This window comes from Filicampus tigris, chromosome 10 (assembly GCF_054856515.1).
Source record: "Filicampus tigris isolate MCC_2025a chromosome 10, RoL_Ftig_1.0, whole genome shotgun sequence".
In the NCBI taxonomy this organism is placed as follows: domain Eukaryota; kingdom Metazoa; phylum Chordata; class Actinopteri; order Syngnathiformes; family Syngnathidae; genus Filicampus; species Filicampus tigris.
In genome coordinates, this window is record NC_141226.1 from 5499023 (window position 1) to 5571111 (window position 72089).

The window sequence follows — 72089 nt, forward strand, 5'->3', positions numbered from 1 at the left end:
GCTTGGTGACAGACATTTACTGTGTGGAATGAAAGACAACCTTCAGAAAAAATGTAACAGGAAAATATTATCTCATATTTGCTGCAGAGTGTCACTGGCAGGGTACCATCTACAGTGTTCCCACTTGACAACACTCACTATTGTTGAGACGGTCACGGGGCCTATTTGAATGCTTAATGTACAATCAACTTCAAGTTTCATATCGTGGCAGGTTTGTTACAGATACTACAGCGGATCTGCTTTGTCCATTTAATTTTGTTTGTTCCCCATCATTAATTTAAGACTATGGGCCTTGATTAAGGCTAGTTGAACAATAACCGATCCACAAATGTTTAGTAGGTATCAAACCAACAGTTATTCGATGTAAGTTTCTGTGCACTTGCACAGTGTGTGTACATATACGTGGGCCTAGTGAGACTGGCTTCCCACACACACTTCTTTGTGTTACTTTAAGATAAGATCTGCCAGTCAGTAAAATCCAGTCCTTGCCATCTGCTTTGTTATTGATACCCACTTTCGTCTACGATGTGGTGCTTAAAGATTCTTCTCAGACTTCAAGTCCTGATACTGAACATGTCAATGATTGACAGAAAGGTATCAGCAGCCATTTCTCACTGAAATAAAACCTTCCTGTATTTTAAAGCACAAATGGAAACAACTGATTTGTTTGGCTGTGCTTTACCAATAAATGTATTTTGGTCTAACTTGACTACTACGTTTGTTTCATGTGGATGGCTTTTGATTGCCGTCAAAAGGAATTCTTAGTCACTTCAAGTTCATCCATCCATCCATTATCTGTACCGCTTCTCCTCACAAGGGTCGCGGGGCGTGCTGGAGCCTATCCCAGCTGTCTTTGGGCAGTAGGCAGGGGACACCCTGAACTGGTTGCCAGCCAATCGCAGGGCACACAGAGACAAACAACCGCACTCACAATCACACCTAGGGGCAATTTAGAGTATCCAATCAACTTACCATGCATGTTTTTGGAATGTGGGAGGAAACCGGAGTGCCCGGAGAAAACCCACGCAGGCACCGGGAGAACATGCAAACTCCACACTGGGAGGCCGGAGCCGGGATCGAACCCACGACCTCTGAACTGTGAGGCGGACGTGCTAACCAGTCGACCACCGTGCCGCCACTTCAAGTTCAGTTGGATCTTATTCATATTAACAGTAATATTATTGCAAATTTGGTTATTTCTAAATTCATGAGTTTGAGGTCAAATTGTTCAACGAACAACTACTTTTTGAGAACGAAAAAGGAAATATACAGGATTAGATATTTTTACGCTAACATTAAATGTTAGCATTACAAATCACAGACTGTAGATCGTTATATAAACTGTATTTTTTTTTTAAAGTGTATTTAAATTTCAAACAAGTTCACAAACGGAGCATTATTTTGAGATTTATTTTATTTACAGTGTTGGACTACTTTTAATCACAGTAAACTAGTTTACTAAAATATTTGCTTCCATTAAAGTGGAAGTCAACCCAAACATATTTTTTTCAAGAATATGTTCCCAGCAGGCCCACTAGTTGACACACGGCATTCTGATTAATTGTGTGTTTGTGGAATATAAGTAAAGCAGCAAGATGCACTAATTTTTAGCCATCTCTGGGGGCGGCCATTTTGTCTTCTGTCGACTGAAAATGACATCACAACTGCTCACAACAACCAATAACGGCTGACCTGTTTTCTGAATCTGAGCCGTGATTGGTCGACAAAATGGCCGCCCCAGAGATGGGTAAAAACGAGTGGATTAACACTTATTCCACAGACGCAATATTTATCAGAATGCCCTGTTTCAACTAGTGGGCTTGCATAGAACATATTCTTGAAAAAAACATGTTTGCGTTGACTTATTTTTTAAGCAACCGTACAGTGCATATAATGGTCAGGTTAATGTAAAAATTGCAAAACACTTGAGACTTTTCACAAGTGTATGAAGTTACTACATGGAGTCTTCCAATTAGTAGACAGACAGTCTTTGTAGCCTTTCTGCTCCAAAGCATAGCTTGTGTGACACACACAATGATAATGATTCATGGTTAACTTTTCAAAAGTAACCATGGAAATGAAGATACAAACAGCAGCTACTCATTTTTGTACAGTAGATTGCACAGTAGAATGAGCAACAGTCAGCAACCAAACTTTAAAGCAAATATAGTCCAAACCATTTTCCTTTCCTACTCCTGTACATCAGAATTTTTTGGACTTCTCATTTTTAAAAGTAATTTGTTCAACACAACGGTGGGGAATTAGGTTCTGCTTTGTCACATACCATCATGGAAAACACAACTCTGTTTTCAAAGTCCAGTCTTTAGGCATTCAAGTTTCCAGTGAATATTTGTTACCATTAAATCCCAAAAAGTTGACAGCTGCACCATTACCTTTTACAGTTGTTCCATTGTGCACAGCAGTGTTCCAATCAAAGTCAATGTTGCTCAATGAACACATTCTGGGCCAGTCCAATCCTAATACAGTATACTGACGGCATTTACAAAGTGGAGCCTCTCTCATCTCATACGTGACCATGCAATGATGGAACTGGCAACAAATAACGACAAGGGTGGAAACTGGTTGAAAAGCACACTGGGCGCACTGTGAAAGAGTAAATGAAGAAGGACAATTACGGTATGTATGGAAAAAGTGCTGCAAGTTTTCACAAGCTTGACATGAATTAAATTTCATAAAGATAGTTCTGTTTCTGAATTAACCCAAATCTGAGTTTGAGTATTAATTACACTGCAGAAGTAACTAATAATAAAATCACGTTGACAAGCTAAAAATATCATCTGTTTCACAGCAAATGTGTTCCCAGGTACTGCTCACTGCTCCTAAGGGATAGATTAAGACAGAGAACAAATGTTGCAGAACAGGCATATGAACCCTTTTGAGACTTTACAGTGATTCTGCCTTTACATAGATAATGCATTGTTTCAATTTCATTTTTTTTTCATTGGTTTATGACTGTGGTTACCAGAAATGGGCATTTGACAAAATTTGCTGGTCCGTCATTCGTCAGTCCGTCATTTTTCCACTCTAACCCAATTGTAATCGTCTGTTGGTTAGTCCGTCAGTTAGTCCGGCAAAAGTCCGTCGGTCCATCAGAAAGGTTTGCATTTGTGTGTCTGCATATGCTGTATATAGTGTAAATATATTTATATATGTGGGGGTTATACATTTATTGCACCTATTTCTAATAAGATGCTAAACTGCTAATTTATACCTGTAGTCTCTTTTCAGGGAACAGAAAAACAAATACAGCAGACAACTAAGTAACAAGAATGTTTGTTTGATATTACATAATGTGTTTATCATGAATTCATGTCACTAATTTTAATATACATACATTTATCTTATATTTTGGATATGCTGTATTTGCAAAGAGAACAATGCTTACATTTATTGTACGAAGAGGTGAATGTAATTAATGACAAGCTTCCCTCTGGTATTTTTATTTTTTTTATTTTATTTTATTTTTTTTTAAATCTGAACATTGGCAGTTACAGGGTGGTTCCTCTGAACCTGGCAGTCGTTGTAATGAGCTGTTTAGTTTGTGGGGAATAAATAATCTCACCATAAAAGCACTAATGTTTCCATGGAGGTCTGCATGAATATGTACAAAAAAATTGAAAATGGAAAGTCATTTTCATCATCACTTGCCAAAATGCACACACCCACACACTTGAACATGCATGGTGTTAAACTAGTCCTATAAGAACAACTGGGACTACTACTACACGCGCATATGCACACTCACATATTTGCATGCACCCAAAGGGAAAGTTGCCCTGCTGCCAAACAAGCAATCTCTCCCACATATTTGTACATGAGGCACACAACAGGAGGTAGCGCAACCAAAATCACAACATCAGAGGTGCAAAAAAAGGGAATAAGTGGATATGACTATGTTAGTGATTTGCTGAAGTTGTTTTGGGTCTGTGGGAGAAGATGTGCTGTTGTTGTCACTGCTAATTAATTTTAATTTGAAGGGAATAAGGAGCATTTGAATTAATCTTCTTTTTGAGTCGATTGTAGTTTTCAAACAAGCCTTGAAGATCTGTTTCAAGCAGGGGCAGGTAAACATTTGAGCTCAAGAGCCACATTTGATTTTTAAAATGGACAGATGGGCCAGGTCATTCATAGATGAAGGGGCGAAAAAAAAGCGTGAATATATAAGTAGCTAAAATGCGTATGGTAAATTTGGAAAATACTGTTCTGTGTCCATCCATCCATCCATTATCGATACCACTTATCCTCACAAGGGTGGCAGGGCGTGCTGGAGCCTATCCCAGCTGTCTTCGGGCAGTAGGCAGGGGACACCAATTGTTTGCCAGCCAATCGCAGGGCACACAGAGACAAACAAACAATCACACTTACAATCACACCTAGGGGCAATTTAGAGTGTCCAATCAACCTACAATGCATGTTTTTGGAATGTGGGAGGAAACCGGAGAACCCGGAGAAAACCCACGCAGGCATGGGGAGAACATGCAAACTCCACACAGGGAGGCCGGAGCCGGGATCGAACCCATGACTTCTGAACTGTGAGGCGGACGTGCTAACCAGAAGATTAATTCTAATCAATTCATGAATTAATTAATGAAAATCTGTTAATTTTCTTGAGATTTTTGTATTTTATGTATGTATGTTGTTCATTTGAATAATTAAATCATAATTCAGTTCTTATTGTAAGTCAATTTAACTGAATTAATTAATTAAGTGCTTCAATTACATAACATATTACAATATATGTTTAAATTTTATACAATCTTTACATCTTCACAATAAAATAAGAATGACAAAAATTATTAGTATTTACTGTTACTAAGAATTATGAAAATGTATTAATTCCAATTAGTTTCATTAATATTGAATTCAATTATTTATTTTCTTTAATCATATATTCATTCTTATAGAATAGTTTGGGCTTTTTTTTATTATTTGTAGTAAATAAATTGACACATTGTTTGATGAGATGAACAAATGAAACATGACTAAGTACAATTTTATGAGGGGGAAAAAATGAAGTAATGGAACAAATATTAAAAGGGCTCCTGATAATGTAAATCAGTGGGTAAGATTTAAGAACATAGCATGTGCTATGTGGCCCCCGAGCCATACTTTGCGCACCTCTGGTTCAGAGGCTCAATTGAAAGGAAAAAATAAATAAAAATTACAGCTGTATCGATAGACATGAGTAATTAATTATAAGTATTTGGACAGAAAACATATTTGAACCCCTTTTGGTGCTATAAACCCTCCACTTCTTGAATCAAATTTTTTTCGCAGTGTGCCTTTAGGATTTTTTGTGGCTTCATCCAGAAGAACATGGTTGGACATGAGAGATGACCTGATGGCTCACAATCTCAGCTGTAGTTTTTCTGCTTGACTTTGAACCACGTAACAGCGAAGGTACCTCTGGCTAAAAAAGCGTACAGTATAGACTCCAGTTTTTGTGGCATATGACTTAAAAGGAAACTCTGAAAATAATTCAGAGAATTATGTCCTGTACCTTTCAGCAAGCATGCAATGTATTTCAATTTTGTAGAGTCGTATTTGTTTTACAATGATGGTCTATAATAATGACATTCTCAAGACCGAAATGAATTAACAACATCAGGAGCAGCATGAACGTTACCTTCCAGAACCTGTGAAGATGCAGGACGACAGCACAGGAGGACCAGATGCAAAACTAGAGGCCACCTGAGGAGAAACGTCAGCCATTAGCTCCATTTTGTTAGGAAGTGGAGATTTTCTTGAAAAAAAGTTTGAAACGTGTTGGCCAAGATAGCTCCATATACTGTTTTATGAGAAAGGTTTGTTTGAATGAAGAGCTTGTCAAAGGTGCACTGATGTATGACTGAGGGCCTTTCAGAAGCAATCGGTGTGGAAAAAAATGCAGCTCGTCTAATTTGTATGAATCCATGGTTGCAAAATTGCAAGTGTCTTACCCTTGCAGCATTTTGGAAGGAAAGGATTAAGAAATCCACGAGACAAATCCAAGTGCATGTGTGCGATGAAATTCGGGCTAAATTTGTACTCCCCCTGTCTCACAGCTCGCTCTCTTCCTCTCTGCAGTACAAAAGCGCTCTCAGTTCTGAGCTGAGTCTTCAGGCCCACAGAGTTGGGAAATGTGATTCCCTTGGTGAAAAACCCCACCCTGAACCCACTCAATTGACCCGCCCGCCCCTCACTAGGTTACTGCTTCAATTTTTCTTCATTATTTTAGTATGATGCCGATGTAAAACAACTTTTTAACATGTTAAAAATTAATTGAATTTAATGAGAATATATGGCTCAATCATGGATACATTTGTGTGGAGAATATGACATAAGTCATAACCCAGACAAGTGTTGAATCAAACAAGAGGGCCTCCATCTGCCTGCAGTTCCTCTTGAGCACAGTGCAAGCCGGAAGTCCAAATGTCAAACTCAGGATGCTACTTAAGTTTGGAGTTCTATTTTTTCCTGGATATTTATTTACACAGAACACCAAATTGTACTGCTACTTTTTACATAGTTATATATAGAAGTTCATTTAGATGTTGAGTTGTCATCATACCTAATACAATGATAATATAGCAACAACAACAACGCCAAAAGGCTAATTATACAGCTTTTTTCAAATTGTAATTTCTACCTGCATGGTCACAGCGGAACAGAGAGAAGGAACCACATCTTTGAGGTTGGGAGACGACCACTCTTCTAAAAGAGCCAATCTGTCAAGATGGCTAATCTAAATAAATATTCATACATCCATGCATCAATATATTTATCACAAATGTTTAAAAGGGAAGTCAACCCCATAATTTTCTTTACTATGTTACGTTCTATCTTCCCCACTAGTCGAAACACGGCATTCTGATTAATAATACGTTTGTGGAATATAAGTTAAGCAGTAAAATCAACTCGTTTTCGTCTATCTCAGGGGGCGGCCATTTTGGCACTTTCTGTTGACTGAAAATTACATCACAGTTGCTCAGGGCTTAGATAACGATCAATCATGGCTCAGCTCAGAAAACATGTCAGCCGTGGTTGGTCGTTACCTGAGCCCTGAGAAGTTGTGATGTCATCTTCAGTAGACGAAGTGACTAAATGGCCGAACCGTGAACTAGCTAAAAACGGGTCGATTTCTCATATTCCACAAACGCAATAATAATATTAAGAATGCCATGCTTGGACTAGTGGAGGCAGATGGAACATATTATTGTCAAGAACATTTTTGGGTTGACTTCCCCTTCAAAGACACAGGAATTTGAGTTTTGTGCAGTTTTTGACACATAAACGTAGTAAGGACAATATAAGCTCATTTTAATTGAACCTCCAAGGTCAAACATAATCAAACATCTCTTTTGTTTAGATTTTAAAATAATATCTGCAATCATTAATAATACAATAAAAAGAAATATTGTGTTACAAACATTCTCGTCACAAAATCTTTATTGACTGTCCTGGTCATTTTTGATGGATGATTTTAATGTGCTAAATTGTGTAATGAAAACACTATTTGTAAAATGTAAAAACAAAACAAAACTTAATTCTTAGCTTTAATGACTAACTAGAAGGTGAGTCACCCAAGTGCCTTGCACATTTACAGTAAATTGTTAACTTTCTTGTGACATGATTGTAAAAAGAAGCATTGTAAAACAAAAAACAGTCTTATTATTGATAAGTGACTATGTTTGGAATCTCACTGCTTTGACCACGAATTTCCATCCATCCATCCATTATCTGTACCGCTTCTCCTCACAAGGGTCGCGGGGCGTGCTGGAGCCTATCCCAGCTGTCTTTGGGCAGTAGGCGGGGGACACCCTGAACTGGTTGCCAGCCAATCGCAGGGCACACAGAGACAAACAACCGCACTCACAATCACACCTAGGGGCCATTTAGAGTATCCAATCAACTTACCATGCATGTTTTTGGAATGTGGGAGGAAACCGGAGTGCCCGGAGAAAACCCACGCAGGCACGGGGAGAACATGCAAACTCCACACAGGGAGGCCGGAGCCGGGATCGAACCCACGACCTCTGAACTGTGAGGCGGACGTGCTAACCAGTCGACCACCGTGCCGCCACCACGAATTTCCATACTTCACAAATATTTTGTGTATTTTTCTTCTACTTTACACCTCTTGTTGAGTTAGGTCCAGCTTTTGGAGCAAGTGTTGCAAAAAAAGTATTAGAAAAAGAACTGAGGTCGAAGTACGGTGAAATGCCTACAAGTGTGTAGTCTGCTGTTGCGTAGTGTGGATCAAAAACATACAAGACTGTTAACTGAATTCCCACCGAAGAATCGTGAGTGTGACTTTTTTCCCACCAAAGTACACGTTTATATTTTCTAAAAATTTTAGTTGAATTCCAAACTGTACACATCAGAAGTGTTTGACCATCAGCGTAAGCTAAGTACAGACTAAAGTGAATCTAATGTTATATTTAAAGCTGAAGTCAACCCAAGCATATTTTTTTCAAGAATATGTTCCTAGCAGGCCCACTAGTTGCAACACGGTATTCTGATTAATTTTGTTTGTGGAATATAAGTTAAGCAGCAAAATGCACTCGTTTTTAGCCATCTCTGGAGGCAGCCATTTTGTCTTCAGTCAACTGAAAATGACATCACAACTGCTCACAACGACCAAAAATGACATCACAACTGATCACAACGACCAATCACGGAGCCATTTTAGCCATTTCTGGGGGAGGCCCGTGATTGGTCGTTGTGAGCAGTTGTGATGTCATTTTTGGTCGTTGTGAGCAGTTGTGATGTCATTTTCAGTTGACAGAAGACAAAATGGCCGCCCCCAGAAATGGCTAAAAACGAGTGGATTAACACTTATTCCGCAAACGCAATAATTATCAAAATGCCCTGTTTCAACTATTGGGATTGCATAGAACACATTCTTGACACACACAAAATGTTTGCGTTGACTCCTTCTTTAAGGCTACTCACAAACTTACTCATTGTTCAGGTGGATACCAGACTAACAAATGCAATCAAACTTTATGTGATTAAAAAAAAAAAGTGTCTACTTCTTGATCAAGTTGTGTTTGTGTCAGAGAAAGCCAAATGGGCTCAACGGGTTCAGAGGGCGTCGCTCTGAGAATGCCCATGCTGTGATGTTAACAGCCCATTATTAGCAGAAGCAGGAATGATAATGGCCCTGAAGAAAATCAAACGTGCCCTCCACTTCCTCATCCTCTGGCTCTCTTCCTCTTTGTGGAAAACATTCCCTCACCCGGCAGCCCACTTTTGTTTGACCTCTTGAGCTCTTCTCCTAGATGGAGCTGTCAGATAAACAGGATCCCTCAAGGAAAATGCTACTTAGCCAAAGCAACACATGCTACAAAACAATCAAGACAAAGAAACCACCTCAAGCTTGGTATGCTGGCGAATATTTCCTTTCCTTCAGTATCAACAGTCGCTGACTCGAAAGGTACTATGTTCAATACCAATGTAAGTAATTACCCAAAACAAATATAGCAATATGTAGTTGTAGTAGATTTAGCGACTGAGAGAAGATGCCACCACAATGTATTTGAAAGGTTTCAGACATTTTCATTTCAGAATTACAGACATTTTTTGTTGAATAAGTCCCCATAGGCTCAAAAATATGTGATGGTCACTCATTAAAGGTGAAGTCAACCCACAACATTTCTTTACAAAAATATGTTCTATGAGACTCCACTAGTCAAAACGCGGTATTCTGATTAATATTGCGTTTGTGGAATATGAGTTAAACAGCAAAATCCAGCTGTTCTTAGCCCTCTCAGGGGGCAGCCATTTTGCCACTTTCTGTCGACCGAAAATGACATCACAGTTTCTCAGGGCTCAGGTAACGACCAATCAGGGCTCAAAGATTTTTTTCAAGCAAATAACTCTCCAAATGTTTTTCTGTGTAATATTTACTCTGAATATTATTCTCTTACAAGTGTAAATTTTACTTTGTTTGGATTGGAACCAAATATAGTCTTTGTAGAGTAAAATGTACTCTACGAAAGTCACCAAGTGACAAAATGCCTGGACAAAAATGGGTGGATTTTGCTGTTTAACTCATATTCCACAGATGCAATATTAATAGGGCATGCCATATTTTGACTTGTGGAGGCGCATAGAACAGATTCTTGTCAACAAAATGTTGGGGTTGACTTCCGCTTTAATCTACAGGTGCATAAATCAAACTACTGGTAGTTGCCCCAAGTAGTACTAAAAAAGTTGCTCTCAATTTCAAAAAAGTTGGTGAATCCAAAATTTCTCCCTCATGTGTGATATTGCTTAATTGTTGTTAATTTGTTTTCTTAAATAAAAAAAACAATCCAAATAAACAGCAGTAATTGGATAAATAGTAATCAAGAAAAAATGGTTTTACAATACATTTTAATGTAAAATACATTTGTATCATATTATTCGATTAATCAATGGAATCATGGATTCTAAAAATATTTGACAGTGACAACCGTACCAATATCTTTAAACATTATCGTGGCCTTTATATCACATGTCACCACAAGGTTTGTTAGAGCTGACCCGGGCCATGGGGTCAATTGTAACAGTTCCCTCCTTGTATTTGAGATGAAGTCATACATTTTCTGTTTGTGTTTCACAAGCATTTTCCATGGTATTTATTAGTAGACACTTGAAGCTAGTTCGCATAGCAGTTTGAACACACTAGGTCAAAAGGGCTCAAAGTCAGAGGCACAAACATAAAAAATGTTACAATTGTCCCCAGCCTCCACTACAGTAAAAGACAAAAACTTATAAAATGGTCAAATGGCCAAACACAAGAACTCTGCCTATCAAACATGATTTCAACTGGTCGAAACATGCAGATGCAGATGAACTATTACCTCATTTCGACTCCAAACTATCATCTCGGCTCCCGTCTACTCTGTTCCACTCGACTTGACTTAGGATCAGGTTTCCACTTGAAAATAGCACCATGGGAATCTGGGAAAACCAAGCTGCAGAGAAAGACTCAGTTACGACAAGGCATGCTATCAAACAACAACAATGGAGAAGAAGCTATAACAAGACACATTTGAGACACTCACCTCTATACTTCTGAAGTTTAGGCAAATATGTTGATCATTGTTTTCCAAAGTAAAAGCAGATGATTGTAATTGTCTTATTTTGATTAAACACAGAAGATAATTGGTTGGCTTATATAAAGGACAACAGAAATCAGAGAATGGTAACTGCTGAGAGCAGATGATTTGGACAATTTTAAAGCAGAAATGTTCCCAGCAGGACCACTAGTTGAAACACGGCATTCTGATTAATATTGCATTTGTGGAATATGAGTTAAGCAGCAAAATCCACCCCCTTTTCATTCATCTCAGGGGGTGGCCATTTTGTCACTTCTGTCGACTGAAAATGACATCACAACTGCTCAGGGCTCAGGTAACAACCAATCACGGGTCAGCTTCAGAAAACAGGGCAGCCATGATTGGTCGTTACCTGAGCCCTGAGCAGTTGTGATGTCATTTTCAATTGACAGAAGTGACAAAATGGCCGCCCCGTGAGCTAGCTAAAAACAGGTGGATTAACTCTTATACCACAAACACAATATTTATCAGAATGCTGTGTTTCAACTAGTGGGCTTGCATCGAAGATATTCTTGAAAAAAAATATGTTTGGGTTGACTTCCCTTTAAGTTCAACAATGGCTAAAAACGATTACTCGATGATCAAAGTGCGTTTCAATGAAATTGCTGATTGATTAGTTGTTGATTGATCAATTAATTTGGACACTTCCAGATTTAAACTTTTTGTTGAAAACATTTAAACAAAATTGTTGCGGTGAAAATGCAAATTCACAGATGCCGAACTGCAAATACGCATTGACTATAGTTTTAAGTTGTAATATCACATTCAATGGTAAGATGGCTTAGTTGCCCTTACACTGGGTCTTATGCTGCCCTATTACAACAGGAGTAGGCCTAATATTTCTTTTGCAGATTTGAAATGATATGCAGGACAAACATATAACCTCAATAACATTTTAAGTGAGTTGTTTTTTGGTGAATAAAAATGCAACAAATAAGTTCTTGCACGGAATGTTTTTTTTGTTCGGCAATTTTGTGCCATCCTTGAATGGTAATTTTTAAGCATGAGAGCCCCTTGCACTTGCTGGGGTCGACTGCTGGTGGAAATCACAATAAGCGGTTCTTTTGTTATTTGCTTCACCCTTTGTTGTTGGGTTAGAAGAGCAGATTTTTTTTTATATATGCATTGAGAAATGTATTGTGAAAAATGAAATATAATAAGCGCACATACAGCATGTTTGTCATACATCTGGTTAGGAAGTGCATGGTAATATGTGGCCCCCAGAGTGGCACTGATTAAAAAATACATCCTCCAAAATTTAATTGCCTGTACCTGACATAGAGCTAGGTTTTCTCCGGGTGCTCCGGTTTCCTCCCACATTCCAAAAACATGCATGGTAAGTTGATTGGACTCTAAATTGCCCCTAGGTGTGATGGTGAGTGCGGATGTTTGTCTTTGTGTGCGCTGCGATTGGCTGGCAACCAATTCAGGGTGTCCATCGCCTACTGCCCGAAGACAGCTGGGATAGGCTCCAGCACGCCCCGCGACCCTTGTGAGGAGAAGCGGTATAGATCATGGATGGATGGATGGATGGACATAGAGCTAAGGGTTAAAAAAACCACTACCACAAACAATCTCAATGAGAATGGACACAAAATGAAAATGCTATTTGGATATGTTCCCCTACAAAGCATTGGCTTGGTAAGTTTTCCCTCCCAATTTTTTTTCTGTGTGCTTAACATACTCCTTCTCATGGACTAAAGACTAAACTAAGCATGTGCAAGGTGAATCAGGTGATTCCAAACATGTTCCTGTTTAGCGCAATTGCAAATTTTACAACTGACCCGTGTTACCCGGTCTCCCTGTATTAACGATTGAATTCTTGAATTTCTGCATTAAGACGCAAATCTCTGTTAATTTTTTATACCAGCCATTTAGTAAGGCATTGTACTTTGTGTGTACTTTGTTTGACAAATGAGCAAGAACAAAACTTGAAGCACTTGTTGAGATCTGTCGATATGCTCACTTTAATGTTATTTGAATCAACAAGATCAGGTCTCCAACGTGGGAGCAAAAGTTCAAATTAATTCCAGAGAGAGAGAGAGCGATAACGGGAAAGGTGTACAGATGAATTTATAACGCTATTACATGATTACTGTCACATAGATTTTTGTGTTTTGTGCATGCTGACCCAGCAAACTAATGTGTGGCACGAACAAGAAACCATTCATGGGCGGCCAAGTGTCCCTGAACAGACAAAGGGGATTTGGGGGAATAATTGATTTGGGGAAACTGCGTTTGCATGGGCTGATTAGGTAAGAGATGACATGATTATCAGGGGCATATCCAAAAATATTAGAAAGTGAGAACAATCAAGAAGCTCATCACTTACTCTGTTCAACAAGAATATGCATCAAAGAAACAGGAAGGGGAAACACCGTTAACCCTAACAATGTCCAAGCATTATTTAGATTCATTTCCTCTGTACATACTGTACATTTCCTGTTTCCTGCCTTTTGTCTAAATGTGGTATGTCATGCATTGGAGGTTCCTACCAGGCATCAACACTTGAAGATCCTTTTTTGGGGATTTTCAGTTACAAACCCAGTTCACTTACAGCCTAGCCACTGTGCTGCTGGTATAGTGGCAGCAAGATTGCCGTGTTCTTGTGATCTAGGTTTTATTCCTGAGTAAAAGTTTAACGATTGCAGGAGCTACATTGCTTCTTGAATGATTGACCTCAGATTTTTCCATGCAAATATAGGCCATCATCCAAAAACATGGGAAAAGCAGTGAGATTCTCAAACATATTCACCGTGTAGATCGCAATTTGGGATTTTAGTATTGAGAAAAACAATTGTTCTTAGTTCCTAAAATAGCTTTATTTCAAATGTGTGACAGTGGCTGTTTACTTTCTACGACACTGTGAGGACAGTCACAAGTTCAGTAAATTATCACAAATTGTTGACAGACAAATCTACTCACAATATCATTTTACGTATGAACCTATAGTTATGCCCGCATCAAGTCGCCTATAATCGGAGTCATTTTGCGAGAAACACAACTCGTTTAACTGCAGCTGTAACAAAATATTTTACATAAAACGATATTTTGAATGATAAGAATGCAATCCGTCATCTTTTTCAGGTCTCGTTTCATCTTCTTTAGCTTTTTCACATGACATACCACAATACAACACAACTAGTGTCACCTATTGTTTTAAGATGCAAATCTCATTATCACATGTAACGATTAGGGAACAATAAGGAAACAGTAAGGGAAAAAAATGGGACAAATGTTAAAGGTTGCTAGCACTATCACCAAATCAATTCCAGTCAATTAGCCAAATATGGCAAAATATAAGATGTTATGGGGGTCGGTTAAAATCGCTACATTTGTTGCTATTTATACTTCACGATTGAATTTACTGAGAGTCGTTAACTGATAATGTTTGCACGTGTGAGCGGTCAAAAATGTGCTATATTTGGCATGGTTCAATGCTTAGGGGTTCCTATTGTTAAATATTGTAATGCACATACTGTAACTCATCCAAAACATTTTTTGCTATCCCGTTGGTGTGTGTACCAAGTGGTAAGATACCCCATGAAAGTAGTGCCTGCACTGCTGGTGTAGCGCTATCAAGATTCAGTCATGTGACCTGGGTGCGATTCCTGTGCAGCGCATGCTTTTATGGCCCAACAATGGCAAAGCTGAGGATTTGAATGAGGCATCCTCAAAGTTACATAAAAGCTGTAAACTGCCAGGGGTTCCCATGCAGATCCTACTGTTAATTGAAAATACAGTAAAATTGAGTTGGGTATATTCAATTTGGTACTACATTTATGTACCAAATCATGCCGGACAGCACTAAGGTGAACTGGAAGACATGCAATGAAAGAGAAGAACAGCAAGGAGAAGAGGCAGAGAAGGTCCCCAACTAAATTCCAAATCAATATTGTTCCAAAGAGCAGCGATATTATTCTATATACTGTACTTGTAATGTTGTACTATGTGCTATTTTTGAATGTGGTGAAGTACCAATTGTGTGAAAGTTTATAATTACCGTAATATTGATGGCCGACCATGTCATCTTATTCTTCCAGGTGGATTGTTGGCTAGTTTTGGCAATTTTCCAGCCACTAGCGGTAGCATGAGACATATCTGCAGGAAGCGCAGCTTTTCATTCCAGTATTTACCAATAATAGCGTTGCTATGTCCCCTAACAGAATGTTAGGAGTGCACATGAGAAACCACGAGTCAGGCCAGTACAAGAGAGTTTTTGAGGGCCATTAGAGGGAAACAACCCAGCAGCGGCACAATTATCTGCCGCTTTGTGAAAGAATAGGAGCACTGCCAGAGCCTTACAAATTGACCCTCAGCAGTCCACCCGTGTATTTCTCTCCAAATTGTAAGAAAAAGACATCATGAGGATGGCATGAGTGCCCGCCCGACTTCAACAAATGGGTCCTGCACTCACAGCCGGGCACCGTGAAGTTCCTTTTGCATTTTCCAGGGAACACTACATTTGGTGGATTTTCCTCTCTTCACAATTGAGAGCAGGTTCAAATGTAGAACATGCGACAGACACAAGCGGGTCAGGAGAAGCAGAAGAGAATGTTCTGCTTTTTTTTTTTTCCCATTTATTGTTCTTATGTTATTTTGTTTTTAACAGATGACTTTATGTACGGAATCAAACATTTTCAAACAGAATATTTAATTCAATGATGTACAGTAGGATGCAAAAGCGCATGGAAGTAAAGCACTTATTTTTTGTCACAAATATAACATGAATTGAAATGAATTTTTTTTGCTCTCTGCATCCAACCCATTTTTGAGAAATAAAGACAAGCTTCATTACGATGAGAAATTGTAAAATATGTACAATAAATGCTTTAAAACAAGCTATTGTCAAACAATATAGACTACTACTTAACTATATTTCTGATTGGCACACTTCACGAATCCACAAGAAGACAACAAATAAAGCAAATGGAGTGTATGAAAACACAAATTGCATGAACATTCAAAGTCATTACATAATGTATCAAACACGCAAAATAAAATCACAACTTTTCAGTGCTTTCAGGTTGTGATCAAAATTTACACAATGGACAAGGCTTTACACAGACACATTACCCTTTTTTTTTAATTTAAAAAGATCTTCCTCAATCCTATATGTCACCACGCTAATAACATAACTAACTCGTTTTTTTTATTTTGCCAAAGTCAGATTTTGCAGGAATCCAAAGCCCAATGCAGACGTTGCAAAAATGCCTCAAAGGCAAAAGATGAGTTAGTCAGTTATGTATATACTGTATATGTATAAAGGTTGTTGCTACCGCCAACCCACTTTAAATTAAAACAATGATAAATGATGACGCTTATGAAAAAAAATATTGTCACTTCAAAAGTGACGATCGCTGTGTGGTCTGAACACAGGGCATATACTGTGGTTGGTAAAGGATATTAAAACGTGTTAGAAATCTTTACTGTTGTAGGTTCCATCAAACTTCATCTTTACCTTCCAATACAGTGACGTGATACAAATAAAACGATCCATCCTATGATTGCACAGTCAGTACTTTCAATAAAGGCATTTTGTCATGTTCATTCTTTGTTGACGACATAATAAAACAGACAGCGAGTGGCACTTGTTTCCTCCATGTGCCATGTAAAAGAATAAATTATGTGACTTGGAGTTTGCAAATGTAATCTTATCATTTACAGTAGAGATGGTTCAACATCTTCTGCAGAATGGGGCGTTGAGATGATGCACTGACCTCATTTAGTCATACTTGCTCATTTCCACAGTCTCTGACACGGATAAGGCTCGCAATGTCCACCAACATCGTCCATGTCCAACGTTGGATCCATGGACTTGTTTGTACCCAAATGTGTCACTGTCCTCCATGGTCTTCCTTCCAGTGCGCCTACCATTAGGAATCGCTTGGCACTAAGAGTAAATAGTGATGACCTCGCGACCACCTCCGCGAACCAGTAAGACACGATCCAGTCTTTCCATGAGCACTTCTAGAAACTCCATATCTTGTGGACAGTCTCTTAAAGAATCCAACAGTATACATGATGACGCACAAACCAATACATTCCTCAGTATGGGAGAGATTCACTACAGTACGTGAAAAACTACATTGTTAACATCAAATGTGTTTTTGTAGCCTACACTAAACACTAAAAGGGAGACGATCAATGATGTCACCTTGCGTCAAACTGCCGGCACAAATTATGGTATCTGTACAGTTAAATGTCATAACCAGGAAGTGCATATAAAAATGAGCACCGGAGGTGGTTGTTTGGTGCTCATTTTTTCCCCTCATGGATGAATCGCAAGTCTTACAGCATATCTTGCAAGATTTATCGCTAATATGTAATTTTAACAAAATGGAATAAACTTTTTTGTCCCCCCCCTCGGTTTTCCGTTTTTATTTCCAAATTCCAAACACAGAATTATTCGAGGGTTACACAATGGCATCTTAACTAAAACAATAGAATTGACTGTTTTATAAAAATAAATTAAATTATATTTAACACAATTAAAGGGATACTTCACGTAGTTACCCTTTTAAAATAACGGCCTATGTCATTTTTTCAGTTTTTTCAGAAAAAATGAAGAAACTGAACCACATTCTGATGATCTAACATGTATTAATAATTTCATTTCAGGTGTAGAATTGAATGATCTGTTTAACTAAGGATGCAGATGATTTTTAGCAGAGGTGGCCAACATCCTGAGGAGATGTTTAAGGACAAAAATTAATTTTGCCAAAATATGACCTGGGCCATTCTTTTAAGAGGCTGACGATATTCCATCACGTATATTTAATAACTTTAAGAACAATTTAAAAACAATATAGCTGGCCGCCATTTTCACCAAAAACGTCAAATGTGTGTAAAGTTGAACTAGAGTGCACAATGATATACACACACAGCTACGCCGCATCTATAGCTTTAATCCTGCAAGATTATTCTCTGGCTTCATAGCCATAGCGTTTTCCAGCCAATTCTATGAAATAAGTCTAACGAGAGAGATTCCACTTTTGATGCGAAAGACGCCGCCCCGGATGGTCATTTGATGGCACAAAATACACTTGGGAGAACGAGTAGACCGGGAAGTGCGTCAGACAGCATCATGTCTGCCATGTCTTCGCTTGCTACACACGCGTAGACAATGCTTTTATATACCGCATGAAGGTCAGAGTGCCGCTTTGGTTTGGTGTCTCACCAGCTTAATCTACAAGTCGCAGATTTCGCTTGCATTGTGGACATAACGCCCACAACCCCGCCTGCACCCGCCGGTATTCACGAAGGGTTGAGAAAAACTTCAGGTTTTAGAGGATGATTCTAAAGTCGCCCTTAGGGGTAAGAGAGATGTTTTGCCAGGCGCTTTTGGCCTTAATGGCCTTAAAAGCCAGCTGCCACAACAGTTGTTCACAGGCTGCTATGCAACACGCCGTGAGCGTCAACTTCAAAATAAAAGCAAAACAGATAACACTGTGCATGGATATCAACGCTCTTATTTTGAAGTTGGCCCTCCGAACCAATCGTTGTGGCGGCTGACTTGGCTTGTAACTGAGGCTGGCCTGATATTCATAGTGTGCAAAAACGCAGTGAGGGACTTAAACTTGAGTGCAATATTCAATTTCCTGGCAAGTGTTTTTTTTTAAATAAAAAAAATAAAAATAAAATTAATTAATTGTTTTAAATCAAAATCTATACCGACATTATTAGCATTGTTCATCTTTGGTGGAAGTCAGCACTGTCCAGTTGGGTTTGGTTGGTTATAGAACTACACTACATCAAGGTACGTATTTATTATTATATTTTGGTTAGCAAAGTTAGCCACATAAGGTGTAATACTTAAAAATGCAAACAGAGTCAATAAATATGTGACTGTAATTCGAAACTGAAATAACTAATGCAACATGAATGCATGTGATCTTAATGTGATGTTTAATAGTCACATCTCTGCTGTCATCCGTACGATGAGTCATATTTATAAAAGTTCGAAGTATGAGCAGCTACTGTGTTTCGCCCTTCGTCTATTGTTATTTGCTTCTTAATAATTTACTATACTGTGTAAGTAGAAATTAAAAAAAGAATGATGACTATAATGAAAAAGGATACAGTTTTCATCCCCTTTTTTGTTCTTGGGTGGGCCTGGCATGTTGAGTAACACCAGCTGTGAATCCTGCGATTTCTTGACCACCACCTCATTCAGTTTTACAGCCGTGTGCATCCTTCTCACGTTGGACTGGTTGCTGGATGAGATCAACAACAAGAAAAATATTAGAGAACTTTAACCTTGGTACTTGTGACAATATCAGGAGAGTAAAATAGGCGAAAACCCTCACCGGAAATGTTTGAGGTTCATGCAAACATTATCAATAAAATGATATTTAATGAATCGTGTTAAAGGGATTTTAACAATGTTGATCAGTGATGGTGTAGTTTGCAGTTGTATGTTCTTATGTTACGGTACATATGTTGTCCAAATGGATTGCTTTTACTTATTCTGATTTGCTTGATTAGGCTTTTTTCTGTTGCCGTATCTGTTTGGATGAATGGATGGACTATTCTATAATTAACTATTGAAGTCACTTTTGGGTCCTCTCCATAAAAGTGCTTTATACTGTATAGTATACTTTCTTATAAAACTGCGGCTCATCTTATCAAAGGCTATCATTTAGTCTTCATGTTTTTTTTCCTGAATCCATGATCAGCTGCGCTCCAAAACGTATGCATGCTTTGTGCCCCGTTATAGTTGATCATTTTACCAAATTGTTAATTTTGTATCAATGCTACATCGCTGCTGCTGTAAGCCAAGTCTCCAAATCCGCTTTTTTACTCTTGTACAGTTGACTCTTTTTCCAACCCGAGTGTATTTGCTTTTGTTTTTCATTCATGTTCACTGTCTGGTTCAAGTGTATTATTAGGCTCTGTCATGCAAAAAGGGATCCAAAATGTTAAATACACACAGTTACCAGTGTACACTACAGCTGCAATGATAACCACAGTTTGAAACTAACACATCCCTATCAATGTCAATTTGTGAAATATGCTGTAATATTATACCATATTACACATTTCTGTAGCGCTTGTCCTGATTGCGGTGGCGGTTCAGCTGGAGCCAGTGTCAGGAAATAAGAATTGTTTTAATATAATGCAACACATCACTTATTTGCATTCTTATCATTTTTAATGTATACTTCTGTAATGCGGCTCGGGTAATGGATTGAAATTGAATTGCAGGCAATTACTTAATGTGCTGGCCTGTGAGTGTATGGAGCACATATCAACAACTGTATTTATCATGCACTTTGACAGGATGATTATCATGCACATGCATACACAGAGGTCATGCTCAGGTCAGGTAAACAAAGTGAAATGCAAAACCACTTACAGATTCTCCCACTCGCTAAAGGGGCGACAAAAAGACAACATTAATGCAGTAAAATGGAAAAGTGGTTCCTCTCAACTGTCAGATAGTAAGATGCTTTCATTGAGGTTTTGATGTGTACCATCACAAAGTGTGTGAATAATTACAACTTCTACCTGTAACTACTGAGGAAGGCTACAATGTGTACAATGTAAAATTTGTGAAAGATAATAATGTAAAAAAAACAAAACACTGTAATCAGAATGTTAAATGTGAAGAGTCTTACATGTTCAACGTGTATAATGACAACGTACTTACGGTTTCATGTTAAACATGTCTTTTACACCCATTCCTTCCCTGTGTTTATTTCTCTCGTTAATGAGTTTGTCTTTGGTCCAGGTCATGTGGACGCGTTCAGGTTTGTCCGCTGAAGCTTTGTCTTCCTTTGTGGAATGGGACGCCGTATTACGATCATGGATCAGTTGAGCCTACGAAAAAGAAAAAAAAGTGAGCATGTAGCAATTTGGGTGCCATCATCAGTCTTTCATTTGGCATTTTTCTTTAGATTTCAGGACTTTTTTTTCCGTTTTTATTTGTACACAAGTTAGTGTACCTCTCTCTCTCGTTCCGTGCGGGATAACTGCATTTGTTTGAGCATTTGAGATCTCTGCTCCATCACCAGTGTCTTCTCATAGGTGAAAGCTGAGATATCACTGTCGTGCTGTGGTGGGAAACATTTTAATTTTGAAGGCATATATACTGTCGATAGATATCATATTCATATGATGCATTCACTTTATTAACAGATGGGACCATCACAAGTAGAAAAATCACTCACCATCTCAACCACTTCCACCACTGCATTCAGACGTAAATGGTAGAGGAACATCTGGAGATCTTTCTTCATCTGGATTGAATTGTCATCCATCTGCGCCACCGTGAAAATGCGCATTTTACACTTCCTCCATACCTTCAGAAGAGACCATGCTGGTTAATTTCAGTTTAGAACTACTTTATATCACGACAGCATTGGTTTTTTTTTATTGAATATGAGTACAAAGATTGGGCCCATTGCCCATTTCCATTTATAATCAAAGTACTGGTGAATGCATATTTTGTTGTTTAAGCTTTTATGTAGAGCAGTGTGATGTATGAAGTTCTTCATCGCATTAATGAAATAGTATACAACAACCAAACAATACAATGCACCTCTAAAGATGCATGATAATAATAATAAACTATACCCTAACAATATACAACAAACAAACAATCCAGTGCATCTCTAGGAAGACATAATCATCAGTCAAATTTAACACATGATTGAAAGATGCAAACCTTGTGTTGACTGATCAAAAACGGCAGCAGCATAAGCAGTCCACCATCATGGACAATCCACCAGACATCGATTGTACCTTCCTTCAGCCGCTCCTGGTTTCCTGGAAAGTGGTCGATGTTCTTAGCAACCAGCAGAGCCTGATGGGCCTCTGTTGTCTCCCTCACAGTCTCTGAAATGAAACACCCATGTTTGAGTTTAAATGACTGAGCAGAAAAGAAACATTTTACCGTATAACCCTGTGACGCTTACCTATAAAGTTCCTCCTTGAGGAGGAGTCTCGAGCTTGTTTCCAGCCTGCTGGCCACGCCATCAAGACGGCATTGTGCTTCATCCCTCCCAGTCCTGCCGACTGGATGAGCAGAGAGAAACCATCTCGCAGCTTGGAGGACACGACTACGTGGGAGAAGCCTTTGGTCCGTTCGGCGGCCATGGCTGCTTTCAGGTTCTGCAGGTTGGAAATGGAAATAAAAAGGTTGGAAATGGAATTCTATCGTCATTGCACATGTCAAAAGTACACAGCAACAGAATTAGACGTTATAGCCCAGACGCACTGAGCGGGCGATCGCAGGCCCGTGGGACACCTGCACTGCAACGGAGGTAGGGATCGGGTAATGCTTAGGGATAGACTATATAGACGATTATCGGCGCCGATATTCTGCATTTTGATGAATATGGGTATCGGCCTTTTTTTAAAATCTGATGGCCGATAATAAATCAACTTAAACCTGTTAACTTCAAGGAACTATTTGTTTAAAATTTCAGTTCACTTTATTAGAAATTCTACTGACCCTGGGAACACTCTGCAGCTTTTGGGTTTGTTTGAAATCAAAACAAAGATAAGTGAAACCCTAACCGTTGTTATTTTCTCTTCTGTTTGCATATTTGTTAACCAAACAAATATTTTAAAAAAATCATCTAAACTATTCAATAGAATTTCCTGTAGGAGATCCAAATACCAAAATAGTCGAGAACTACAGCCCTAGTACAGTATGTTTGTACAGGTGAACGATGCCGTTGAAACAACTGGGTTTTTAACTACAATAATTTACAAGACCTCAGGATTTGCTCGAGTTCACTTTTGAGATAGACTGCACCAGGCAGACAACAACAACAGGCCTACTGAATATAAATCAGAATGACGACTGTGCAACCCTTGATGCTAAGGTGTGAGTGAACCAGAACCATCTCTTATGTTTTGCCTACATGCATTCATTAATTTGAGCTGCGCATCGCTGCACAGCTGAGAATCAACAGGCTGGAATGCAGGATCTTGGTGTGCTGGTTCGCACTTAAACCTGACAATGGGTCAACAGTCACCGAACAAATAGTCAAACCTGCTCCCCGGTCTTGGCGTCGGCCCCTCGTGTCATGAAGGTGCCCTCCAGTACAGAACAAACGATGGTCAGCCCTTTTCCTGCTTTGAGCTGTGTAGTGAAAGACAGGAGGCGTGGATGTTTCACCGACAGCTGTGAGTCCAGCTTGCACAACACTAATAGCTGGGGCCTGGGGGCATGACAAAACCCAAGTGTGTAAATTGTGAAATAAAACAAGTTTATTGATTTTCACTAGCTAAATAAAAACCAATACCACTATTTCCTATGTACTTTAGAAATCCCCACTCAAATCTTTTGGGTTATAGCTCAGGTCATGATTTTGTACATAGTATATTATTATTTACATCCCTATGAAAAAGTCTTCAATGACCCTCAAAATGTGGGTGCCATATTTGTTTAACTGTCTTTCTGTTAATCACAGGGGACTTCTGGGTTCATGGTGGTTGCATTGATGCCACGTTGACATGAAATGGTACTTATAAATTCATGTACTACCATTTAAGCAGTGGCAGCCAAAATGAATACTGAAGGTTTTAAGTATATTGCGTTTATTTATTTATTTATTTAAATACTAATATTGATGTTTTCTTTCATTACAAAGCAATAGTAGTGGTATTAAGTCGGGTTAGTCATTACTGAAAGCCCAGAAAGTAAGTCCATGGCCCGCCTCCTTAATACAGTACACAAGAACTCACCTCCAGTTTTTGGTGTGTGGTGGTGCTTCCTCAAGATGAATTAGAGCGTAACGTGCTGCATTTAAAGACAAACCTCGTAGACCATCTCCCCACTCCTTCTCTGCCCTGTGCACAAATTGTTTCATGTCAAGGCTTCGCTTCATACTGCATCTGGATGTTGGTGCCTTGAGAAAAATGTGGCTTTAGAGCATGTATTGTGACTGTAGTTATTCTTTTGAGGCCTTTAAATACATGCAGTAACACTATTGTAGGCCCAAAAAGCTGTGTTATTTTTGTGGTATATGAACATGTAACATGTTGCATAAATAGCGGTTCCTGTTTCCACATGAAAGAAATAGCTCCATAGTTGTACCACAGGAAGTTCCATGGTGACAAATAACAATAACAATAATAATAAAAAAAAAAAGGTCAATCTGACTTAAAGCCCTGTAACTTACCCTCTGTACTCGATGTACTTGTAGATGCAACCAGCTATCACCATGGCAACCAAGGCATAGTACCAGGAGGAGATAAACATGAGAGACAAACACAGACTCATCCCTAAAAAAGACAAAGTCCTAAGATTCACAAGAAAAAAACAAAAACAATATAAATATATTTTTGGGCATATTACAGATTTTGGAGTAATAAAGTAATCATTTGTGAATCACAAAGACTAATGGGAGAAGTAACGAAATGTCTTCACCAGTGATAGAATTTGAAGCGAGGTCTCCAGTTGGGGGTTCGGAGCAAAGTTTGGACAGCACAGGCCAGGTTGACAAACAGATAGCACATAAGAAAAAACCTGCGGATATGCAATGACAGAGATATGACAAAGGAAACGGCACTGACATTTAACAATTTATGTTTGAACTATGTAGTCCTTACAAATATACTTAATAGTTCCGTCCAATTGTATTTATGTTTTACCTCAATACACCACCAATGGATTTGGAATATAACAATCAACATGTAATTGAAAAGTGTACGTCTTCTCAAACATCAACTCCGAGTTCGAAGGAAAAAGTGAGCCCGCATAAAGATCATAAAAGCATCTTTTGCCACCTGTCTCAGAATGTCGGAAAGAGAAAAGTCTGGAGGAAGAACAGCTCCTGAAAGAAGACTTTCCAAATCACATTATTGAACAAGCTCACTGGTGTTTATTGACGACTGCTGACAGAAGTAAGAAGAGTTGTATCGGACTTTTTTTTTTTTTAAATCAATATCCTCCTCTCATTTAGCCTAGTGCTGCTGTATACAAAATTAATAGGACAATGTGTCAAGAGAAGATATTTTACTCAATGGCCAAGTCAAGCCTATGGAACATACTTTTCAACTAATGAAGACAAATGTGAAGCCTGACCCGATAACAAGCAGAAAGTGAAGATGAATGCATCCACACATCTAAGCCTACATTTTATATAAGACAGACTTGATTTTTGATTTTGTAATTCTTAAATTATGATATGTTTGTGGAAACTCTATTTGAAGCTAAACTTTTTTTTTCCTATACCGCATACTCAAAAACTGTCACAGTTCTTCTGCATCAAATTTTAATAATGCTAAGGTATTTATTTAGCACTGTAGCATAATCACATACTGTATATGAATATTTGATACAGTTCTCACTTGATTTTATGAGTGGTTATTAAGTGCTGACGATGTACCTAACGACATATAATACGTACATGGAGAGAATGGGAGCCACGGCATCCAAGGAGGCAATGAGTATTCCTATTTCACAGATACCAACTGTCAGCAACAGAGCCCAAGTGGGTTCGCCATTGGCTTTGCCATGACCAAAAATCTAAGAGAGGCAAGAAAAGGACATTTACAGGAGCGTTTGCAAAACTCACAACAAGGTGCATTCATAAGTGGCAACTGTTTAAATCTGACTGAATGAATGTTGTGTCATGCTAGCGGACAGCGCTGACCTCTAAGAATGGGATGATCCCATCACGAGCGATGGCCTGAAGCAGCCGGGGTGCCCCAGTCAGGCTTTGAAGCCCCGCCCCACAACAGGAAAAGAATGACCCAATCACAATAACCCAAGGTGACGGCCAGGCTAGGATTCCAATTACTGGGTTTTTCTTGACTGAGTCCCCAAACCTGGAACAAGCACAGCCAAGGTTATGTTAAGCCTCTACACAGAGCACACATATTTTGACAATAAATATTTTTAACATTTTGTACATCCAGCACATTAAACACGTCATAAGGAACCACTTACTTGTCCCTCAGCACCACTCCCTCAATACATGCGCCAAACAATAGCACACAGGAGATGTCTGATGTTGAAATTAAGATGAACATCTTGACAATACAATGTAAATTATCCTTGTCAGACTCAGAAGGACAAATCTATGACATTAAAATGTAATTAAAATTTAAAATATCATATTAGTCTTTTGGGTCTCTCACCTTAACATATAAATATAGCGGGTGTTCAAAATGGAATGAAATAAAACAGAAATTCTGATCACTTGACACTATTAAAACAATTTTTGAAAACACGTGTTTAGGGTTGAAATGTTGACTTTTCCATCACTAATTTGAGTGATCGGCCTCTGGAGGATACAGAAGAAAGATGTGGTGAGAATAGCCATTATAGTTCCAATTGGTATTGACCTCTGGGCATCTCTGAGATCACCAGATCGGTTCGAGCCAGCCATTATACCTGCAATTAACAAGACAAAAATATAAGAGTTCAGTTTTAATTCCACATGAAGCAATGGGACATATTCTACGTATGTATGTGCTTTCTTGCAATGTCACAGTATTCACCTGTAACCGAGGGGAAATATATTCCCACCAGCAGCGTGAAGTAGGTGGCAATGTCATTGAAGACGTAGGGTTTATATACATCACCGGAATTGTCCTGAGCTGGTACAGAAACCAGAGTTTTCTTTTCTATTACTGTATGAGCTGGACCATAGTCACCCCATAGGTTGTCTGATTCACAACAAGGCAAGAACATAATAATCACCCTTTAATGGAAATCTATTGCAAATGACAGTAAACATTTTCAAATTTCACAACTCTCACCTTTCAGAACTCCACTCAAGAGGCCGGGAATAGCCGGGATCTCTGTAACATTATTTAGACTGAAATAGTCATCGCAGGTGGCGTTGAGATGCTCACTGTTACAGAAATGTTTCCACAGATCGGTGGTCAAAGTCTGGTTGTTCACTATCTCGGTCTTTGCGCACACTTCAAACTTGTCATTCTTCAGAGAGCGGTTCCCCAGAAGACACACACTAAACCATAAACAGTAGACACAAACCACTAATTAGACATTGGACTCCGACACTGGGTGGTAGCGAACTGTAAACAGCATACTTGAGTTCAGTTAAACATATTGTTTTACATGATATTGAAAACGTGCACAGAGTATATCAGTAATCAACATAAGAATGTAAAAAATACATACGCACAATTAAGATCTGACAAAATGTAATTGTTCTTTCAAGGTTGTTGCTTGACCCAGACTGCGCACATTACGATCAAATTCCACTGGCAGTTTTGAATCACAGAGAGCATTGTTTTTTTTGTTTTTTTCCAACTATGAGATTTTTGTTGTGATCAAAAGAAAAGACCTCCACCAAATCAAAGGTAATGTACACAGTAGAACAACAGTAATGACAAAAATGCATTGTACGTTAAAGTTTGCCCTGAGCAACTGTGATGTCCTTTTCAGTCGACAGAAAGAGGCAAAATGGCCGCCGCCTGAGATGGATAAAAACGGGTTGATTTTACTGCTTAACTCATATTCGGCAAACACAATATTAATCAGAATGCCGTGTTTAGACTAGTGAAGGCGCATAGAACAGATTATTGTAAAGAATTTTTTGTGGTCGACTTTCCCTTAAGTCTACTGCCACCACACAGGGCTCATATTTCAATTTTTTGATCAAAGCAAAAAATAAATAAAAAAATATAAAAAAATCGGCCAAACGACAACTCTTATCTTGAAGCTGGGTCACTCGTATCTTACGGCACCACTGCTTAAGAAGCCGCGTTGCTAAATAACAAACGAGGCAGGTTTATTTGGCCGGTTACTCACGTAAACTCTGGTGGTTCAATGGCAGACTTGATGACTCCTGCGTAGGTGGCCATGATGGAGAGCATGACACAGGCCAGAAAGACCAGAGCCAGTTTGTTCACATACCTGCACACAAGAGGGCAAAATATGCGAGTCTAATACGTCCATGTAGTTTTGTGCGTTTTCGTGTCACTGTGGATACATACTTTACCCCAACAAATACAATAAGTGCCATCAGAAGCAGGCAACAAGTTCCATAGACACGCATATTGTTGAGGGCAGCTGTTCCTTCACCTTCTATACTTTGAGCCTCAAACACTGCTGCTGTTGGAACAATGTACGTCTGGCAAAGGAGAGTCAGTTGGTGCATATGTTGCAGTTAAACAGTCCAAGTCTTACTTTGCAACCATCACTGTTGCCACATACCAGCAGAATCTCAATGGTGCCGAGTATATACAAGGATCCAGCAAAGGTAGTCCCCAGGTAGAAACACAGACCAACTGCTCCACCAAACTCTGGTCCAAGTGATCTGGAGATCATGTAGTAGGAGCCGCCCGCTTTAGAGAAACTTTATCCAGGTTAGATTTCAGCAAACTCAAAAGACTTTGTTTTGCATTGCAACGGTAAGGTTTGCTTTTAGACAGCAGTCTGCACTCTAATTTTCCATGCGCCTGAGCAAACAACAGCAACAAACTCCCTGAGCCTTCCTTGAACCACGGTGAGCTACATCAGACATTGGCACGGTGGCCAAGCCAGTATCACACCTTTGTATCACATTTGCTGTGCTGAGAAGGTGACAGCAACGCATGCGATTGGGTATGCATGCAGCTTAGAGGGACCTTTATTTAATACATACCTACTGTATGTGCATATATATATATATATATATATATATATATATATTAGGGATGTTCCGATCAGGTTTTATGACACCGATACCGATCATTCATGAGTGAGATTGGCCGATACTAATACCGATTCCGATCACATGGAATATCTGTATATTTTTCCATTTATTTATGGTGACTGCTATTATGCAATATTATCTGAAAAAAAAACAGCCATATTATTGCTGCAATTTTGACAAAAATCTATATATATTTTCAAAAGCATGAAGAAATACAAGAAATACAAAAAAAGTCAATCAACATGCCATCTAAACATTGCATGGTTCAGAATATAATCAAAGTAGAAAAAAATAGTCACATGCAGGTTTCACTTGAATAAACTATTCAATGAGTTCCTAAATTGAAACGACTCTGGAAGTTTATTGTCCTGTGCATAGACAAACTAACTTGTGCATTTGTCAACGAGAAAAAAGTCACTGCTAATCTTTTTGTGAATTATAAAATGATATAGTGGGTCTGTTGCCCACAAGTGACCAACGATGCGTCTCCCTCTGTCAAAATGCCACTTAAACTGCTCTGTGTCCGCCTTGACTTTATTCAATGCAGTGAGCCTCGTAAACCCACCATAGTCTCCCAATTGCTTGTTCTTCAAATGTCGGATTAAGTTGGTTGTGTTGAAACCTTTTGCTATGCTCCCCGCGCGGAGTACCTTTTCATGGCATATACAGTATTACAAGACGCAAACTCCACACACACAGCAGCCAATGCTATGTTCACACCAACTGCGGTGGTCGGAATATTCAATCAAAGTCTTTTATTGCCGATCAAAACATCCGATCACCCGCAGCTCATGCTTCGCGGCCTTGTGTTGCGTCCCTCCCCTCTGCTCGCAGCGGAGGCGCGGCTGCGTTAGGGAGCCTTTCTGGCGGTGCGTTTCAATTGGAGTCGATGTAGCTCGCGCGGGCGGTTGTGTGCAGGGCGGCGCGAGTGATGCTTTTGAATGGAGGGACGTCGACGTGTATTAAACAAATCAACTTTTTTGCCATTTCGTCTCGCGGCAGCCAAGCACGAGCTGCGGGTGAACGGATGTTTTGATCGGCAATAAAAGGCTTTGATCGAATATGCCAAAAATTCATTGATCAATGTCAGCAGTCATTTATATTTATTTCACATTGATTTTTGTATGTAAAATTTGTTATTAAGGTTCTGGTATAGTTGTGTTGACGGAAACACTAAGGGAAGCCTGTTTCCGTACTGTACTGTACTGACAGGTTTTATACAACAAACTGCACCTTTCAGAGTGGCCTCTTATTGTGGGCAGTCTAAGGCACACCCGTGCCCTAATCATAGTGTCTAATCAGCATCTTGATATGGCTCACCTGTGAGGTGCGATGTATTATCTCGGCAAAGGAGAAGTGCTCAGTATCACAGATTTAGACTGGTTTGTGAACAAAATTTGAGAGAAATGCTGCCGTTTATGTGGGAAAGGTTTGACATTTGAGTTCATCTCATAAAAATGGGAGCAAAAACAAAAGTGGCGTGTTTATATTTTTTGTTAAGTTTGTTGATTTATTTGGGCCGGGACCATATGTATGTACTTTCATTTTACATTACATCAGCAAACATCACAACACCTTTTCCTGTTATAGCATTATTGGTAAAGTTCTTCAAAAACTATTACAGTTATGTTACCTGGTACAACTCCATTTGTTGCTATGGCGCTCATCGATATGGCTGTGAGCAATGTCTGCAAAGTAAAAAAAAAGAACCTGGTAAGGTTGACTGGGAATCAAGTCTTTGTCAGCTGCATGGAGGTTAGCTATGTGAGCCAACCCCAGTTACGAAAAGGTCCAGATGGAAGAGAGGAAACCCATGTGCCCCTGGAAGGGATTATTTCTATTTGTATTTCCTATGGGAAGGATGTCTTTGAAACTCAAAAAAAAAATCTGACGTTGGAAACCAACATGCATTCATCACTTTTTGAGTAATGCAGTTCTGCACTTTCTCCATGGCTTTCAGTTGTTTGTCAACATATTGCAAGCGCCCTGATGTAGCATTCCAATGTCTAACCCTTTCTTGTAATTTGTAGAAGACTCGGGCAAGCGCTCATATACAGCTGGATGGCGAAAGATTCCCAGCATTACTAAACATGATGTCTTCATGCACAGCTTTGCTCTAAAAACAAAAAAAATGTGTGCAAGGGGGAGATCGGTACCCAATATTTGTGTTGCTGTCTGTCAGATTAGACAACCCATTGTGGGTTTACAGAGATTTGACATTTTTCTGATAGTGCTGCATTTCCTGTATGTTGCAACCACTTTGTTCATGCCCACGGCTGCTCCACCAATGCCTTGTTTTCTTTGCTCCAAAAACGAGTGTGGCCTGTCATAACGTTAAACTTCATCAATCAATCAATAATACATGTTAAATGATGACGTAAAGCCCGTGGGTCCAGAAGCCACAATGGAATGGACGATACGCATGGCAGCACGTTAATGATTTCCAGGGCAAAGGTGCGGCGTGTTACATGCTTCCGGTCTTTGCCTGTTTCAAGTCACTGTGACGCCCACTGGAGGAAAAATAACCTCATTCTTTAAATGTGTGTAAATGTAAATGTGTAGGATCTGTATTCAATAGTGCTTATAAAGTTGGAAATGTCATCCAAAGTTGTGACTTTTTAAAGACAAAGGGATTGCTCTTCCAGCTATCTCTGCAGTGTGCCGGCCATTACGTTCAGTGATTCAACTCTGCTGTTTATTGAACGCGTCTATCAGTGAGCCGTAGGAGTTGGAAAGTTTATAAACTCGGTGAGACAATTTCATGAATCGGCAAAAACAAATCGATGAGGTCGGCCGCTCCGTCACGACGCTGTGGGCTCGGGGATCAAGAAACTCTCATGTCAAGGAAACATTGATGCTCATTCTGCAGTGAAAAGTATATGCTTGTCATTGTTTATTGGCTGCATTCACACTGCAGCTGCACCATAGAACATGACAGAAAAAGGCTTTCTATTCCATTTTATTGACTCTTTCTTCATTTGAGTGAGTCAAGTTGAGTTAAGCGCATCAAAAGAAGCCATGCAAGTCTATTTAAAGAAGGACCTGCATGTACTGTGAAACAGCGAATGGGTCATTAAATCCAATATGGTGCTTTGGTCGCTTTGCAGACACTTGGATAACTGGAGGCTAGCGATGGGCGATATGGCAAAAAATAAAATCGTTTTATTTTATAAAAATCTAAAAATAAAATCACGATCACGATTTTATCACGATTCTGTTTTTACATTTTTTTAAGACTAATTTGCACATTTCTGCCCATTTTCCTCATGTGAAACATAAAACATTTAAAATGTGTATAAAACTCAAAGAAAAAAATGACATTTTAAGTTAGCTAAGCTTTCTGAACAGGTTTTAATTTGAATAGTGACATTTTTTATCAAAATGTGCAGTGAATGTAAACATAAAAGGTAACAATGTTAACATAAAAACACAGCTCGTAACGCAGGTCTAGTACTTTGAAGAGTCTTTTAAAGCCCTCGTTTTCCACTGTTTTGATGGGAATCATGGCTTCAGTAAGGTAACAAGTCACTGCTTCAGTTACTTCTTTACACTGCTTGCTTGTTTTTTTCATATGGAGTGCTTTTGTTAAATGGCTGTGTTACCGTGGGTCGCGTTAGCTTGGAGCTAGCGGCTGCCTTTGGCTGATCTCCGTTTGCTTTGGCTGGCGGCGCTGACATCAGAATGGAGTCTCTGCAAACTTTGCAAATAACTGGTTTGTGTTTTCTCCTCCGAGGAAAAGCCAAACCAAATCGACACTGTGGATGAGGAATTTCTTTTCGGGACCAACTCTGCTTCGTGGTGACTTCCCGCTATAGTTTCCCGCTTGACAAACAAACAGGGAGGCGGGGAGTGTCACGTACGGTGCACTGTGCCTGCTGTGATTGGTTGGTCGGGTATACGAGTCAGCGGCTTTGCGCCGCCATAGTACTAAACTGCATAGAATGTGCCATGTAGACAATCAAACGATCTTTCGGCTTTATGAGATCGTGAACACGTTAAACCGCTTAACGATCTAATATCGTCATATCGCCCACCCCTACTGGAGGCAATACGTCATTTGCTGTAACTTGCTGTCATTCCATGAAACAGCGAGTATATTCGAAAGAGTTTGACGCTACCAATGTTATCGTTAGACTAGCGACCGAAAGTTAGCATGCCGCCGTACCCCAAATGCGGAAACGGTGCATGCATAGAGTCCATTCTTTATCATTTTACAAATGAGTGACCTGCTCTGACCTGCTCCTCGAAGGAAGGAGCACTCAAACGGAACAATTTATTGTATTTTATTTATTCATTTATTTCATTTTATGTATTTTAATTTTGCTGAAATTTTAAATTTGTTACTGATACGTACGACTTACATATTTCTTCATCTGCGGAACAATTCATAGCTGGTCAGAACTGCTATCATTATATTTTAGAATAAACTGATACTATAGTGGGCCTTGTTTCCATTCGCAAATTGTGTAAGAGCTGATTTCTGATCTGAACATCTTATGCATTGAACTCAAACATCCATACCATCAAATACAAAGTAATGCGTTGACATGTTCTTTATCCCATCATATTGTTTGGCTGAAGCAGCAGAGTGGATAAACATTAAAGGAGAGTAGGGTGTGGAGTGCAGATTGTTCACATCACGAGTGCTGAGAAACAATCATCTCTCTGTCCAGCTTCCCAGAGCTACTGACATACTCATTTAAGTAAATCAAACTAATTTAATGTTTCTTCTCCTAAACCGTCAAGATCAAGATCAAGAACCAAAATTAATTCCATGTAAATAAATCAGTGAAAGTAATCTGTCACTCTTTCATCGCTGAACATTTCAGTTGACCCCACCAACATCCCAGTTGTTTGATGGAGTTTTAAATTACTCACACAAATGCAGCACATGGACACAATGGCGAAGGAGCCAAGGATTCCAGCTGTTCCGACAATCCAGGTGAGACGCAAGAAAAGGATCACACCCAGAATGTTTTGCAGGCAGGGCAGATACACCCCGATAAACGTTCCCATTTGGGGGACCTTGAGAAGCAAAAGACAGATTGGGTGAGACCAGGCAAAGATGGACATTCTATCTATCCATCTATCTAACTAATGTATGCATATATAAACAATACATAAGCGGTTTGGATAATGGATGGATGGATAATGAACAGTGCCAATTAATTGAATTTTAAATATTCAGATTGCACATCAGAAGATGAGACAGTGATAGACATCGTAGCTTTTATTTCTTTTATTTATGTAATTAAAGCATTATCTGATATATAATGAAGATATTTGAACCCACCCATTTTCCATGTGAGCAAAAATGTTGGAACATGCGACTGTCACGAGCGTCTTGTAGCCCAGGTGTGACGTATTACGCTGATTGTTCAAACCACAAATAGAGCTACATGTATATGTTCCATTTCAGATTTGGGTTTTGCCAGTGAAGAATACATTATACTAGTTAGAGGTGTAAACAACATGAAAAGCAGAGTGTTGTCTACGGGTAAAATACGGCCATTTGAAATATTAAGAATAAGAAAGAAACCACTGGTGTTCTAATTAACAGACAAAGAAATACATTTTTAAAAAAAGCCGTTGATGGCTGAAAACTTTGAGAGCCACAAGAAAATACTTTTAGAGACATCAGCAATAACCTTTAGAGGGCAGGTCATGAAAATGAACAAAAATACACTAAACACGGAAATGTGCAGACGTTAGCCCCAAAAACCTCAGACAAAATGTTATTAAGTGATGAGACAAATATTACTCTTTACAAATTGATGTACAGGCTCAAGATCTCGAACTTACAAGCTCATCTGTCAAACACAGGGAAGATGGCTGAGGTCATGCCTGCAGCTCACTAAACCGCATTGATGTAACAAATGATGTCAGCATCAAAAGAGCAAACTCTAATAATATTGAATGACTTTAAGGCGGACACATTGATTGTCAGTGAGCTCTCCGCGAATGACCATGTTGAAGAGGAATGAGGAATTTCAAACTGAGTTCCGCTTTTTAACATTGACAAGTCAGAAATAAATCAAGCATTCAACCACTAAAACTATGTATTTTGCTGCTCATGAATGAAAGTAAATGAATATAATTTTATGAACAAAATGACATTTTCCACCGATATTAGCTTTTATGTATTTGGCTTTTTTTTGTCAATTGTTTTTTTCACACATTAACACATTGCAGCATAAGGCAAGGATATTGGTATACAAACATACACACCTAAAATTTGATGGTGGGGAAATCAGCTGATTTTTGTAGATTTCTTTCTCTGTTCTAAAGTTAAATAATAAAAGAAAAAGTACTGTAAAACCAGCCTGTGATTCATATTTTTATTGTTGTATGCATTAAGGGTACCCAATAAGTAATTTTATTCATTCTATTTTTCTTTTTTTTTTTAATTAATCATCAGATTACTCGGTTTTCAGAATTTTATTCCGGCAAATATCAAAATCGCAAACACTGTCATAGAACTGTACCTAAAACGATACATCAATAGTAGTAATAACAATAATAATATACTGCTATTTAAAAAATGCATTCCCAGTATTTTTTGGACACAACACAACATGATGCAACTTAAATATACGGACATTGGGGTCACTTGTGCAAAACTGCATTGAATTACAATAAATACAACGATGCCCTTTTCGCTTAGTATGCAGTATAATTACATGAACTCCTGCAGCATAACTCACAAGGAAGCCCAAAATGTACACAAAGTGTAAAATGTGCAATTATCTCTACCTCTTGAATGAAAACCCCCACGTACATACCATTTTTTGAGTAGTCCTAAAAATGCTGTTCTGCACTTTCTCCATGGCTTTCAGTTGTTTGTCAACATGTGGCAATGGCCCTGATGTAGATTTCCAAATGTCCCACATCTCCTCTTTAGTGGTTCAGCTCTCTCTTTGCTTCCTTCCCTGCAGTCGGCTTGCATTGCTCTGTCCTATTTTTGAGTACCGAGCCCGAGATCCCAAGACGACCAAAAGAAAGATCAATGCTATCACTCGGGAGGCGGGATTTAGCAAGAAATCATCAAGGCCACTTAACAAAGCAGCTCTTCAGGGTTTTATCACTTTTCTTCCAGCCACTTGAGATGATCTACACAGAGACCGTTTATGAACGTGTAATTCTACAAGTAAGACTTATTATATTCTGTTATACTTTCAGGAGATGAATCATTTCATTTTACAATAGGTGATTTATGAGCTAAAGATGAGAACGGCATTGAGCACTAGTCTAAACAGAATAAATATGTATTTATAATAGTAAGTTTTTGATCTCAACTTGCATTTAAACATGGGACATACAATTCACTCAATAAAAAGAAATGGTGCCGGTATATTAGATCAAGAATAAGGAAATGAAGGGATTCATTCTGCTCTACAAAGTAATCGGTGTGAGGCCGCTGACAAAAATCTGTGTATCTCCAGCATGCCCCCAAAGCCTTTTTGACATTGGATTAATTGTTTGATATAGACAACTACTTGTATTTGATCAGATGTGCTGCTGTTTTTTTCTTATAACGTGATACTAGCAACCTAATTCTATAAATGCCCGTAACAGATCAAATCTTCAAAGCAAGTTTTTAAATGCAGTGTGTCAAACTCTCTCTAGTGAGGAGAAAAACAGTATGAATGCACAAATTGAAAGGTGTTTTTGCTAAGAAACCCATGTGACTCAGTTGTCAGTCAAACCCAACTAAAGAAGAATCTTTCCCATTACGAGCTATCCGCTCCTATTAAAAGTTCATACCATGATGGTGATCCTTCTACCTCCATCTTCAGCCTCCTCGTGTTCCCGAACACCTTGGGTGAGGTTGGTGTAGTTGGCTAGCTTGTTTAGAAGCGATGACACCATTGGGTTGCTGTCCATTTCTTCCTTCAAAGGAGCATAGAAGAAAATGGATATTAGAAAACATTTGCAGTTATTTTACACCGCATTCTCTGCCTCAAACATCTGGAACCGTATAAGCCCCGAGTGATACTGGAAAAATAACAGTGCGGTCATCTTTAACATAATTCTTCTTATTATTATTTTTTACTGATTAAGGGAAAATCCAACGTACACTTTGCTGTACATTTGTCTTACACACCACACAGAAAATCACACATGCAAACACGATGGAGCACATAAACGGCAATGCAGCTCTTCAGCTACAAGTTTCAGTACCCCTAAGAATGTGCCTCGATTGGAAGTACAGTATCAGGAAGCCGACTACCATCTCAACAATAACCATAGCTCAGAGTGCTTGTGCCAGCCTGCACTTTACGTTCTAACATAATATTGACAGTGTCATTCTGTGTGAGATGTCATGTTAGAACAGTATGAATTTGCAAGCTGATTTGACTGACAGAAGGAGAGAACATGTTTTTTAATAAGCCTTACCTCAAACAAGGCCATGTTTGTGCCATCATACTGTTCTACCTCATGGTCTGAGCTGATGAATGGGCGTGACTCCCTTTGAATGTCATCTCCTAAAGGGATTCAAAAGCAAAATGAGTGTGTTACACAATGGATGCAAATTAATGAAACAACAGTATGACCATATATATATATATATATATATATATATATATATATATATATATATATATATATATATATATATATATACATATATATATATATATATATATATATATATATATATATATATATACATATACATATACATATATACATATACATATATATACATATACATATATACATATATATACATATATACATATACATATATATATACATATATACATATACATATATATATACATATATATATACATATATATATATTTGTGCTGTCAAGCGATTACAATATTTAATCATAGTTAATCGCATTTTTTCACAGTTAACATCGTAGTTAATCGCATATTTTATTTATTGTAAAAAATCCCTTGAATTTTCTGTCCCATTATGTTCTTAAATTTTAATACTCTTAACATGAATAAGAGGATTGATTTTCTTATGCAAATACTTTATTCAAGCGAAGTCAACCCAGACATATTCTTTTTTAAGATTATGCTCCATGCAAACCCACTAGTTGAAACAAGGCATTCTGATAAATATTGCGTTTGCGGAATAAGAGTTAATCCACCTGTTTTTAGTCATCACTGGGGGCGGCCATTTTGTCACGTCTTTCAACTGAAAATTATATCAGAGTTGCTCAGGGCTCACGTAACGACCAATCACAGCTCACCTATTTTCTGAAACTCAGCCATGATTGGTCGTTATTTGAGCCCTCAGCGCATCTGTGATGTCATTTTCAGTCGACAGAAGTAATAAAATGGCCGACCCTTGAGATGGTAAAAAATGGATGGATTTGACAACTTAACTCATATTCCACAAACACAATATTAACCAGAATGCCTCGTTAGAACTAGGGGCCCTGCATAGAACATATTCTGGGGAAAAAAAATGTTTGGGTTGACTTTCTCTTCAATTGAAAAAACTAGCATTGGATTCAACTCACGAGAACAGCCCCTCAGCCTTTTTCAAACACACACACATACACTCACACACACGCACGCGTGCGTCTTTCAGATGTTACTAAAAGCATGCTACTGTACAGTAATTGCTAACCTTGCCTTGCTTTAGAAAGAAAATATATATAACGAAACACAACGCTGCATTTTAAGGAAAGTCTATCTAATCTAAGCAGTCTATGTAACCATAGGATGTATCTGTATGTGCAGTATTTATCTATATGCTGCAGCTACGTATGATATAAGCTAAATATTAGCTGGATATGTGCATTTGTGTGTTGAAGTTGTTGGTTCAATGTTGCAATTAGATGTACTTAGGATACTTCTGACTTTGGGTCATGAGCCGCATCGCGCCCTCTATGGCTAGGCATCGGCCGAATGAGCCGGCCGGGCTGGCAAATTTAAAAAAATGGCTGGACTAAGCATGGCCGGAAGTGGATTTTAGTCCGGCCCACTAATCGGCCCTCATGCGTTTGCCGTGGTCGCGAGGCCAAATTTCATCTCAGCCTACTCAGTGAAAGGCTTCTTTTTAGGCTTCTTTCTACTCCCATGTCGGCGTGAGCGACAACTGCCGCATTGATTCACATGACCAATGCATTGTGCCGTTGGCGACAGGTCTGCAACACATGCCACGCACACATCAGGAATTGCTGCTGCTCTGATCGGTCCATTATGTCACATGTTGCGATGACATACAGTTTCCCACACGGAGAGGAGGAGAGCATACAGCAATGTTGCTGCTGCAAAGCAAACTAGTTTGGCAATATGCATCGTCTAGTCATCTCGGTCCCTTTATGGTTGTAGGAAGGGTACCCAGGTCAAGGGTGGCGGGTCGCGGCCAGACCGGCAAAAAAGGGTCAAGTGCCCAGCTCTGCGTTTCGGTATGGCATGTTCGGTTCGCTCCACTGATTAGCGCAAGCTTACACACAGGTGCTATTGACTGTTGCATGCGGGTGAGGAGAGTGGCAGCATAACAGTGAGAGCAAGAAAAAAGTCCCGGAGCTCGAAGATCCCCCCGTACACTGCGGTCTCCTGTTTGGGAACATTCTGGCTGTCCTGATAAAATCGCCGATAGGGAAAGGTACGCGGTTAAGTCTGAAGGTTGTGTGCCGACATTGCTACATGAGATAGGCGGCAGGTAGCACGTCGAACATGCACAGCATCATCCGACTGTGAATGTTTCTTAGACGAGGGAGCAAAAACGTCAAACTTAAATAGCGAGATTTATCATATTGTAGCGTCTTCCAGGAACACGTCGTCAGATGTAGTTTAATTATCACGTTTTTATTAATCCAGGTACAACTGCTCGCGCTCTTCTTTCTCCGCTGTTCCACTCGCTTGCCATACGATGCATTCATGAACCTCGGAAACATCACAACTCAGCAACATACAAATCCGACCACAACCCAATTCGTTACACTCTGCTCTTGAATATTCAAAGATTTCGATGCCTAAAAAAGTACAGTCTACTTGACATCTTTTCAAAATAAAAAAATAAAAAAATCAGTTTTTTGTACCGAAAATATAATAAACCGAAGTTTGCAAAAAACCGAACCGAAACGTGATTTAGCGTACCGTTACACCCCTAATGATGTGATGCTGTATGCATTAGAGTTTGTTACTCATTTCTTCTATGTTGTGGCATCTGCGCCTACTCAAATAAACATGAAATGAAAAATGAAAAACTGCAGGGTTGCTCTTTTTATCTAATACATTTATACAATGGAACAGTATAGTTATTCAACTGTTCTACTGTTACTGAATGTTGAATACTGCTATTCAACATTCAGACTTTCCAGAGGCAATACAAACACTCAAACTTTGTAGTGGACATGAGTGTTGGCCGTGACCCCGGGTCTTTGATACGGTACATTATTCACACTAGATCGCACTGTTGTCTCCTGATCGTGAAATGCCTTGCAGAAACCGAGGCCCTTCATTAGATCACATATTCATGAAAGTTATGAATAAGAAATGGAGGCGGAACATACAATACACAGTGGATGCAACCGCTTGCCAGAATCAGTGTCCAGCCCATATATGATCTGCTTTCGACATCTTTGCAGAACGTCTAAGTGTCATGGAGGGTTTGTTATTTTTCAAGTCACTATTTGTTTTCCAATCCTAAATTGTGAATCATCCCCATGCTTGTGTTGTTTGTCTGCGGGTACTGCAGGTTAGGTTAGGTTAGGTTAATAGAAGACTCTGAATTGTCCGTAGGTGTGGATGTCGGTTAGGGTGGCATCCCTTTCCATACACCATCACTGTTAAGTGTGGCTACACACATGAATATTTTCTCCGTCTTCGTAATCCATCCATTTTCTGTACCGCATATCCTGATTAGGGCCAACAGTTTTATGACAGTTAAGAATGTTAAAAAGAATGATGCCTTCTGTAAGCCGCCCTTTCCTTACTTTATCAATAGTGTTAGTCTTGTCATACAGTGGTTAACTTGTTTTTTCTTTGTTTCTTTGTTTTTACACTTGTATGACAGTTAAGAATGTTAAGATGTTACTTACACTATACTTCAAAAACGTTTTATGATGGCCTGGTTGTGGATGGAATAATTGAATTTCTGTTATCTATGGAAGGTCATTTGGATCAAAAGCTGCACTAAAATAAGGAAGCAACAGGATTACTCTTCCACTTAATAATTTCACTTTGCTAATTGAGTACAGGATTTTAGTCATTTTATTTGATTTTTTTACTACGACACAATAACTGCTGGGAACATTATAAATAACAAAGCTAGCAGTTAAGTGCTGAATGTACATTGTAATGCATTCTGTGTGAAATAGTCTGGCTTCCAGATGATGGAAACAATACTGGTCGAAGGAGCCGGTCATGGAAAATGCCCGTATGTTATTGTTTATACATAGTTATGACATTCTGTCCAATCAGCATTATGGGTTTGAGTTCTTCTCTTCACTCCTTGTTGTGCTAAATGTGCTTATCATACGGTCATGAGGGCCACAGATGACCAGAACACCTGTCATCACACTTCTAACAGTTTGGGTTGTTTTTGTTTGAAAGATTCCTATAATATTTTTTGCACAGTGACACTCATGATTAGGTCATATCTATAAACCTTCAAACTATGACCCCCACTCTCCCAAGTATTTTTTAATACAGCAGATGAAGTATTCATAAATTGTTTCGAACAGAGTGGCAAAACAAACTGACAACTAAACAATACTATCCTGGAGAAAATAGTAATATAATTATACATTTCAATATCCAAATATTTGAGAAAAAAAATACCCTACTGAATTGCCTTTTGAAAATTGATTACTTTTACAAATATGAGTATTTGAATTATTGCCATTCAACAGTAATAATTGTTTCTCAGGAAAAAAATTTTAAAGTAATATTTTTCAAACTTGTGGGATGTCAACCCAAACATTTTTTTCAGGAATATGTTCTATGCAGGCCCAGTCGTTGAAAAAAGGCATTCTGATTAATATTGAGTTTGTGGAATACGAGTTAAGCAGCAAAATCTACCCGTTTTAAACCATCTCAGGTTGTGGCCATTTTGTCACTTCTGTTGACTGAAAATGACATCACAGTTGCTCAGGGCCCAGATAACAACCAATCATGGCTCAGTTTCAGAAAACAGGTGTGCTGTTCTTGGTCGTTACCTGAGCAACTGGTGTCATTTTCAGTCAGAAGTGACAAAATGACCGCCCCCTGAGATGGCTAAAAATGGGTGCTGAACTCATATTCCACAAACGCAATATTCATCAGAATGCCTTGTTTCAACTAGTGGACCTGCATTGAAGATATTCTTGAAAAAAATGTTTGGGTTGACTTCCCGTTTAAATGCCAAAATGTGTTATGCAATTAAAAAAAAAAAAAAAAAAAAGTTTCATGACTTCTAACATTCTTTCTGAAGATGCAAATTATATTCTCTGGGTTTCCTCCCACATTTCAATAACATGCATGGTAGGTTAATTGAACACTCTAAATTGCCCCAGGGTGTGATTGTCAGTGTATATGTTTGTTTGTCTCTGTGTGCCCTGCGATTGGCTGGCAACCATTTCAGGGTGTACTCCGGCTTACTGCCTGAAGACAGCTGGGATAGGCTTCAGCACCCCCGCGACCGTCATGAGGATAAAGCGGTATAGATAATGGATGGATGGATGTTTATTATGCCTTTTTGATGAAAAGGAATGCAAATGCATCGAAAGTGTCTAAAGCACATATGTCAAAGTCAAGGCCCACGGGCCACATCCGGCTGAGGTTTTCTACGGCCCCTGGGATGTTATTGATTTATTATTAGAACCGGCCCGCAGACCGCAGCAAGCCGGTGTGAGTAGCAGATGTCATCAAGTGTCCAGATTGTATCGGGTCCTTCGCGCCTGCTGATGACGTCACGCTCTATAATATATTTCTGTAATATATTTCTTTACCACCCCCTGGCTGTTGTGTTTTTATGTTGTGAGTTACTAAATTAAAAATAAAATGAAGAACATTACTGCTACTTTTGCGAGGATCGTCCTTCGGTCGTCTACATGCCGACTGAAGACGTCACGTCACTGTTTTGTGGTTTTCGGAATCAGATTGTGGTGAAAAGTTATTTGGAGTAAAATATGTTTTATTAAGAAATACTTCACATTATATGCAGTACATACAATCTTGAAGCCCACAATTGTTGCCAGTTCGGCAGGAGAAACGCAAAGGTTCCGCTGATGTTGTTTCACAAGACGGGCAGCGGCTTCTTCTCGGGTCGGAAGTGTCGTACGATCTGCCTCACAAAAGTAGCAGTAATGTACGGGATTAGAAAGACGTTTATGCTCTAGATGTCCCATAGTCCCAGACAAGGACATAGTTCGCATGCAAAGGGATAAGGTATGTCTGAAATGTTAAAGCAGCACTGGGCAAGAATACGACCTTAATAATTTTTTTTCACAACTCTTTCGATGAAACATTGACTTACAAATAATTGAATGGGACTTTTTACGACCTGGGGGAGGGGGGGGGCAGGGTGTGTGTGGCCTGTATCGTTTTTACTGGCACTAAGGGGAGGATGGTAGCGACCCTGGCACAGAAAAAAAATACAAATGTCCTGAATTGCTTTACGGCATACCGACTTCCTCCTTTCACTATGAGGACGGAAGTCGATTCAAACGTCTACGCACTATTACTGGTGTCATGGCAGAAGCCTTAAAACAAAAAAACTAAAGTATTGTTTAAACAAAATTAAATTAATTACCTCATCGCTATTCATCTTTCACACAGCCACTGGAAATAGAAATGTAATTCAGTCCAATTTGCAGGCCAGCGGGAGCTCAGGATTTCATGACACCATGCGCTGGCGCGCAAGGGAAATATGGTTGACTTTTATCAAAACACTACCGCTTTTATCCACATGGCGCTGCCATAATGAACAAAAACTGACATATGACACAGTGGTGCTTTCACAGTTAGTTAGTAAAACAAAATTGATAACTACTTTTTTCCTCACCAGTCCTGTGGCATAATTTATGGTATTACATGTGTTGAACCACTAGAGGGCAGGCTATGCCCATGAGTACAATGTGTGTGCACATGAAAAGTAAAAAAAAAAAAAGGACTCCAGTGGTCTTGTTTTTTAAAAGAACGCAACACAACACAACACAACACATCAGTGGGTACAGCAGTACCTCTACTTATGAAATTAATTGGTTCTGGAAGAAATTTCTTAAGTAGAAGATTTTGTAAGTAAATGCCCTAATCCGTTCCAAGCCAAGTAGAGGTACCACTGTACTTGACTATGTTAGGGACGATTACAGGAACTTTTAAAAAAAACTTCTCGTCTGTCCCGGACGGACCGCTCCATGCCTGAGACGGAATGCCCATCTCTGTAAATTGCGTTGTGGATTCTTGCATGTCAGCCATATGACAAAGTCAAAGTGTTAACTTACAAGCTACACACAATTCTTTAGCTCATTGACATTGCCAGCAGGTTCAAGCAAGTTGAACAATGACACATTAAACTCTAGCATGCCAGCCACAACGTGCTGCATGTGATTGTGTCAGAACACTTTTGCTTAGGCTATTCTATGACACACAAATGCCCTGATCTTTAGCCTTCTTGGAAAGCCATTAGCACGCCCGGAGCGTGACCCACAACGGAAATGAGAGGTAGACCACCCTGAACTAGGGTTGCCAAATGTCCCTTGAAAAACAGAATCGTCCCGTATTTAGGAACGTAAGTACGCGTCCCGTATTGAGTTGTAAAGGTACGCACTTTGTCCCGTAATATCGTCAGAGTAAAAAATAATCTGTAAAATGTTGATGGAATTCATGTACAACTGTTCCCTTTATATGACAAGTTACGGTAACGGTCCTAGGCCCTCTGCTCTGTGACCAGTGAGCTGACAGCATATTCATACACGAGTATGACAATACAGAATCTGCTTATTTTATTGGTCGAGGTAATGTGGCGAGCCAAAGTAGATAGCGGAAGTTAAGAAAGCAGCATGACAAATTTGTTGTCCACCAGGCAACGCCAGAGATAGATATGGTATGTGAAGAATTATTTGTTTTTTTACCCTCCGATCAAGGTTAATATGGGAATGTGCAGTGAATGTCAGCATTATATGGACAAACAACATACAAAAATTTTGTGTTGGAATGAACAAGTATAATTGATTGACAAGTATGTTAAATAGATTAATAATACATAAAAGTAATACATTGATGAATAATAGATAAAGAAATACACACACAGCCTTACATTTGTTACAAGTTCAAACAGATATGCATATTTTTTACTGTACAGGCAGCCGATACTACACTTTAAATATAAACAGTAAAAAAAAAAATGTAAAAAATAGTTTACATTATTTTTCTGTTTTATGAAGAGGAAGTGACAAATATGTGAAAATGTTCTACTGAATTGGTTAAAGGTGAGCTCATTTTGAGCCTCAACTATGTCTTGGTCATTGTTTTACTCTGCAGTAGTCAAAGACGTTTCTGCCAAGGCAGAAAGCTTGTTGCCCTTGGCAACATATAGTGAAAATTCTGAATGGATGACAAAACAACTTTCTAAATGATAGAATAATAAATATATATATGAATTAATTGCAAATATCACTGCTCTGTCTTGAGGATCGATACTTAAAATTGAGCACGCTGGATCGGAATAGCGATATTTTGGGGTCGATATGCCCATCCCTAGTTGAAGGCAGTCTGGTCGGCCGTCCCGGCCGATGAGGTGTCCCTTATTTATTTTTCAGGTTGTTAGCAACCCTACCCTGAACACATGATTGGATCTACAAGCCAACATTTTTGAGCAAGCAGTATTCTCCAGGCTCCTACCTGACTGGGATCCATCCGAGTTATCTTCCTTAAAAATATTGTTGAGGCTGACAGGTTTGTCACTTCCAGTTGCAGTTGCCTTGTTGCTGTTGCCCTCTGCATCATTCACTGGCACCACAGTGAAGTTGGTGGGCATCTTGACTCCACAGTTGCCTGTAGAATGTAGGAAGCCGTGTTAAAGAAGTCTGGAGATGTAAAACAATCCACACATGAGCCAGTGAAGTCTAACACTTCAAGTTGTTGTTGTGGTTAAGTGTGATCTAATTTCCCCCACGCTTGGATGAACGCGCCTTCCTGCACGTGAGAAAGTGTCTCTCTCTCTCTCTCTCTCTCTCTCTCTCACCGCCCCCGCCACCCCTTGTTGGTTTCCCTCTTTTTCCCTCCAATGCCTCAATAGCATGGCCCCATGTGACACTGTTTAACATATGAACAGAACCGACTGCAAACATGGGAGAATCCCGCAGCTCCTCCCCCGCCCTCGGTCGTACTTCTCGTTCTCTCACCTTGGTTGAAATTCCAAAAGGTAGGGAAAGAATTCACATGAAAAAACACAAAAAAAAGTCACGGAAAGATCTGCCTCAAATATCACAACAATCCCAAAAAACACTCACATGAAAGGGTGGAAATATAACCGTAAAGTATGTTCTTTTCTTGTAACGTCGTTCCACTTCTCCACTTCTCTTCAGGCTGGGAGCGTCTGCCTCGGATTTCCTACTAGTCAACAAAATGGGTGTTACCTTTCCCACAGTGCATTATGGGTAGAGCTGAGGTGTTGAAGTTCAGGCTAGAGTGGTAACACACCCTAGCACAGGATAGAAAATTTAGTAAAAAAAAAACAAAAAAAACCCCTTGGACTTTATCCTATGAATTCAGTGTATGAAAGGCAGCCAAAAAGGAAGAAGCAATGGGTGTAGGAATTCAATTCTCTTTAATATAACAATAGTTTCCCAGTATTTACCTGTGATAATAGTAATGCAGATTAATGCAGTGATTACTTTTAAATGTGTTAGTGGTTTAACTATTATGAATTTGAAATACAAGTACAAACAAGTATGTGTAATTTTTTTCTGTGACATTAAAGTTTAGCAAAGACTTGTGAAAGTACATTGGCTAAAAATAGATCCTAATTTCATACTAACCATAAATGCTGTGTTTCTTCTTGTAGTACAAAGTACTTCCTGTCAGTGTGATCATGGAGTTATGCAAAGTCCACTTTTTAATCAAAATGTTACACAATGTAAAATCAAATGACCTAATGACTCACAATGACACATTTTGTTGTATGTGCTGTGTATTCAGAGAAACAGAACTGTTTAGCCAGCCATTTTCTAATTGTTTATTCTCTTTCGCAGGTGAGATTGAGCCTTTTCCCAAACTGCAAGACCCGAGACTGGATGCCACCCAGGGCACATATAAACGAAAACACCTTTCACACTCACATTGTCACCAGATGGGCACTTTTCCCTATTTGCCAGTCCGTCTTACGTCCGCGACCTGGGCAACCTTCCGTCATCGTTCTTCGACCCTGTCCGTCCTCATCCTTTTAAAGCGCTTCCATCCGTACATTCCGTCAGTCTGCCCCCCCACCCCAAAAAAAAACGTCCATGCATGACTAGGAATGAGCACCGAAAACCCGGAACCGAGTGGAACCGGGTCCATCATTCTGGTTCTCCCGGAACGGTTCAGATTTTAGAATGACGGTGCTAAGTTTCGATTCCTAGTTAGCCGCGCGGAAGAGCTACGAACAAATTACGACCTATCCACAGTGGCGGCAGCCGTCGCCCTTCACGGGGTCGGTGATCCTGCCCGGACCAGCCCGGCTGGCTCATTCGGCCGACGCCTAGCCAATAGAACTGACGAGATGCGGCTTATGACCCAAAAGTCAAAATCGTCTAAGTGCGTTTAATTACAACATTGAGCCAACAAGTTCAATGCACAAATCCACATATCCAGCTAATATTTAGCTTATAGCATACGCAGCTGCAGCACAACATAAATACTGTACATACGGATTAGGGTTGCCAACTGTCCCGTATTAGCTGGGACGTCCCGTATTTTGAGCTAATTTGGTTTGTCCCATACGGGGACTTAAATGTCCCGTATATTAACTCTTGAAAATACAGAAAACTGCAATTACCGATCCTGTAAAATAAGACGCTTTTAGTAAAGCTTTGGATGGCGATCGATTGTCAATAACGACGGACACAGACGGGTTGGCAGCTCAATGTCTTTTACTTGTATACTTGCTCGAACATACATTGCTGGTTCTTAAACAGTGATAGCACATGACAGCGCTCCTAATGGAGACTCTCGGTACTACACATGACAGATCCTAGATCAGATGAAGCGTCAATCTCAGAACAAGCGGCAATCACTCCACCTGTCATGTTAGGACTTCTCTCTGGCTGCGCAAAATGACAGAAGGCTGCTTGAGTCACTCAAAAGCAGCCAGAAATATCCATAGAAAAAATAAATTTGGTGAGTCACACTCCTCTTTAACATTTCAGATTTCTTACACCCGTTTTTTGATGAAAATAGCCTAATTGTGGTTTCATATGAGGTTTCATATGAGGTGACATATCGTCGCTGTCCTGTGAAAAACACTGTCCATTTTTTTTCTTTTTTTCTTATTTTTACGTGAATGTGGTTTCAGCATTAACGTGAAAATTAGAAAAAAAAATCCCAAATTCATACATCATGCTCACACCACCGTGGCACCGTGCACCTATCCCTTATTTAGGAGTGAGAAAGTTGGCAACCCTAATACCGACACATCATATGGTTACATAGACTGCTTAGATTAGATAGACTTTGCTTGCTTGCCCTTAAAATGCAGCGTTGTGTTCGTCACATATATTTTCTTTTGGAAGCAAGACAAGGTTAGCAAATCAATTGGTGTTCACTGCATTATTGTACTGTCTTGAACGTCTCAAAAATAAAGCTCTTGTGAAAAATAATACGAAATAATAATAGTAATAATAATAGTAATACAAAAAAATGTATTCAAATAACTATACTGGTTAAAAACAGCCCTTTGAGTAATCCATGGTCAAGTTCACAAATAGTAAAAAGTTCATGAAATTGAAGAGCAGAGAAGTTCATGTGATTTGTCCAAAAATAACTCCTTTTGCAGAGCTGGGCAGTCCATCCCCGGCCCGGCCCGGCCGGATGCCCATTTTTGGGGCGGGGGCGCGGGTCGTGACAAATTTTAAAAAATGGCTGGACTAAGCATGGCCAGAAGTGGATTTTAGTCCGGCCCACTAATCGGCCCTCATGCGTTTGACGTGGTCACGAGGCGGCCAAATTTCATCTCAGCCGACTCATTGAAAGGCTTCTTTTTAGGTTTCTTTCTACTCCCATGTCGGCGCGAGCGACAACTGCCGCATTGAGTCACGTGACTGACGTATTGTACTGTTGGCAACAGGTCTGCGACACATGCCACGCACACATCAGAAATTGTTGCTGCTCTGATCGGTCCATTATGTCACATGAGAGTGGGAGAGAGAGGATGCAGCACGCAGCTGTTGCTGCTGCAAAAGCAAACTAGTTTGGCAATAAAATTAAATGCATAGTCTAGTCATCTCGGTCCCTTTATGGTTGTAGCACGTACGATATCCATTGTTGTCGCTGTCTTTTTGTAGCGACGCCCCCTGACTCGGAATTTAACAGTTTCAAAACAACTTGTGTCCGGGAGTATATTAAGCTGCGCGCAGCACTCAAGTATGATGCTGCCACGTCAAGGTGGGGTTCATACACTTCTTCTGGCGTCTTCTACTTCCGGAAATACGCCGTAGCAAACCTGCTGTGTATAGTGGTTTGCTGCTATGCTTTTATTTTGAAGGCCGTGAACGAAGGGAAGTGTGGAAAATAAATAACTTGTTGAATGCGACTTCTGGCCATCTGTCGGACCAAAATAATTATACAATAAGACAAAACCAACCCCTAGGCTCGCAATGGAAGTAAGCACACGCAGGTGGGTAAGTAGTAAAATACTAGTGCCGCATTTTGAAGCGTGTCCACAGCGGGTTCAAATAGTAAATTAGCCAGCTAATGATCCTTAAAAAGCTTCTGCCGTCAGCATCTCTCCCGCGGCGTCGTCAATCACGGACACTTTTTTTTGGGGGGGGCGGAGGGCGGAACGGAGTGGGCGGTGATAATTTTTATGAATAAGGGCGGGGGGTCGCGGCCGTAAGGGTATCCAGGTCAAGGGTGGAGGGTCGCTGCCGGGCAAAAAAGGCTCAAGTACCCAGCTCTGTCCTTTTGTTTTGTTAAGAATCGAGAATCATTAAGAACCGGAATCGAATCAAAGAATCGGAACCGGAATCATCCAAATTCAAACGATGCCCAACCCTATGCATGACGCCGTGGGAGGTTTCATAATTCATAAACATTATTTAAAGCTCATTAGCTGGCTAATGTCTTACTCACGTCCACTTAGCGGTCTGGTACTGAATGAGTTCAGTATCACCCAAAATATCATTTAGCCAGGGGACATCAAGGGAATATTTAAGATCGTGTTGTAACTAGTGTTGTTCAGATACCAATACTAGTATCGGGTGGTATCCCGATACCGCATTAAAAAGCTGGTATCGGATCAGCCGGTACTAACAAATAAAACGCTGATGCCGGTTATCAATACTGGTATCATTATTTGAACGCAGCGTGCATATTTGAAAGCCGCATGCAGAAGGAAAATACGAGGAGACGCCTTATCCATGATTAGCGTTATTGGTCATCGGTCTACTTATGTCTAGTTGAAAAAGGTCGCTATAAGGACATACATCGCCACATTGGAAGCAGTTGCTTGGGGGGTACTTTGATGCCATGCAGAGCCTGCAATTACTTTGGGGGCATGTCGGCTGGATCTTTGTCTCGTAGCAAAGTATGTTGCTTTTATTTGACACAGTACATCGATCAATAGTTTAACGGTGTAAAACGTCTTTCATGAAATGGTTTGTGTCCAGATAAACTCGTCTTTATGACCCGTCAAAGCTTTTCGAGCTCGCCCGAGCTTGCTAACTGCTAACAAAGAGACAATTTTGTTTACAACACATCGCTCAGCAAAATGTTCTATAATGTTCCATCAACGTATATGAAATTTGTATACCTATATAATTAACCCATTAATGTTGAACAGCAGTGCGAACTAAATTTTGAATGAAAAGTAAAAAGAAAACTAACTAAAGTCATCAGATCATAACCTTGTGTGTTGTGATGGTGTTAAGTGGTCACGTTGAATATTTGACAGCCACTGTGTCTGCTTTCAAACAACTTCATTTTTGCCTCCGGTTAATTTGAATCACTGCCGGTATCACAAAATAAAATCTCCAGTTGACCGATTAGAGCAACCATAAACAGCACAGGTGTACCATTTTACAACACATAACGGACTTCTGTTATCTCACTCACTCAACCGCCTGCCCCTCTGGCAGCATACAAATGTGACATCACGCATTGGGGGGTCGGTTAGAATCACTGAATATATTTTAGAAGTACAAATGCTGCACGTTGCTTTATTACAAATGTTCATTCATGTGAATATAGTATGCATCCCATGTCTCACGCTCACAAGCACGAAGAGCTATGAAAATAGGCTGTTTATTCAACATGTGTATTTTGTGTGTAAATGTTACTACAGATACTTTGCAAGTGATGATTTAAATATGAGTGAGTGCAATTCTTTAGAATTACAAAAAAAAAATCGCGCGTATTTGGGACGGTGAGGTATCGGTATAGTATCAGCATCGGCCGATACTGCACAGCCAGGTAGCGGAATCGGTATCGGGGCCAAAAAGTGGTATGCTGATCAAGGGACCGTTCACCAGCACTCACTCAGGTCCTGAAAAAAAAAAAGAAAAAAGCAACAACATGAGAGCAGGGAAATGACACAGAGAAGTGTTGCGGTAGCGTCGTCGTATGTTGGGTATTTTTTTCTTCAGTTGAAACCTCTGTGCTTCTGCTAACAATAAAATAAAATAAGAAGACAGGAAAAGCCTACTAAAACATCTGACATTTATCTGTGCTTCATCATTCCCAAATTCCCTTATCATTCCCAACTGACTCACTCCTGAGTCTGGGTCAACAGCATCTGATCCCCACTGTGGACAGTGTTGAAGGTGCAACGCTGCTCCCTCCTGAGATGCCAAATGGACCAGAAATTACTCAAAGCCATTCAGTAATTATGAGGTGCCGTTAGGGACATAATTCAGGAATACCTCTCACACTTACGACTGAAATGCTTTCATACACACTAGTGAAATTTATATTGCTCATACATGCTACTGAAATGCTTTCATACACACTAGTAAAACGCTCTCATACACACTACTGAAATTTTTGTTGCTCATGAACACAGGTGTAATGCTTTCATACACACAAGTGAAATGCTCTCATACACGCTAGTGAAATGCTTTCATACACGCTAGTGAAATGCTTTCATACATGCTAGTGAAATGCTTTCATATATGCTAGTGAAACGCTTTCATACACACTAGTGAAATGCACTCACACACTAGTGAAATGCTTTCATACAGACAATTGAAACGCTCTCAAGTGAAATGCTTTCATAAACACTAGTGAAATGCACTCACACACGCTAGTGAAATTTTCATACACACAAGTGAAACACTCTCATACATGCTAGTGAAATGCTTTCATACACACTAGTGAAATGCTTTCATACACGCTAATGAAATGCTTTCATGCACACAAGTGAAACGCTCTCATACACGCTAGTGAAATGCTTTCATACACACTAGTGAAATGCACTCACACACGCTAGTGAAATGCTTTCACACACACAAATGAAACGCTCTCATACAAGCTAGTGAAATGTTTTCATATTTGCTAGTGAAATGCTTTCAGCAGCTAGTGAAATGCTTTCATACACGCTAGTGAAACGCTTTCATACACACTAGTGAAACGCTCTCATACACACTAGTGAAACGCTCTCATACACGCTAGTGAAATGCTTTCATACATAACATACATAACCCTAATCTTGGACCTCTGCACTGTGAGGTGGATGTACTAGCCAGTCGATCACCGTGTCGCCTTTCCGTCCATCCATTAAATGTGAAAACATTTTTTTTTTGTGTTGATTTATTCTTATTGTCCTAGTGTTAATGACACTGTTTTCAACAGTATGTACGAAGTTATTTCATATGTGTGTATAAGAGCGTTTCATTTCACCTGTGATTATAAGCAAAACAATTTCAGTAGTTTTTATGAGAGCATTTCACTAGCGTGCATGAAAACGTTTCACTAGCGTGTATGAGAGCGTTTCACTTGTGTGTATGAAAGCATATTCACTAGCGTGTGTGAGTGCATTTCACTAGTGTGTATGAAAGCATTTCACTAGCGTGTATGATAGCGTTTCACTTGTGTGTATGAAAGCATTTCACTATAGTGTATGAAAGCATTTCACTAGCGTGTATGAACGCATTTTACTAGTGTTTATCCATCCATCCATTATCTATACCGCTTATCCTCACAAGGGTCGCGGGGAGTGCTGGAGCCTATTCCAGCAGTCCTTGGGCAGTAGGCGGCTGACACCCTGAATTGGTTGCCAGCCAATCGCAGTGCACACAGAGACAAACAAACATCCGCACTCACTATCACACCTAGGGGCAATTTAGAGTGTCGAATTAGCCTCCCAAGCATGTTTTTGGACGTAATACCTGACAACCACCCAGCCACAAATTTATACCAGATACTTTAAAAGAAAAGAATAGTGTTTACTCAGCTTTGGTTGGGATGTGGCACACAAATGAACAACTTTCTTAAAAAGTCAAAATCTGAGTTTGAAAGAATTCACAATCTATCAGCAGTCTTACAGCTGTCATTCTACTTTAGATTGTGGCTTTCAGTAACTATTGAAAATGATGGTCATTTACATCTTTCCCATTAACTACACCAAAAATGATACACTGACTGCAGTCTTCATTCGTCCTAAGCTATGTCAGTAGATGGTGCTGTGGATCCAGAGATGCAAATTGACTGGAAACTGATGCATACACTCACTCACTCCCAGGAAGGGTTGTTATTTTTGGCAAGCAACAGCTGAAGGTGATTGCCAAAAGAGTTTCAGAAAATGCCCACTGCCAGAATAATTAATGAGAAGAGAGGCTCCTGAGGTTGAAGACTTTGTGAAAACAATCACAAGGAAATCAAATAACAATCCTATCAGGCTATCAGGTACTGTAAAATAGAATTGTCAAACAATGACATCACTGTCGACTGAATTCAGCGAAACAGGTAACAGAGCGAACATATCTGCCATGCCTGTTTGCTTGCGCTTATTCTCGGCCAAAGTTCAAAAACTAATAACGATGCAAGAAAAACATTTGGAATCCCTCTATCATTGGACCTACAAAGACTTGCCTACTCATGCGACCGAAGTGAAAATTAGGAAAAGGTAAAATGAAAATCCCTTGAGCAAACAGTAAAAAGGTCAGTGCTGACGCACGCTGGGAAGAGGCTGCCCTCCCTCAAGACCAGCTTGTTAAGTGACCTAATTCTATTTGTAGAATTCTTACCTGTTTACAGACTCCTCTTCCAAACCAGGTAGCTGCACAAACACCCAGCAGGGTTTCGGTTTGGCCAACCTCTTGTGTCATCAAACAGGATAAATTTCAAATGCCTGCACTGTGCTGTGCGACCACAATATTATGGCAAGATGGGGGCGCTTTCACTTATGTCAGCGGGTTGAATTAGTGACATGTTTAACACATTTGTCCTGCTGTAATGGACTTTGTGATATGTATAAATATGTACTGCTTCCCTTAGAAATAAACTATTTACCCAAAACTGATACCACTATTAAAACCACCAAATATTTGACAACATTGAATATACAGTACATATCATTCACTATAGTTCAACTACCTATTTCAAAGCCCTTTGACATATGCCATCTTGTGGTCATGGTATTAAGTAATAGATTGATAAATTAGGTTAGGACAGGTCAGGTTAAGGGCAGCAAAGTGTAATCGTGGTTTGCACATTTGCCTCACAGTTCCGAGGTTCTTGGTTCAAATCAAATCTCAGCTCTGGTCTTACTGTGTGATGTTCATCCCGTGCATGTTCACTTAATTGAAGACTAAAAATTGTCGATAGGTGAGCATGTGAGTGTGAATGGTTGTTTGTATGTGTGCCCTACGATGGCAACCATTCCACGGTGTACTCTTTGTAGCCCAACTCTTGCCCAAAGTCAGTTTAGATAAACTCCCCCTCACCCGTGACCAGGGACAGTTCCAGGATTTTTTTCTCTCCCGGGACTAAAGGGGGACTTGAATTTATCAATCTATTTGAGAATATCAAATAGAATACCAGTGGGGGTTAACTGGGGCTGGGGCAGATTTTTGACGGGGCTAAAATCCCCCACCCCCCGGCCCTTGTGTAGTGCCATCCCTGCCCATGACCCCATAGCCCTATAGGAAATTGATTGATGGATTGATGGGTAGGTTAGTTTAAGGAACAGTATCAATCATCATTGCAAATGTCTCAAAACAAGTCGATCAATAGACGAGATTAAAATAAATCAATCACTTCATGATTTAAAAAAAAAAAAAAAGATGCTATGGTGGGCGACTGTTTAGCATGTCCGCCTCACAGTTCAGAGGTCGTGGGCTCCATCCCGGCTCCAGCCTCCCTCTGTGGAGTTTGCATGTTCTCCCCGTGCCTGCGTGGGTTTTCTCCGGGTACTGTTGTTTCCTCCCACATTCCAAAAACATGCATGGTAAGTTGATTGGACTCTCTAAATTGCCCCTAGGTGTGATTGTGAGTGCGGATGTTTGTCTCTGTGTGCCCTGCGGTTGGCTGGCAACCAATTCAGGGTGTCCCCCGCCTACTGCCCGAAGACAGCTGGGATAGGCTCCAGCACGCCCCTCGACCCGTGTGAGGATAAGCGATATCGATAATGGATGGATGGATGATGCTATGTTTCACTGTATGGAATGCATTAGCACCTACTGTAAAACGCTGGTTTGTTGATTTATTCTTCCCCGAGGCCTTCTCCTCTCCTTTGCACAGAAATATATCAAAACCGCCTAAGAATAATAACAATAAATAAATAGAAATACAGTGTTTTATATGGCTTACTGTGTATTAATGTGGGAAAAAAAAGTCCCCAAATTGGTGTGTATATACTGTAAGCGACTGAAGGGCACCAGGGCTGCTTGGACAGGCGTCTGTTTACTATTTTTAGCAAATGTGGAAAATTTTGATGGCATTTCTGCAATGAGAGGGCCAAGCAGAGAGGGTGAAGGGTAAGGAGAAAGTTTTTGAATTTTGTGTGTCCACGGGATACAGTGACCCTCTGCCACACTCTGCTGGCACTGGTGCTTTGTATGTGGTTACCAACAAAACAAGACTATGGGAGACTTGCCAGCCCATGAATTGACGTTTGGATCAGTATGAGTGTGAGTGTGACTATAGAACATGGGAGGTTTAGAGTGTTACTTAAATCAAATGGCTACATAAGGCACTGAATTCAAAAAGGCTTTTGAGCCTCAAAAAATAATGACACCGGTAAGATTGTGTGTTGAGGGAGTTAACAAAAACTCTGCAATTAGATGACTCTTGGTGAAATGACAGTACAGTACAAATATATTTAATGTACTTCTTGAAACAAATATAACAACATATACAGGAATCAAATACTTACCAAGCACAGTATTCAAAAATGGCGGAACGCAATGAGGAAGTTTATGATTTGGACCATTTCAACTGTATTTTAATACCATAGCATGTGTCATTTGATACTCATGCAGTCACTGACTGTCCTTTGCTGGGAGACCACAGTTAAGCTTAGTTAATTGTTTAAAGCGGAAGTCAACCACCCAAAAATCTTTGCAATAATATGTTCTAAGCGCCTTCATTTGTCCAAACATGGCATTCGGATTAATATTGTGGTTGCGGGATATGAGTTAAATTGTAAAATTCACCTGGTTTTAGCCATCTCAGGGGGCGACCATTTTGCCACTTCTGGCGACTGAAAATGACATCACAGTTGCTCGGGGCTCAGGTAACGACCAATCACGGCTTACCTGTTTTCAGAAGCTGAGCCAGGATTGATAGTTACCTGAGCCCTGAGCAATTGTGATGTCATTTTCAGTCAACAACAGCTGGCCGGCCCCTGAGATGGACAAAAACGGGTGGATTTTACTGTTTAATAAATAACTCATAATGCACAAACACAATATTAATCAGAATACCATGTTTCAACCAGGAGTGGAGCCAGAACGTGGCTAATGTGTGGGCCTGGAAAAATCAGGATGGGCCTGAATATTTCTCTCACTGAGCACAATCATACTGTTCCGACGCGTCGTATATTCAAATAAAATGACAAATTAAATATGAAGTTCAGATCTTCCTTAGACAACCACAATTATGCCATTCTAAATATTCAATAAAATGTAATACAATAAAATAAAAAAACACAGCGAAACATAAATTCAAACATAATTCAATAATAATGAATAATAAAAATGTAATAATAATACAGGGCGGCACGGTGGACGACTGGTTAGCACGTCCGCCTCACAGTTCAGAGGTCGTGGGTTCAATCATGGCCCCAGCCTTTCTGTGTGGATTTTTGCATGTTCTCCCCATGCCTGCGTGGGTTTCCTCCGGGTACTCCGGTTTCCTCCCACATTCCAAAAACATGCATGGTAAGTTGAGTGGACACTCTAAATTGCCCCTAGGTGTGATTGTGAGTGTGGATGTTTGTCCCTGTGTGCCCTGCGATTGGCTGGCAACCAATTCAGGGTGACCCCCGCCTACTGCCCGAAGACAGCTGGGATAGGCTCCAGCACGCCCCGCGACCCTTGTGAGGATAAGCGGTATCGATAATGGATGGATGGATAATAATAACATTTTTAGTAAATACAAATTTTAAAGTATATATTTTTTTCATGAATCTCACTGGGTGGGCAGTCTGTCAATCAACCTGTGCACACCCAAGCCCACCCATGGCCGCGCCGCTGGTTTCAACTAGTGGGCCTGCATAGAACATATTCTTGTTAAGAACATTTTTGGGTTGACTTCCCCTTTAATGATATTTGGCTGGAATCCAGCTGCGCTGGATGTGTGAACTGTACCAGACCTGAGGAAGACTACCAGCCTCTTCCTCAGGGGTCAAGGGCTGGAGTCAGGATCTAATTGATCGGCTGTGGTGCATCCTGTGTGACCCAAAGCACTTCTGAAGTGCAGTGCTTTGCCCCGGTGCATGGGGATATTGAGTGCTGACAGCACATACTGTAATGCAATGTCTTAATAGTGCATAGTTTCATATAATACTGAATGTCGCATTACTTACTTGCTGTGAAACACAATGATTCTGTAAATCGCTAGTTATGTAATGCATCACTGCCAGTAGAACACATATAGCCTGAATAAAAGTGATGTTTTGGCCACATAACCAACATGAGTGAAGTGATCTGAAGGCAGTGTAACACGCGAATTATTGGCCAATTGGACATACCGCAATAATATTCAACACCAACACAATGTGGAAACGTTCTCCATTTGAAAAGTGACAGTGACTAGAAAACTATTCCTGTCGGGTTGCTCCCACTCAGTCCATTAGTTTTGGTGTCTGCTAGCTAGCTTACCGTACTTAGTCTCTGTCCGTTCCCTTGGTTTCAAGATATTGACAAAATAAATGTGTACAGGAAATGTACAATTTTAGTCCATCTTTTCACCCATCTGGATCTTTCCAGCATCACAGCTAAATGCGGCTTCACCATTTGACTTTGAACTCTGGGCTCGACTAATTGATCCAAGACTACAGATCTCAGAGCCCTACTGGGTTTATATTCAATCAGCATTCCTTTAATATAGTTCGTACCCAAACCATTCAGTGATTTATAGACCAGTAGCAGAATTTTAGAATCTATTCTACGGCTAATTGGGAGCCAGTGTATGGGAGTCTTTAGGACTGGAGTAATATGACCTTTATTCTGGTCAGAACCCGAGCTGCAGTGTTCTGAATAAGCTGCAGCTGTTTGATGCTGTTTTGAATACGGTCCAGTAAGAAGACCATTACAATAATGAAGTCTACTGTCGATAAAAGCAGGGATACGTTTCTTCTGGTCTGCCTGGAGCATGCAACCCTTCAGTCTGGATATGTTTTTCAGCCGGTAAAAGGTTGTTTTATTGACTGACTTGATATGATTGCTGAAAGTCAGGTCTGAGTCTATCGGCACCCCAAGATTTCAGTCTTGGTCTTTCGTTTCCGAAGACAGTGACTCGAGGTGTTTTCTACAGTAAACCTATTTTCTTCATCACCGAAAACAATTACCTCTGTTTTGCTTTGGTTTGGTTTTAGCTGAAGGAAATTTTGGTTTATCCAGTTGTTAATTTGCTCTAGACAGATACATGAATTGAACTGCTGTCATTTGGGAACATTGATAAATATAGCCGCTGTATGTCATTTCATAACCGGATACCTTCCCTGCATTAGTGTTCAGGATTTCTGTACTGTTATGAGGTGGGAAACCTGATTGGAACTGATCAAAAAGTCCATTTGAGTTCAAATAGTTGCTGAGTTGATTAGAAACCACTTTCTAGGCAATCTTGGTTCAGAAGGGAAGTTTTGAGACGGATCTATAATTTGTTAACAAGGAGACATTTAGCATTCTCTTTCTTAGAAGGTTCTTGACGGTGGCTACTTTCAGAGGTTTAGCAAGCTCGCCTGACTGAAGTGAGCAGTTGATTATTTGCTATAATGTGGTTTGAACAGATTTCACAAAGCCTATAACAATGTCGTAAGGTGTACAGGTAACCATACTCTTAGCATACAAAATTTCAATGACCGCTCGTTTGTTTGGCAGCCAAATTTTTGGAAACTTAATTCTCACGCATGCACAGATGAGAGCGGCAAGTTCTATTTTGTACCATAAGAAAGTAAACTGAAATGGTTATAAATAAATTTCATCCGACAGAAAACCCAGTTGTGGGAAATGATTACCATGTTTCACAACCAAAACACAGCTGCTATGTATTTAAAAAAAAAAAAAAAAACATTGTCCAAATCTATGATGAGTGGTGGAGGGCTGGAGGCCTGACAGGAGGTTGTTCAGCCACATGCTCAACTACCCGCACAAAACAAACACACACGCGTAAGCACACACACACACAATACTTCTCCGCAGATAGCTATGCATGGTGTGTGTCCAGCGTCCACCCTGGAGTTAACCACCTTAGGAGCCAGTTTAATAGCGTGAGAATGATTGTACTAGTCATATTTAGAAAGTGCCTCACAGTTACACACGCCAGACACTACGCATTCGTCCACAAAAGTAAACGCGCACACACGCCCTTTGGTGTGTGTCAGGCATGTTCAGCTGTGCTCAAATTTCAAACATATTTCAACAACCCCGTAATTACCATGTTGCTTTGACACACACAATCAAAAAAGGTTTTATAGCTATAACTGGCAACACAGGAGTGTGTTGTTAACCCTACACAAAATAACAGCCAGGACTATACTGTATATTCAAATGCTATGAAAAGACCCCTTAGATTTCAATGCATTTAAATCTTGCGGGTTGAGCGCTCCAGCCCTGTAACTAGCAATATTTAAGGGATCATGAGGTGACAGGTAAAGCTGTGATTATAAAATATAGTTATGTTTGGTTTGAGGTCAAGTATTTTGACGGCTTTGGCCCTGGCACTGATTTACTGACGTATTCAATGTATGTGGCGGTTTGCTGAGTAGTGTGGCTCACAAACTCATTTGGGGCCCTTTCAGAGATGTCAGGTCAAGTTGTGCTAAGTTCAAACAAATCAAGGTCAAGGAGCTGAGGTCCCTCTCTTGTCAAGAAACCAGAATTCCAAGCATGGCACCTAGCTTCCTGAAGGTTATACAGACATTATTTAGCATTTCCAATCACTACATTACAAAATATGTTTCAATGTACAATGTGTGCAGGTAAATGTACTATTAAGCCCCTCTCTACTTTGTAGTCAGCCACACGCTCCCCACCCCCCTTCCCATGTCTTGGTGGGAGACATGGGAAGAACTGGACAAAATGTGTCCATTCCAAATCATTGTACTTTACACACATTGCTAATAATTTCCCAAAACGTCCATCAATCTGCACCAAAATGTATGTGGACATCTCTGCTTATGCCCACTACAACCTTTGAAAATATCACAAGGATTAGACTCTCCATGGCTGACTTATAAGAGAATGAGGAAATGAGCAGTTTACATGCAGTAATAGTTGCTAGCCAATCGCAGCGCACACATAGACAAACAACCATTTACACTCACAATCAAACCTAGGGACAATCTAGAGCAGGTGTGCCCAAAATCGTTCCTCAAGGCCAGCAACCCCTGAAGAAGCTTGATAATGATCCTGAGCATTTGAATTAGGCAGGGCAGCGGCCCTTGAGGACCGGAGCTTGACATGCCTGATCTAGCGTGTCCAATTAACCAACCATCCATGTTTTTGGAATGTGGGAGGAAAACCTGAGTACCCAGAGAAAAGCAATGCAGGCATGGGCAGAACATGCACGTCACAGGAACTGGCCCTTCAAAGTAACTGTGAGAAGGAAATGAGCAGACCGAGACAGAACGCTAATTGCTGCCCTGACAGCGGCAGTGGTGTCAGCTTGTTAGCTGTGGCGGGCTAATGGCTGCCTGCCTTTTAAGGTTTAATGGTATATCCTGATTAGCTCAGTGTATTGTCTATACTTAAGTTGGACCAGTACGCAGCCCTGTCTAGGGAAGAGGTTGAGCAATTTTGTAGGCTACTATATGTTGATTACTAGTACTTCAGTTTACTGTCTGTATTGTAAATAGATTAGTGGGCCACTCCCTCTAAATTGTGGGGAAAAAAAGGAGAAACAAATAATTGAAAAAGATGCCAGCCAACAAAAAACATTTGTCCGCTATGTCTAAGAGCCAGTAAAGAACTGTTAATTGCTTGCCTTACTTTGTGTGTCCCATTCGTTCAGCTCTAATTATTTACAAATATGGAGATACACTATTACAGACATTATACAGTGCCACAAAAAAAAACAAAAAAAAAAACTTGCAGGTTCACTCTGAAAAATGACTCCTGGGGGCCGTGTTTGTCACTTAAGCCTGCACACTGAACCTAACCTAACCTGATTTACTTGTGATGTTCATTTTTTTTTCAATCAGAGGAGGAAGCACCTCCTTTTCTCTGTTGTAGCGTGATGTGAATGAAGTAATATCCTGCGATGAAACTCATGCATGGAATGGGAGGGAAAAGAGTCATTTTTCCTGCTATTTGGCAGTAGCACAACTGACCATCAATGAAACAAAATCACACCATTTTTTCTTTGTTTTTAATGTGTTAGTGATAAAGAACTCAATAATTCAAGGCTATTTCTGAACACAAAAACAACTACTATGATAAAATAAAATACACATTACATTTTAAAAAGTGTTTACCGGTATTTTTAGCATTTTGTGTCTCGTCATTAGGGGTAAATCGTTTGGAATAAGATAAAAAAAAAAAAAAAAAGCAACAACAAAGAAAAGGCCAAAAACAAGCAACTAATGCTTAGATTTTTTACTTTGATATGAGGATGAGTGGTGCGGATAATAAACGAATGAAATTTGCTGAATTGATGTCCTGCTTTATTTGCTGAAATCGCATCCAGTATTTTAATGTACTGTATTGCGTAAAATCATCCACAACGGAGGTTTGAAGTTCTATTTGTGTTGTTGTGCCCCAAATTTGGATGAAATCAAAATTGAGGGGAAGTCAACTTTCACTGGTTTCTATTCTGGTAAGAAATCTGAAAAAAAAAACAAATTGATGAGCCAGCTCTCTGCAAATTACTGCATATTTGTGTTTGACTGACACAACGAGTGACTGACTGTTTCATGACTGAGAGGCTGGCTGTTGACCAGAAGTGACCAGTGTTGTTTTCAGGAGTCTCGTACCGGTGGCCACCTCTGCAGCACGCTCTTGTGAATTTTGACACTGCAATGCTTGCCTTTCTTCTGCAGGAGAGTTGGCTGAAGCCCTTAGTTCCTGGATTGTTTATGTGATAGTACATTTAGGTAAGGGGTCATTTCCCGTTTTCGTTTTTCCTGTCTTAATATTGGTCCTGAAAATTCCCAGCTTATATATATACATATGTATATATATATATATATATATATATATATATATATATATATATATATATATATATATATATATATATATATATATATATATATGTATATATATATATATATATATATATATATATATATATATATATATATATATATATATATATATATATATATAAAATTATCACATGCCTACAATTGGACACATACATTCTGGTGATAATCTGTTATGTTTTACGGATGTAGAGTTGTGATAGAAGTTGCATAGTGCAGTAGACCGGTAACCAAGTCCTTAATTGCCTTTATGTATTTTCAGCAAATCAGATGCCATTGATGTTTGCACTTTTATTCCTTTCTGACTAATCAAATGCTGGAAAATGAATTTTGACCGCTCTCTTCCTCTAACTCACTTCATGTCAGTTATGCTTTTAATTATGAAGACAAAGAGATGGAATAGACAGTACGGAGACTCATTACTGTAATCGATTCATTGAAACCATAAAAAAAAAAAAAAAGTGATCGCTGTTTAAATAGACATGTACATAGACTGCACTTTGAGTTATTTTCTGGTCATGAATGTGTGCACCAGATTTGATGTGGGAGGGCCCCGTAAAATAATGGTCGTCAACTTGCTGGAAATTTATAAAGCAACAACCTACAGAGTGCACAAAGTTAATGCCTCTCATTAAACTATATTTACACACAGTCACACACTAATCGATTTGGGAAACAGATTGGAACCAAAAACAGCATCTGTAGTTTTAAAATCTGATGATTGAATGCTTACTCCTGCATACAACATATTTCAATATTTATCGAGTCAGTAAAAGTGTTAGATACATAAGTAGCTGTAACACTGTAAACACTCATGCAAAGGTTAATAAAAATGTACATGCATTCTTCTGTATATGATAAATACAAATACAGTTATTTAATACTCATAAATTGTTGTTTGTTTCATTTTTGAGGTGGAAAATATGTCTTAGAATCAGATTGGGGACCATAGCACCACATTAGAGCAACACTGCTTACACGATTCCCAAGAAAAACATGTGTCATGTGTCATCTTCCAAGCCGCTTATTCTGTACAGGGTCGCAGGAAGGTGCTGGAGCCTATCCCAGCTGACAATGGGCGAAAAGCAGACTACACCCCGAACTGGTCGCCAGCCAGTCGCAGGGCACACACACACAGTCACTGAGCGGGAACCGATCCCACGCTGCCCGCACACAACTCAGGCGTGTGTACCACTACACCATCAGTGACCCGGGCCAAGAAAAACAAACACAAGCATTTAATGTCTCTCAAAGTGATTTTATTGCACACCTGTCATGCACATACCTGGCCAGCCAGGGGTTTATTTGTATAAATCATATATATCATCACATTTTATATATGTATATATATATATATATATATATATATATATATATATATATATATATATATATATATATATATATATATATATATATATATATATATATAAATAAATCACTCCTTGATTTCATGAGATGATGTAAAGTGTGGTGAAAGGATATTACAATAAAGTTACCTCTTATATTTGTTGAACGTTAGAGTGCTTTAGTGGACATCCTGTATTTTTTTTGCAGTTTAACTTGAACTGAATACATGTAAAAGCAGATTTGACAAACTTGATGACTTCATCTGTACAGTACAATTTAAAAAGCTCCGTAGCTAATGCAGTACTAAAAATGAATGTGCTAAATCCCTCCCCTCAGGAAACTGTCCAATCATAACCTTTCATTGTAAGCTACAGCAGATCTTTGAAGTGCTGGATTTTGACCAAAGTTAAAATGTGTGTGAAGTCGTTTTTGGCCATTCGAAATTAAAGTACATTTTAAGGAACTGTGTGGGCAGCATGGTGAGGCAGTAGACTGTACTGTCACCTCACAGCCAAAACCTTCTGGCTGCAAAACTGTGGGTAGCTTTATTGAGTATGTTTTCCTTGTGCCTGACTGGAGTACTCACGGGTCATTCATGAACCTCTTTTACCGAGCTATTAATAAAAACAGATTTAGTTCGGTTCATTTCTGTTTAGTTAGGTCCTGTTACACCTTTCGTATCAGTGGTGAAAATGTGATCTTTTTTTTGTAGGAAAGCTTGATAGCTTGAGTGATGAGTATGTCCTTGGTTATGTTTGATGGTTATATTTCAGATGACAGCAAACACTCTGAAGGCTTTTCCTCCTGCCGGGTTAAGTAGGCTGCAAAAAGCATGAGTAAAGGATAAACAGATGAATGTGAGGCTTGGTCCAAACATTTTACAAGATTACATGAAATGCTTAACAATTCTCAAATAAACTTGAACAAAGACGTTTAGGCAGTGGAAATTTTATCTGACAAATAATGGTGGGTACACACATACATACATATTGGGCTGATTTTGAGTCTGTTCCTCCCTTTCTGATCCAAGTCGGTAAAGGCCTGATTTATCTGATGTATCCAAAAGATTATCCACACCTGTGGTATGGACCACGGACTCTGTTGCTGAGATGCGAAAACTGAATAATAGCCAATTAGGAAGCAAGCTGAAGCTTGTGCTGTTGTGCTGCTTACAAATGGAGGCGCAACTATGTTGAATAGTTTTGTAATATGTCCACCAAGTCATTCGCCAGAGTAAAAATGACAATGTATTCTATCATGTTTATGTTGGATTTTTTTTTCCAAATCAAATACTGTTATCAATCATCACATATCGTTCTTGTTGTGAATATATGAGACTAATATATTACTTTGCAATTCCCTTTCTCAGCCTAACTATTCCATACCATAATGAAACAAATTTCATTCGAGTTGGTTGATTAAATGGTTAAGGGCTGACTGCGATGTACCCGAGAACAGAATTAGCAATAACAGGAAGTCACAGAGAATTGAAACAAAAGCAATTTCTCCAAAACAGCATCCATCCATTATCGATACCGCTTATCATCACAAGGGTCGCGGGCGCGCTGGAGCCTATCCCAGCTGTCTTTGGGCAGTAGGCGGGGGACACCCTGAATTGGTTGCCAGCCAATCGCAGGGCACACAGAGACAAACATCCGCACTCACAATCACACCTAGGGGCAATTTAGACAGTCCAATCATCTTACCATGCATGTTTTTGGAATGTGGGAGGAAACCGGAGTACCCGGAGAAAACCCACGCAGGCACGGGGAGAACATGCAAACTCCACACAGGGAGGCCGGAGCCGGACGTGCTAACCAGTCGACCATCGTACCGCCCTCCAAAACAGCAGTATAGAATTAATATTCTATATTAATAGAATTATGAGCCAATAATCCACAAGTACTTTGCAATTGGATCACTGTTCTCTACAAATCTAAAATACACCGATAGACACCAAGAAAAACAACATGGTCTGGTGGGTTACAAACCTTTCTGAGGTGATGCCATTTTGGGAACTACCGCTGTACTGCCTCCTGCGGTCCACTGGCATCACATCAAGGTAACCTCCGGATTCATTCTGGATTACTCCAGCATGAAGGGCTGCTCGGCAGATACTTGATTTCTAAGGAGATAAGGCAAACATGTTTAAAACAAAGGCTAATTCATTCCCTATGGATCCTATGCAATACTGTATATCTTAGATTAATTGTTCATTCATTGGGATGAGACGTTCTCCTTTTTACTTGAACAATATTTTGTTTTGCAGTACTGATATTTTATACTCTTACAGTTCATATTGGAGTATCCTGATAAACATTCTATCCAAACTACTGACTCTATCATGCTCAAGTACGCACAGCAGGGTACCACATACATGTCACATGATTTCATGCTCATTATGAGAATTGTATTCGGATCATTTAAGGAGCATGCTTAGTTGGCCCACAGTTCATGTTTTTGTGTGTGCGTGTGTGTGTGTGTTTGCACAAGCTGTTAGTCCCCACATGCTGTTAGAAATAGGGCTACTTTCAGAAGTACATTTCTGTGATTTATCAAGTGGATCCACAGACGTATTGTGCGACTCGCAGGATTTTAATGAAGGTGTTTATGTCAATGACTATTTCCATTTCCATTCTTTCCTTTTAAAAGAAAAGTTTTAAAAATAAATAAAAGCTTGGCTAGCATCAAATTGTGTTTGACTGTGGATGTTCCACTGTACCATTGACTTCTCAAATATAGCCCCAGCCATGAACATAATGTGAATGACTTACGTCAGCATAATATTTATTCCCAATGACTTTGGCCTTACTCTCATCAAGGCAATTCTTGGGACAATACAACCTAAAGAAAAAGCCAACATTTACAATAACCAAATGGCACCTTTTCAGAATAGGCATGTTCAGAGTTCTGAGACACACTGCATGAAAAATCTTCCTTGCTGCTTTACCAAGATATCATTTTTTACAGCATAGACTACAAAGTAAGCAAGAGAATAGTTTGGTTACCTTGGACAGTGTCGTACAGGTTTCTTGAAGGGACAGAACAGTGCCACAGTGGTGTCACATGCTACTGCCTTGACTGGAAGAAAAAAGTCAGTCAAAATAACTAATTAGAAGTGATTATAGAGAACAGTGTTTTCGACAAGACATGCGATCAGGTGGTTCCTACCAGGCACGGACTGCACTTTAAAGGAATTTGCGCTTCTGTTCTTCCTGTGACATGAAAGAAAATATCAAGAAAGGACTGCATGGCAACATCACAGAAAAACAAGCAATTGGTTTTGAAAAAAAACAAAAAAAAAACATACCCTATTGATTGAATGCCATTCTTGTAGGATTTTGTGAATTGTTGTTTTCGACCCAGTCTAGTCACATCCAACCATCCTCCATCATTGTCAATAACACCGGCGTGCAATGCAGCTCCACACACACTGGATTGCTGGGTCGTTTACAAAACAAAGCACAAACATCACAACATTGAAGATGTCCTCCCACCACATGCCATTGTTGGTGATCATTTACCATGTCATAAGACGTAGTCCCAACAACTTTTCCGTGTCTGTGAAAGCAGCCTGGTGGACACTCATATCTACGGTTAGGATCAAACACTAGCCAGTATTTTTTACTATTGAATGTGAACTGCGGTGAATTAGTTCCAGATTCATATTCCTCTACCTGTTACATGTTGTTCCTTTGCATCGATCTCTCAGCTTCGTGTCGCAATCCATCTGTTGGCCTGGAAGATCATGTGACCGCGAGTTACAATAACGCCTGCTGGAATGGTCTCATAACTTTGTCTTCCAGTCACATGAATTATTGCTTACACATCTGCTCGGTGCTTATGACCTGGTTTCTGTCCAAGTCCTCAGAGGGTTGTGAGAGGTTTGGATTTTGGGCCCTGGGTTGGGCCTCTCTCTCTCTCGTTGCATCTGGCTCTGGTTCAATGTAGTTGGTCTCCTCCGTCTCCGGCGCAGGACGCCTGTCAACACCTCCGTCTGAAAACAGAGTTGCCATGTTGTGTGGAACTTTTGTTGCTGAAGTTAAAATGTATATGATAGACGTGTTTTTTCTTCTATCATTTGTATGTTTATCTATAGTTCCCGATTACTTTATTCAAGTACTAGGGGTGTAAAGTCCCATCATTAAATTTGGAACCCTCCAATGGCAACCAATAGTAATACCTGTACATGAGAATTGAGAATTAATAAACTAAAAATGTACAAAATTGCAGTTTAGTCTACAACAGAGGTCTTAAATGGTCAGCAGTTGTAAAACATCATGCCGTAAAACCTTGGTTGAAATTCACTATATTTTGAAAAATGTATCAAATTTTTACCTCTGCAATTTTTCTTCATTAACAATTTTGCTGCAGTGTAAGATATGTTTATTCAATTCAGAATTTAATCCCTACATTAATGAATAAAGTTCTTTAAAAAAGTTCTATTAACAAACAAGGCTAAAATTTTACAATGTACACATGCTTCTGCTAATAGAAAATGTGAATGATTATGCTTGTGATTTTACATGGTACAAGTTGAGTATATTCAATTAAATTCACACAATTAATTCCCATACAAGAATATATCCAACAGTTCAAAAAGAATCCCCATGGAGCTTTTTGGAGTTGTATTGGAAAATTCACCCCCCTTAAAACCGTAGTATTATTACCCCACCTTTGTAGCACAGATTGTCCCTGCATCCTCCAGCATAGCTGGCTGGACAAGCAGAGCATGGAGCGCCATACTTGTAAGGCGCATGACCCCACCAGTTTCCTCTAAAAAAATAACAAATAAAACAAAATAAAATAAATAAAACAGACACAAAAATATGATAAAAATATTATTTAAAGCAAAAATGATGAATATTTGAATTACTTTTCAATTGAGTAAATATACAGGTAAATGTGATGCAAAATAATATCCCAATTTTTTTTTTTTTTAATTTTGGGCTCTATTTACATACACAGTGCAAATCTAGTGTAAGGTGTGTTCTAAATCTGCGCAGGGGCGGGCTAGACTATGTTTTGGTATTTTCGCAGATGGACGCAGCAGCTTGGTGCAACCGTCTTGATTTGCCACCAATCAAAGTGGCTCCTCGCATTCTCATTCAAATTGGTGAGCGCAGTCCTCGGCATGGCAAAAGGACAAAATGATTTTCCGGAATATAATAACATCTACCAAACATGTCCATGGAGTGCAGATTTAGTCTTCCTGTGTTCTGATCAAATTCACCAAAATCGCGTGACACTTCCTGCGCCAGCAGTTAGACGTGGTTACAGCAGGCGTAAAGTTTATACCACTTTCAGCCACCAAATTGCCATGTGCGCCAGACGCATGTCAAAGAAAAAAAAAACCTTGGCACCAAGAGTAGTAATTTCCAAACAGGCAAAATGAGGCTTGCACCGGCACGAAAATCAAAATCTGATTTTAGAGTGGAAAACCTACGGTGGTGAGTAGTTGCAGACCAGATAGACAGCTTTAGCCCAGATCATTCCCCACACGTTCATGTTGTAACACACATTGATGGCACAGCCAATACGATTGCTTGTGGCCCACACCAACTGGATCAAGAAAGACATATAAACAAAGCAAATGACTACAGTAGTGCTTGGCTTGGTCAATTATCCAATGGTATTGTCGCACAATGCAATGTACCTATGCCATATGATTTCTGTCAGGCTACTGTTGTTCACAGATTATTGAACACAATAAGTGTATCACATGGACCTCATCGCATATGGGTCTAATTTCTGAATATTTCATATACAGCATTTCTGGACACTTGGAGTGGCACAGTCTCCTGTTTTGTTTAGACTCCCAGTATAGCTCCACCAGCATTTAAGCTGAAAAGACGTTTAGACAGCCAAAATAAATAAAAGTCCTTGAGTAGCTACCCCGTGAATCCAACATTTTTCTCCCTTTTTTTTTTCCTGCAAAAAGGTTCTCTGGTTGAGAGGAGGCTCGGGAAATTAGAGAGTACAGAGAAATATGGAAGAAAACACATCAGACCTCACACAAACACAGTCAAAACGAGGCTAAATAAATCATGTTTGCAAATGTTTGAAGTTATATTTACAGCCAGATTTTTATTGATTTAATTCAATTGTAGTTATTTATGGAGTGCAACAAAAAACACAGGAGTCACCCATAGCTAGTGTGACCATTTTTCAAACTAAATTGAATTCATAATCAGTATTATACAAAGGTCTGTGGTGAGGTTATAATTTAGTCTGACAGGCATGTAAATGTGACCGTCATTACCTGAGTGTAGTGAGTGCAAACAGGTCCTGAACATCTAAAAGGGCAGTGTGGGTTACACTCCTGGGAGTAAGGATAGCTGTAGTACCTCACTTCATCATACCAGGCCTGCACGTGGTAGGTGGGAGGGCGGTCCCTGAGGAGATGGAGAAAGTTTTATGATGCATTACATGAAATCATGTTAATGAAAAATCAATACACTATATTATGTAGTTGCATATTTCCACACAGAGAGGAGTGACTCAAACTGTGCAAGATGAATTGGGGATTCCAATGTGTTTTTTGTGATGAGTGAATGAAAAACAAAATATGGGGACAGACTTAGGTCATTTTAAAGATTGAATTGAAATGAAGGACATAATGCCAGCTTGAAAGGAAAATTAACATACTCGACTTAACTTAAAATACTAAAACAATGCCAAGTGTTATGATGAGTCAAAAGATAAAGAATAAAAATGTGTTTTAAGACAAGGTTTGAAGATGGAAAGATTGGGCTTGCTTTATGTTTCACGGAAGGTCATTCCATAGGGAGGGACCGGCAACGGAAGAAGCTCAATCCCCTCTGAAGCTCCGCTTAGTCCATACTTTCATTGACATTGGAACTATACCAAAGGTTTGGCTATTTTCTGATGCCTCTGTGCACATTTTACATTAAAACAAAGTAGTATCAAAACATGCCCATGAAAATATTACATATCTGTGTCGAGAGGAGGGAGCACTGTACTGTATAAATAAAACAGTGGCCAGTGCTTTGTTACAGCTCTAAGCTTTTATGAAAGGCGCTGTATAAATAAAATTGTATTGTATTGTATTGTACATTGTTTTACAGCAAGCAGCACAGCAATCAGGAAACCATGTTGTATTGTTGCATTTTGCAATAACAAAATACACTGATTATGAAACAGATATTGAGGGAGCCCTGATTAAGCACACTAAACAATGAATTGCCTTATTTTCCATTGAGGAAAGTTTACAAAAATGGCAAATACCTGGCAATAGTCAAACAATCAATAAATAAATTCTTATAACTAAATTCATACATACACTCTCTTGCTGAAGGAAAAGCAACATTGAAATAAATAAACATAAACAACCAAATTAAGAATTTCAGAATGTCATCTTCAACAACTCAGCTCCATGAACTATCCATTGCACAATTGTAAAAAAGCAAAACTAAAAAAACATCTGGATTGCAAATTATTTTGCTTTCATTTCGTTCATTTCAATTTGGAAGTTCTACAGTGGAATCCGGTATCTTTGGACACAAAGCCCCTCTGCTCCGTAACTTTTGTTTTTTGTTTATAATTCGTTGTTTGTTTTTTTCAATGCCATTTCTGCCTTATATGTCAATCGAGTGACAAATTTCACAAGGGATGATAGGAGGGACTGTTATATATATATATATATATTTTTTTTTACTCATTCACTGCCATTGACAGGCAGCTACCTCAATAACATAAAACTGGCTGGCGGTGATTGAGTAATGCTATGCGATCAACCGACACCCCCTTCACGAGCTACTGGTAGCTCACGATCGACGCAATGGGCTCTACATCATCATCTAACTCTGTCTCAATGTCTGTCTTATTATTAGTTTGCAATTTGAAGCTAAATTAGACAAAAAGCAATTGAGAGGAATACACATTTCACAATCCAGTCTTTAAATAAAATGTATTTTAATGGGCTACTGTTGTGGGCTTGCTTGGTTTGTGTGTTGGTAATTAATACAGGTTGACATTTTTGGGTGAATCACAGGAATCCCGCTGGATTCACTCGGAATGGGAGTCA

General features: G+C 39.5%; 3 protein-coding genes across 5 annotated transcripts in view; all 3 read right to left on the reverse strand.

Moving 5' to 3' along the window:
- The window catches only part of col15a1b (collagen, type XV, alpha 1b), a 55992-nt gene extending 49879 nt beyond the window's left edge, over window positions 1-6113 (reverse strand). The window contains exons 1-2 of the mRNA XM_086043179.1: window positions 5961-6113; window positions 5648-5712 (exon numbers count right to left, since the gene is read on the reverse strand). Of these exons, the coding sequence (XP_085899305.1) occupies window positions 5648-5712; window positions 5961-5971 (76 nt within the window). The 5' untranslated portion in view covers window positions 5972-6113. The remainder of the gene's footprint in view (window positions 1-5647; window positions 5713-5960) is intronic.
- A 9530-nt stretch (window positions 6114-15643) lies between these two features.
- On the reverse strand, window positions 15644-46281 carry LOC147140454 (solute carrier family 12 member 7-like). 2 transcript variants are annotated; one of them, XM_086042792.1, is made up of 27 exons: window positions 46146-46281; window positions 45535-45687; window positions 37133-37221; window positions 36500-36625; window positions 33614-33760; window positions 30369-30423; window positions 28255-28385; window positions 28035-28171; window positions 27850-27954; window positions 26832-27043; window positions 26571-26738; window positions 26365-26463; window positions 26017-26074; window positions 25721-25895; window positions 25475-25593; window positions 24493-24591; window positions 24245-24364; window positions 23808-23912; window positions 23113-23281; window positions 22028-22223; window positions 21778-21947; window positions 21281-21412; window positions 21056-21163; window positions 20761-20930; window positions 20467-20481; window positions 19191-19324; window positions 15644-17093 (listed from the first exon to the last, which is right to left on the reverse strand). In XM_086042792.1, the coding sequence occupies exons 2-27, from the start codon at window positions 45668-45670 to the stop codon at window positions 17002-17004; spliced, it is 3267 nt and encodes a 1088-aa protein (XP_085898918.1). In that variant the 5' UTR covers window positions 45671-45687; window positions 46146-46281; the 3' UTR covers window positions 15644-17001. The 2 variants fall into 2 exon arrangements, with proteins under 2 accessions (XP_085898918.1, XP_085898919.1); XM_086042793.1 differs by lacking the exon at window positions 20467-20481.
- Window positions 46282-64137: 17856 nt separating this feature from the next.
- The window catches only part of LOC147140455 (cysteine-rich secretory protein LCCL domain-containing 1-like), an 18438-nt gene continuing 10486 nt past the window's right edge, over window positions 64138-72089 (reverse strand). The window contains exons 4-15 of one of the 2 annotated variants that reach the window (XM_086043204.1): window positions 70305-70437; window positions 69489-69604; window positions 68718-68818; window positions 67869-68039; window positions 67720-67780; window positions 67567-67633; window positions 67353-67483; window positions 67214-67257; window positions 67051-67123; window positions 66817-66886; window positions 66034-66167; window positions 64138-64863 (exon numbers count right to left, since the gene is read on the reverse strand). In XM_086043204.1, coding sequence (XP_085899330.1) covers window positions 64812-64863; window positions 66034-66167; window positions 66817-66886; window positions 67051-67123; window positions 67214-67257; window positions 67353-67483; window positions 67567-67633; window positions 67720-67780; window positions 67869-68039; window positions 68718-68818; window positions 69489-69604; window positions 70305-70437 — 1153 coding nt within the window. In that variant the 3' untranslated portion in view covers window positions 64138-64811. The remainder of the gene's footprint in view (window positions 64864-66033; window positions 66168-66816; window positions 66887-67050; window positions 67124-67213; window positions 67258-67352; window positions 67484-67566; window positions 67634-67719; window positions 67781-67868; window positions 68040-68717; window positions 68819-69488; window positions 69605-70304; window positions 70438-72089) is intronic. The other variant, XR_015088390.1, reaches the window with a different exon arrangement.

Excerpts from the sequence above, each read along its gene's own strand:
- LOC147140454 (XM_086042792.1), bottom strand. The coding sequence starts at position 45,670 with ATGCCCACCAACTTCACTGTGGTGCCAGTGAATGATGCAGAGGGCAAC. Across the intron at positions 26,075-26,364 it reads TCTCACCACATCTTTCTTCT|ACATCTCCTGTGTGCTATTG; the intron begins GTATCCTCCAGA and ends TTTCAACATCAG. Across the intron at positions 21,948-22,027 it reads CTCAAGGAGGAACTTTATAG|AGACTGTGAGGGAGACAACA; the intron begins GTAAGCGTCACA and ends GTTTCATTTCAG.